The sequence below is a fragment of the Nannobrachium achirus genome (genome assembly GCF_963921795.1).
Source record: "Nannobrachium achirus genome assembly, chromosome: 8".
NCBI lineage: Eukaryota > Metazoa > Chordata > Actinopteri > Myctophiformes > Myctophidae > Nannobrachium > Nannobrachium achirus.
Genome location: NC_137817.1, coordinates 33,153,446 through 33,220,780, shown reverse-complemented (window position 1 = coordinate 33,220,780; position 67,335 = coordinate 33,153,446). Strand labels below are relative to the sequence as shown.

The following is a 67,335-nucleotide window of genomic DNA, read 5'->3' as shown; positions in this document are numbered from 1 at the left end:
TAGCCTGGAACCAGACCAATCCGCCTGGGCAAAAAAACTTGCCCTTGGCGAATATGGGTCTGGCCCCGCTCAATTGTGAATCCATTTCCTCTCCCAATCCCAGCATTGGTCTGGTCTAACCAATCGTGTCCAGAGCCATTTTTTTAACCCACCCCTTGGAGATGAAAATTCTGCTCGCGAATCGAGACTAATATCCGATACGCAGAGAGGAATTAGTCTGAGCAACGCCAGGCTAAGACGAGTGGGCCATGTGCATTTTCAGAGATTTTTTATTTTAATGATCATTCAATGAATTCTGGCTCAGGCTTGTATCAATGGAGCTAACATACCGGTATACTTTAAAGCTATACAATGTAACTTTTTTAATTAAACAAATCTTAAATTTGATCTAACTATTAAATCGCTAAAGTTTTAGAACGCCCATTCCGTTAATTTCAGCCTCTAAAGCCTTCTCTTTATATGTTTTCTATGAGATGTGAGTGAGGGGGGTTGAATTTCGCGGCAAAATTACGTAATCTGCATCCCTCCGTATACGTTATCTCCCGGATCATACACTACCGGCCAATCACAGCGAGGATCATACACTACCGGCCAATCACAGCGCGGATCATACACTACCGGCCAATCACAGCGCGTCTTGCCGTCTTCTCAGGAAGTAGCTTGCCTCAACAGCAGTGTTTACTCTGGTGTAGGAGTGCGAGGAGCTCATTCGGCTTGATTTTCTTGCAGGTGGGATTTATGGCTCTTTGAAGTGAGCCGAGCCGGATCTCTGCGATCCGTTCCTTTTCAAAGAGCCGTTCAAAATACTGTCTCATTTTAGTTACTTTTAGTTATTTTGTTACTTTCTAGATTTTGATTATAATTACAAATCACTTCAACCCTATATAGGCCTGCATTTTGTCACGTTGCGACACATTGTGAGCTTGTAGATCTGCTATTTTCAAATGATTTTTCCAAATGTTATTAATTGGAAAACCTGTGAAATGTGACGTTCTGCATATTGAGTACTTTCTATTCAATATGGGGCTAAATGTACTATAATCATATTTTTGTCTTAGGAATGCTACAAATAGTCTACAACACATTATTGAACTCAAGTCTCCATGGCACGAGTAAATCAATAGAAAAAAAGTCATTTTGGGGGGTGAACTACTGTGCATTTTGATACCAATACTTTAGTGCTTTTACTCAAGTACATTTTAATTACACTTCTACTTGTGTATTTTGTACATTGTAGTAAAGAATGTTTGTACTTTTTACATGTAGTATTTTGAACGGCTCTTTGAAAAGGAACGGATCGCAGAGATCCGGCTCGGCTCACTTCAAAGAGCCATAAATCCCACCTGCAAGAAACTCAAGCCGAATGAGCTCCTCGCTGTAGGAGTCGTAGCCTGGAACTCCCGAACGCCTGGTCGTAGAGGGCCCACAGGTTTAGAACTGTTTTGCTCATCTGCAGGGTGTCCCTGCATGCTGAACCCTAATTCACTGTGTTTGTTTTATTGAATTAATGTGAGAGTAAATGTGAGCAGCAGCTCTGCCAGCACACGGTACAGTAGATGTTTCTCTTGTGTGGTTGTGCTTGGCACAACTCCTCTTGCTCATCTCCTCCGCTCTCAGCAGCCTCAGCCATGCCCAGGGTATAAATAACCATGTGGATGGAGCAAATCTCAGCAAAGCCAGTGCTGTGGCACATCAGCACTTTAGAACGGTCCAGGGATTATTCAGTTCTCTTATCGTCCCCATCTCTCTGATGTTATGGCCAGCATAGTGCTACTGAGGGCAGTGCTTCTGCAAGTAAAGAGTTTGCTCATACTGTATGTTGGTGCACCACCATGACCGGCATTCACATGGAAATAGCATTCAATTTCACAAAATGCAAATAAAATGACGTTAGTGTGATAACATGCCCCAGTTAAAGAAAACACATTCTCATGTTAATTAACAGATGTGAAAAGTTCCGCTGTTATGCATGTTTTTAGTTTTACTTTAAAACTTGTATTTGTCAATTACCATATTTCAAGGAACAGCTGGTTATCCATACTTCAATGCCATTACCAGTAGGAAGGCTGAAAAACATATGTTGTGCAACTCTCCCAGGCTGCTGTTGTGTTCTAATCCACTTGTTAAATAAAGGTTTAAATAAATACATGAATATATTTGATAAATAATGGCAGAAAAGTGTGTATATATGTATACAGTGTGTATATACCGTATGTTGGAAATTATACAAGCACGCACGCACGCACGCACGCACGCACGCACACACACACACACACACACACACACACACACACACACACACACACACACACACACACACACATTACTACTATACTTATACTTGCCTTCAGTGTGCTTCTGTGACCCCCCACCACCTCTCCTTGAAGTTGTTTAAGGAGGAATAGCAGGCTTAAATGTTTACAGAATGCACCAGTGCCACTGTCCATGGCAACCATTTCAGAGGCAAGGTGCTGTGTGATTGTCAGCCACGGAACCAGCAATTGATCCTCTACCTCAGCAGGAAGGATGATTTTGTTGTTGTTGTTGTCACAGGCAGGGGCATCTGAGACTTTAGCTATTGAAAAATAGCAGATCTACAAGCTTACAGCGTGGCACCGAGTGCGCGCTGTGATCATGTGAGCTTGTAGATTTGCTATTTTTGAAGTTGTGAAAATGTGTGTAAATCTTTGAATATATGTATTTTTTAATAGAACATTTGTAACTAAAACTTTGCTTCTGGGGGGGGGGGTCCTTGGAACTAAATATTTTGAGATGGGGGTCTGTGGCCGAATACATATCATTTTGGGGGTCCTTCACATGAAAAAGTTTGAGCACCACTGTCAGAAACATAGGGTTTTGAGCACCACTGACAGAAACATAGGGTTTTCAAAAAACCTTAGAAGGATTTGAAATATATAAAGACATGCGCAAATGTTCAAGAGTGCCCCTGCTGTGAGCTTATCTGCTATTTTTCAATAGTTAAAGTACCCAGGGCCCAGAATTTGGTGCGACACCCCTGGTCACAGGTTCCAAAGGAATAGAACAGGTTGTAGCTAGCAGGCAGGCATGTATCTAAAAGGTTTGATCAGACGGTTTCTGAGAAACTAAAAACCACGAATATCTGTACAGTACACAAAGTATGAATGCAACGGTAAAACTTTGCACGCACACTCACAGTAGGTGAAGGAAGAACTGCAAACCCACAACGGCCTCATGGTGGCGCTATAACAGCCCACGCACATCTGTCTCTAATCTTTAACTGAGCCAACTCAGGGCAAGTTTACTAAGTATAGATAGTTTAAGTCGTTTGGAGCAGTGAGTCCTATTAATAACAGCTCCTGGGGAGCAGTTACTGTTGGGGTGTGTCTTGCCCAACACAGACTGGACGGAGCGGGGGGCCTCCCAGACGGCCTCTCTACCCATTGAGCTATGGCCTCCCCAAATGGCCATATTACTGTAATCGGTCTATTCTATCTTTAAAGTTGTACCCTATAAACCAGTAAGACGACTAAGGGCGAGGTCACGCAATATGGGCTTAATATTGATGGCATAAAAGGGATTATATTTTATGGGCATTCCCAGATATGGGCTTAATATTGATGGGCATTAAAGGGATTATATTAGTGTGGTTGCCCTAACAGGGCATCATCTGGGAATCAGATGTAGCGGTCAGCTCCATATATGGAGATCTAGGTGATGATCCAGTTGTCTCCATGTATGGATATCCAGGGTTTGAACTTTGATGAGGTGATGCCACAACAATGTGATGTCACATTGTCAACAAATTGGTCAGTAGCTATAGACATTGAGGCGTTACTCACTGACTCATGGACGTACGGAGATGTGGCAGTTTTCATATTTAACTGCGACCTACGGTCGAAATTAAACTAATTACAGTCCATACCCAATTAGAGTGAGTATTCTCTCAGTCCAGGTTTCATTTTAAGAACCAATTACATTTCATTGTCAGATGGCAAAGCATAATCTCTGGCAGAATAAAGAAAACTGCATTTGTAGGGAATATGCACTATATATTGGCAATCAGGAGACTTTATCAGGCTTTAAAGCTTTAATCACTAACTTTCATGTCCTCCCTGGGATTTGAAACCGTGTCCCCCACCAAATATGGTGATATCAATTTACTGTTGAACTATAATGGAGAGCACATTTATTTCCATTTGAAAAGAACAATACCTCATGTAATGCGTCTTGTCAACCAGTAGTGGTCTTATCCGACTACAGGATCTAAATCTCTCAATAGAAGCAATAACCACCGCAATTGTCTTACTTACTGTAGATTTTATGAACATAAAATACAGATTGATGTTTGGTAACTGTTTTATTCACACACAAAAAAATGTATGGATTGCAGCTTTAAAGTTGTACTATGTAACTTTTTTTATAAAACAAATCTTAAAATTCTCCTAACTATTAAATCACAAAAGTTTTAGAAGATCCGCGCCGTGAATTTCAGCCTGTAAAGCCTTCTCTGTATGTAAACTGAGATCCTTGCCGTGGACCGGATCTCGCGCGAAAATTGCGTCATCACACTACCGGCCAATCACAGCGAGGGTTATACAACTGCCGGCCAATCACAGCGCATCTTGAAGTGGGGTCGCTATGGCAGCCATATTTGTTGTCGCCCGTTTGTACCATCCCTTCTCTAGGTAATTTCGCCTACCAGGCAGGGTGAAGGAGTCCGTATCTCTGGAATTACTGAACGCACAGGAACAAGGGACCCCTTAAAAGATAGATCTCAGCGAGGTGGAGGCAGACGCGGGGGTCTGAAGGTACGAAAAACGTCCGAAAGACGCGGACGCGACCGCGGTTTGCTATAGGGCTAATGACCACTAGTTGGGCATCTTACACAGTATGGCTTTAAGAAAGGTCAGACCAGATAAGAACAAAGAAGCAACATATGTGAATAGGAACCTAGAAAACATAGTAACACCCCAATGAGTTTTAAAAGGTGTTTGCTAAAAGCTGGCAGAAATGTGTTTGTTGAGATCTGGGACATTCGTATTATTGAAATACATTTCATTAGCAGCTTCTTTTGTAGCTTTTGAGAATAAAGGTGAAACAGGGTGCACATGAGTTTTCTGTGCAGACAGCAGATAATTCATATTTATTATGTTTGATTTGATCTTTGTGGCTTGTTAACCAGATGATGATGGCAGAAAGAGACACACTGGAAGTGGGCCAGCACAGGGCACAAGGTTTTTATGACGCACGGTTTGTGCAATCGTGTATGAAGTAGTGCCTCGAGCCATTGGTTGTCACCTGGAAACTATGTCGATGTTATACTGTTTTCAAAATAATCCGGAACATTTCAAACCTATACAGTACCTAAATCAATGTGACGTACTCAGTACCCACATGCTGTCATTGTCTATTTAACAAACCTTCAGGAAAGATAGGCTTTCATGTCCAATTTTGCAGGTGATGGTGTTTTGTCATTATCTATTCCTGCCATAGTTTTTTATATGTATCCATTGTTAAGAAAATGTAACTCTTAGAAATAGATATGCACATGCTGGTTATGTGTTTTTTCTGGAATATAAAATATCTCTGATTAGTTTTGTTGCACAACCTAAGATTCAACATATTTGCTTTCATTCCTTCCCATAGAGTACCTTTGTTATTAACAAAGAAAATAGAACACTGATGATAAAAATAACTGATATACATATCCAGCTTAATGATCTAAAATGTGTACTGCATCTATCCAGAATATTATATATATGATTACTCATCTCTCTTGGCCTTTATAAAGAAACAATATGTTGTGGTCATCCTTTTTGAAAGCAATTACTAAATTGTGGCATTACTGCACTATTTAATTGAAAACGATCATATATCTGCAATGGTAAATACTGACCTCGTAATTCAGGATGTGTGGCTATTAAATGCCAAATACCTGCCTATCTATCGTATGACATACAAATGCCAACCAAAATGACAAGTCATGGAGATGAGGGATGTGATCTGCATGCAGAAGTTGCGGACGAATGAGCGCGAGATGAGCTGTGTGTATGCCCCGCCCCCAGGGGACCTGAGCCCATTTGGTAGAGGGAGGAAGAGCTCAGTATGCAGTGGGTCCAGTGTGGCTGGGTAAAGAGGGAAGCTGACACCCAGGGGCGTCACAAGGGGTAGGAAAGTGGGACTGAGTTACCAGGGCCCAAGGTGGAGAGGCCCTAGTAACTTTAGCTATTGAAAAATAGCAGATCTACAAGCTCGTTGAGCTTGTAGATCTGCTATTTTTGAAAAGTTGTGAAAATGTGCGCAAATCTTTGAATATATGTATTTTTTAAGCGAACATTTGTAACTCAAATTTTGCTTCCGGGGGGGTCCCTGGAACGAAATATTTTGAGATGGGGGTCCGTGGCCAAATTCATATTATTTTGGAGGTCCTTCACATGAAAAAGTTTGAGCATCACTGACTGTTTCTTACACATTTTCACAATTTTTCAAAAATAGCAGATCTCAAGCTCGCGCTGTGAGATTGTATATCTGCTATTTTTCAATAGTTAACATTCATGGGGGGGCCAAATCATCTTGGATCCCTAAACTACTGTATGTATTACTTATCGTGTTTGGGTCACCAACCCACAAATTCCACACTTTCATGCTTGTACTGTAGGTACTAGGGTCCCTTTGGTGCTTATGGGGCCCTAAGCCTTATAGCAAGAAATAATGGCACAGAGTCTATCTTGATTTAATTCCCTGTACTTTAAGTTTAAAATAGTGAACATTTAAATATTTACAGAGACACAATACAGTACAATGCTTCCCAAAACTATAATCTCCTACAACAGTGTTTCTCAACCCTTTTGGGCCAGTGCCCCCTATCTAATATCCAGGTAAGGGCTACTGCCTCTACACCCAATTAAAATGCAAGCTTTATTTTTTATTGTGTATTGTGTTGCTTATATATTTAGAAAACATAAAATTGATTTCCAAATATCCGATTGTACATTCAACTGGACTGGTCTGTATCATGGTCAGTATCATGGTCAGTATCATGTCAGTATCATGGTCAGTATCATGGTAACATGATAACATGTTACCATGACGACAGGATTGGCATTGCTTCCAACACCCCCTGAACCTTTCTATACACCGCCTGGGGGGCTGTACCACCCCTGCTGAGAAACACTATCCTACACTCCTCACTGGCCTCCACACCCATACTCAACCCTTCAATTCCCCTCTAGAATCAGAATAAGTAAGAATCAGAATCACTTTTATGGGGCGCTCGCTGGCCTAGCGGTCCAGGCGCATATCACATTGGCTCTAAGGCTCTAATAGGCTCTCAAGTTCCCGATGACTTTGCTGCGTGTCACTCCCCGTCTCTCTCCCTATTTCCTGTCAGTCTACTGTCCTATCAATAAAGGCATAAAAGCCCCAAAACAATAGCCTGGTTCCAGACCCTGAATTGCTAGCTACACCCGGCGATTCAGGGGTCTGGAATGCTCTCATTGAAGAGGTTTTCCTCGTTTGGAAATCCGTACAGCGAATTAGGCGTCGCTTCAACTCGATGACGTCGGGGCTTGTGAGCAGCGTGGGTGGGGTTTTCCCAGAACTCATGTGCGATTCCAAGTAATCCAGTGCCATCGCTGTAACGCACCGCACATTCCCAAACATAAACATTGCGTCGCCCGCCGCAGTAACATGCGATCATATTGATCTCGCTATGAAACATCAGTAGCAGAAATGTTTTGTTGTGTTTGATTACTAGTTCGTAGCACTCCTATTCTGCCTGTTTCTTTGGTTAGCAAGTAGCAAGCAACAGGCTAGCCAACACCAATAACAACTACGTCATCTGCTTTGCTACTGTTGTGATTGGTCAGGCGGTGAACCAATCGCAGAAGACTGCCTCTTTGGGAACGCCCATCCCAGAAACGGCTTTGGACGAAAGCACTTTCAGACTGAATAATGGAGTGAAACGAAATGTCAATTCCTGAAGGCTGAGTGTCAGGCTACCAAAACAAATCTTTAAAAAAGAATCAGTTTTATGTGTCACATCAAAGTTGTACAGGTGTAAAGCAGTTGGTGAAATGCTTTTTTTGTATACACTACCCGCCTGAGGGGCAGCCTAGGCCCACTAAACTCAACTAGTCAATTCTTTTTTTTGGCGCATCACACCAGTCATTCAGCACCAAGCGCTGAGCGTCACTTTGTAGCTTCGTCACTGGCTTTCATTGAAAATGTCTTATAGACGGAAGCTTTGTTGCCGCTAGTGTGAATACAGCATAACACTCTACACTGAGGCAGGTTTTTTCTCTTTCTTCAATGTAGTATGATACTTAGATCTGTCTGTTTGTGTGTTTCAGGTATATTTGGAGCTGTCTGGTGATATTGCACAACTATGTCCTCAAGCCACTGAGAATCTCCCAGTTTTTTTCTAGTTGCTTACTCTGTAGCATTCCAGCCCAACCAATTCTCCAATGGGTTCTCGCAGCCAGAACTTTTTCCACCATCACCACCACCATCACCACCGCAGCTCGGTAGTGCCCACGGCTGTGCCCAGGCTGCTGGCGGAGAGTGGCAGCCTGCTGGGGGGCATTGCACAAATCACCCCCAACCTCTTCTTGAGCAGAGGCAATGTAGCATCCAATCGCAGCCTGCTCCTGTCCAAGGGGATCACCTGTGTGGTGAACGCCACCATCGAGCTACCCAACTTCAACTGGCCCCACGTGGAGTATGTGAAGGTCCCTCTGGCAGACATGCCCCACTCTCCGCTCTCCTTGTATTTTGACAGCGTGGCTGATAAGATCCACAGCGTGGGCCGTAAGCGGGGGGCTGTGCTGGTGCATTGTGCAGCAGGGGTGAGCCGGTCAGCCTCCCTGTGTCTGGCCTATCTGATGAAGTACCACCGCGTGTCCCTGGCTGAAGCTCATGCCTGGATCAAAGCCCGACGCCCCGTCATCAGGCCTAACGGTGGTTTCTGGCGCCAGCTCATTGAGTATGAGAGAAAGCTGTTTGGCAGAAACTCTGTTAAGATGATTCAGACACCTTATGGGGTCATACCCGATGTCTATGAGAGAGACCGCAGGACCCTCGCTCCCTACTGGGGCCTGTGAGAAAGGCCCTGGGCCCTAGTCAACAGGGAGCAGGATGGAGGAGTAAAGTGAGCGGAGATGATGATCACCTCTGTTGCATTTAAATCCTTGTTTCCCTGGGCTGCAGGTTCATGCATGTACCCACGGCCAGAAAGGCTAAAGTGAGATGCGTGTGAGTGTCTGTGTATGTGAAGCTTACTTAATTAATCCTGGAGCATTTAGATGGCAGGAGCCTAAGCAATCAAGACACATTGGTTGTCTATGATGCCAACCCCTGCCAACCCGTTATCTCTGAGAGGGAGCAATGCCTTTCAAGAGGACCAAAGGAATGACAGGACCACAAGCGATGTCACATACCACTAGTACTCTAGTGGTATGTGGCAGCGACAGTGACAGCTGCTGTGCATGTCCTGGTTTGACTTTCCATTGGACTACAGATGATACAAGTACTCTGTGAGGGCGTGACTAAAGTCCTTTTCTTGACGTGATGTCATGTGATGGTATTGTGCCAGTTTTGCGGTTATCTTTGATGTGAAGAGCAGCAAGTAATGCTCTCAATTCATGGTAGCATTTAAGATACTTATAAGTGTACAGAAGAAAATATATAATAAAATATATATAACAAAAATGTATTACTGGACTGTGTGGATGGTAAAGAATAGTGGGTTATGGTGCACTTTAAAACATTTCAAGATTTAACTATATCCACCTTGTTTTACCATAAAGTGAAATGATGTAAGCTAAAGATGTGAAGAACGTATGAAACACAGAGACGACTGTGCAGTCATGTGAAGATACTGCACTGGATACTGAAATGGATTGTGATATGATGTTGCTGTTCAAGAAAATATGTCAACCTCCTGTCAACTATACCGGTGGTTCCCAAACAGTGGTTATGGGACCAATTTTTATGGGTCACGACTGGAGTAAAAATCCCATTATATTTCCCTACATTTTGAAAAAATATATATTTCAAAGGATTTTCCCTCCCCCCCAAAAATTCATTTTGTTTAGATTTTTTTTATATCATTTTTAAAACAAACAAACACATCTAAGAAATTCCATGAATAAAGAAATATATATAATTAAGAAGTTATGAAAATAGCTTGTAGATCTGCTATTTTTACTAGTTTGGGTCCCGGGCAAACGCCAAATTTCTTTTTAGGGACTCGAGTTAAAAGGTTTGGGAACCACTGAATTACCCTATGATACAGTAGATGCAGAAGAACTAACATGGTTTCTGTGTTTTTTTTTGTTTTTTTTTTCAATTAATGTGAGGTTCTAGAAAGAGCAGTACAGTGAGATACTACATAAACCCAATAACTGATGTGCTTCTATGGGTAAACCCTTCTCCAGTTGTGGTTTTGAAGAGTTATGCACTTGTTTAATAAATAGCTTTTTTGGGTGGTGGGAGGGGCTTGGCTGTAGCAGGGGAGGATCATGTCTTTGTTCTAGGCATACATGGTAAGCTTACATTTTATTTCATGCCCTTAGAAAAGTATAAATAATGTAAAAAATTAGATCCAGATGCCACTGTTTGTGTTCGAATTTGATTTAAAAAATAAAATATAATATCATTTTTTTAAGTCTTTGTAGTTTGTCTAATTTAAAACATGAATGTATCGCCATACAAGGTAACCAACCATTTTTTAACCCCACACAGTATATTGTGTATGTGTGTGTGTTTGTGTGTGTGTGTGTGTGTGTGTGGGGGGGGGGGGGGGCATCAATAATAATCTGGCTACATCACTTCTTACGAAACACCAACATTGTTCCAAACAAACATTTTGAAGATTTCTTCAGATGTCATATCATTCATTTTCATTTAGGGTGGCAACAGAGCAGCAGGGGTACAGCAGATGTTGATGAGTGCTATTTATCTTGTGCCCTTAAATCTGAGGGACCTTCTGAATGGTCTACTCTACACAGTAAATACCATTACTCACAGACACAGGCCTGGGTCTGATGACAGGCCAATGTCCCACACCCCTTCTACAGTCTATGGTCCCACAATAGGCCAAGCTTTACACCATTTTTCTCCAAATAAATGGATCTGATTTCCCTCTCCTTCCTCCTCCTCCTCCTCTCCCTCTGTTCCAGTGTGTGTTGATGTGAGTATTATGCACTTGATGTTGAGGACACAGCGGAAGTCTAAAAGTAAACATCCCTTAGTGGCCCCCACGATTTCATCATTTATCACTAAACCAGTGAGCAGAGCCCTTTACATCACATCTTCCACATCAGAGGCAGGCAGGGGCGTCACAAGGGGGGGGGGGGGGGAGTGGGACTGAGTTACTAGGGCCCTAGGTGGAGGGGCCTTAATTATTTAGCTATTGAAAAATAGCAGATATACAAGCTCACAGCGCGGCACCGAGTGCCGCGCTGCGAGCTTGTAGATCTGCTATTTTTGAAAAGTTGTGTAAATTTGTGCAAATCTTCGAATACCGGTATATGTATTTTTTTAAGCTCACATTTTGAACTCAAATGTTGCTTCGGGGGGGGGGGGGGGGGGGGGGGGGGTCCCTGGAACTAAATATTTTGAGATGGGGGTCCGTGGCCAAATACATATCATTTTGGGGGTCCTTCACATGAAAAGATTTGAGCACCACTGACATACTGTATAGAAATAAAAGAAAAATCACGATTTTTTAAAAATAGAAGATACCGTGAGCTTGTATATCTGCTATTTTTCAATAGTTAAAGCACATAATAATACTTAATAATCCGTTCCCAGTCTAAAAGGGTTAAAGCCCCTCCCCCTATGAAGAAGATGAAGGGCCCGCAGTGAATCGTTGCACCCAGGGCCCAGAATTTGGTGCGACACCCCTGCAGACCATGCAGAAGAAAGTGCTCTGATGAACTTGGAGGTATACATGTCATTAAGCAGCATCCTTTCAGCAGGATTGGCGCGTAACTGAAGATCTGGTGGGTATTTCAAAGTTTACTGTGTGATTCATTTTAAATACATTCAAAACAAGTGCTTTTGTTTCATTCTATAATGTCTTGTAAAACAGTGAAAAGACAGAACTCTCAAATAAGGACAGAACTATCTTTCTCTCCTGCGGTCAGATTAACAAATTGATGCTGGCACAAGAACAGGGTGAAGGTGAAGAACTTTGTATAGCCGAACATTGACAGCAAATGGAAATTTAGTAACCTTGGTAACAGCCACTGAGGGCAGTGCTGCGGTCAACTGATGACTATTGACACTGAAACAGCAGCCTCACACAATCAATAGGTGCACCAAGACACAAAGATAAAATGAAGAGCTAAGAAAGAGGAATATACTGTACAGTATATATATATATATATATATATATATATATATATATATATATATACACACACACACACACACACACACACACACACACACACACACAGTATGTATATAAGTGCTACAATACAGACGATAAACTTGCCTTTGGGCCAATACAAAACAGCTTGTCTCACACTAGTCAGGGGATATCTGATAAGCTCCTGGAATAAATTCCTTACCAAAAGATTTCTTCACCAATGTGTTTGTAAAGATGTCTAGTAACACATCTCACAAAGACTGAAATTCAGTTTCCCCAGGAGAATCCGTTACAGCTGATGAAAGTTGGGGTCCCATTAAATTAACTATACAAGACAAAACACACCAAAATAAATATGCTTTAAGTAGCATGTGAGGGGTCAAACTTTTCATGATTCTGAATCCATTGCAAGCATTTGTTTTGCACGAAAAACATTCCTTGGGGTAAAGGCGGCTCCCACAAAACTGTGAAAAGTGATGACTCATATGAGCATATTTATTTTGGTGTGTTTTATCCCATATAGTTAATTTAATGGGACCCCAACTTTCATCAGCTATCAAGGATTCTCCTAAGGAAACTGAATTTCAGTCTTTGTGAGATTTGTTACTAGACACCTTTACAAACACATTGGTGAAGAAATCTTTTGGTAAGGAATTGATTCCAGGATTTGACTATTTCTGAAGATATCCCCTGACTACACATCCCCTCAACTCATTCTATTTTCACAGTAAAAGATTGAGTCATTGGGGTTCGACCATGGGGGAATATGAGACCTAAGGCAATACCATTTATTTCAGCTGGGTGAAATGTGTCCATCTTCCTCAGTGAGCAGTTGAATGACTCTGATTGAACATTTTCTCTGGTGTAATGGTGCCCCATCTGTCCATGTCCAGGTGTCTGAACTGATTGATAGAATGGACACTGAAGCAGAATAGCTGTGTGATATTTGTCTTCCAGCCAGGAATGTCTAACCGGTCTCATCTGGTTGATTAATGTTCAAAGTGAGAAGTAGATGTTGTACAGTAGGCCCACGTCTTCTCAGAACTGTACAAGTCAAGTATATACTATATATTTCATTGCATCTTTGATATTCAGAAAATACTGTTAGAAGGCATTCATTCCTGTCCATAAGATCCCTGCTTCAAGAAACTGTGAGATATTAAAGCAGATTTAATGATCTACTGCAGGCAGGGGTTCTCAACCAGTGGTACGGGGACCACCAGTGGTCCTTGAGGGGGTTCAGGTGGTCCCCAACTAAATGATGGAGAGTTGGTAACCAAATGTACCCTTTCATAGACCTTCAACTCTCTCAAGAGTTACATTATTTTTAAACATTTGCATCAGTTAATTTACAAGAAGTCTACACTATTAGAGAATGTAGAAGAAATGTTATTTTGATCAACGTTTGCCTGTCATCTCTCCTATTCTAAGTTTTGGGTCTGAGAGGCTAAATGTCATCAAATGGTGGTCCGTGGCTCAAATGCAGAATAAATAACGGACCTTGATATGAAAAGGGTTGGGAACCACTGATCTAATGAGCCTGGTTATGTACATTATATGACTGCTATAAACACAGTATTCGGCCCAAAGGTAAGAGGGACAAAGTGTTCCAATCCATCCATGGTGTGATGACAGTGATACCTCAGGGCCTGGGGACTGAAGAGTGGTCAATACTGCACACTAGTACTTCAATCTGGCTTCTCTCACAGGATGATTATGAGTCACACAGCGTTGCATGCAGACAATAAGCATGAAGATGACAGGGAAGGGAGGATGAAGGGAAGAGACTGTGTGCCTGTCAAATTACACAGCCTTACTGAGTAATTGATTTCAGCGTTTGTAATTTTCTGTAATCCTGACACTCACGGTGAGCGAGGAGAGGAGGGTGTTCAATTGAATTAAGAGAAAGGTAACAGATAGAAATGGATGTCTGAGAAGAAACCACGAGCAAGAATAATCATCAGAGCGCTTCCGTGAATCCATGAAATGACTCATGGCCCAGCAGGCTTGTCAAAAGGAAAATGTATTCCATTTCATCACAAAATGGCAGCGAGGCCTCTCTGACCTGGGAGAAATCACTTGACAGACGGACAATGTGCAACAATAAACCTCCATTTAGAGTGAGTCCTGCATTAGGACATGCAACGGTCCAGTGTTTGTCTTGAGAACCACATATACCTGTAATTGTTTATGGCTCATGACCGAAATAAACTAAACTACACATTATGGCTGCTTATTTTTACAGTTCTATATTGATTCATGTACATGGAAATCCACAATAAATCATACTGAACACACTTGTCACCTTTATCTTATAACATAAACTACTGTGAATAATACAATACTCTATCACAGGGGTCTTCAACAGGGGGTCCTCAGAGTTATTACAGGGGGTCCTCCAAATCTTGTGATAGAAACTTTTCTGAACCCTAACATCTTTAGTCAAAAATAGCAGATCTACAGGCGTTGTGAGCTTGTAGATTGCCTATTTTCGGCAAAGAGGTTTGGTATAGAGGGGAAAAAGGAGAGACTAAGTACGGAGTGAAAGGTCAATAGTTGATGGTTCGAGTGGTTAAGAAAACACAAATTGACATGAATTCAAAATTCACTGATGATTGTGCTGTCAAACGATGACACTATGTTATCTACGACAAGGTTGTGGGGGTCCCTGCTTCATCTCTCTCAGCTAAGGGGTCCTTGGCCTGAAAACGTTGAAGACCCCTGCTCTATCATGAAATTAACATAGACAAATATTTTTTTACATAATTTATTTACATTTCACTTCACATTTCCTCTTCGCCTTTATAGTTAAATTATTACAGTTATTCACACAAAGTGCTGCTGCAACTGTGATTCAGAATTACAGGTGGAGACTTCATTCCAGATTTGGATATACAAAAACATCAGGATCAGTGCTAGTATACACATCAGCATAGCAAGAGAACAAACAAAACACACAACTGCAGTTTAATTATTCCCTTAAATTCCCAATATCACTTATTTTTCAAGGTTTCCCACCAAATAATTTACTTTAAATTCAGATTTTTGCATTTGTTTCAAAATATTCAAGAAACTCATCAAACAGTGCAAACAATCTTCAATAGAGGGTTCCACTTCATACATAAAATAGTAAATAAACACTATCTGCATCATCTCAGCACAGCAATAAGGGACTGAATATTTCAGTTTTTATAATGGTAACACTTACGGGCAATCTACAGTATTACCCAACCAGACCAACCATCGAAGGAAATCAGTTTTAGCATTAGGTATACAATTCATATAATTCAAACAGCTTTGTTTGAATAAAACTAGAAAGAGTTGAGAACATTTGAGAATAAAAACATCAAGTCTTAAATAGATAATAAAAAAAGAAATACAGCAACAGGTGACAATGGAAAGCTGAGGATGACTTTGCTTTTCATTCAACTCATGGTTCCTTCATCGGTCATTTGTTTACATACAGTAATATTGCACAGCTCAATTAGTTTGACTTGCTGTCCAACAAATCCACAAGACACAAGACCCATTTAATGGTAGTAATATCCAGAATGGCTCAATGGACAATTGCTTCTCTGAAAGAACAATTAGTTTAATTAATATTTCAACATTAAAAGTCTAACCAAACCAATGGGTTTTATGATTGGATATCGAAAAGGACGATGATTAAAGGGGGTACAAATGTCACCATGTACAGCAATATATTTACAGGGCAGGCTTGTGTAAATAGAATAAATGGATTTGAATGGATTTTGAACAAACTACCAGATCCGTTGAACGCAGCCTTGAATCCAACACTAGGATAAAGTTCAGAGAATAAAAAGACAAATAAATAAGGGGGGGGACCCTGTGACCTTTTAAGGACCTTCAGTGTGCTGCCGCTCAGTCCAAGGTGAGAGCCCATGCAGGGTGTGACGGGCCGGCGGGCGCTGGCGGCTCCGCCTCTCCAGTGTTGATGACCCTGTGTGCTTGTTGCCATGGCAGCAGCCGCAGCCAAAGCTCAGAGCAGGTCAGGCAGTATGAGGCCGGGGGGTTTGGGCTCCACGCAGTTAATCCAGAAATTGGCACAGCTCGCGTGGTACTGGTGGCCCCCGTATAGCAGCTTAAAGTTGTCCGTCTCCGAGTTGAAAGCCTGTCAGGATGGCCACAGAAGGGTCAAATATTAGGAGGACCCTTTTATTTGACACAATCCACAAATCCCTTTATGCACACAAAAAGGAACAGGTATGCACGGTATGCACAACAAATGGGAGCACGGTCTTATCCTTCAACTCACTCAGCAGGGTTCTGGTGGTACTGTAATGGCTTACCATTACAGTAGGGTTAGGGTTAGAGGTACAGTACAGAGGTACATTTCCTGCTTATTGCAGGGCAGTGAAAATCACTCATAATATAAACCTAGCCTGGTTCCAGCCCACTCACTGAGCGAGTCTGAAATCAGGCTACTATAAACCCTTTGTTGCTTTTCTTTACGCCAAGGATTTAGACCAATCTGGACCTTCAATTAATAAAGCAACAATTCTTAATACCGCTAACTTGGATGCGATAAAAAAAGAAAGCTCTGCTATTTATGTAATGTACAATTGACCCAAGATGTTAAGGCCCTCCATTGATTGATTGATTGAAGACTTTATTAGAAGTTTGCATAGGAAAAGGTACAGTTTCATGACGGTACAGTTCACTGGTACAAGGTCTACTAATGGGGTACTGGAAAGAAGAGGAAGTCCACACACTGTTCCAAAGCTCCAGCGACAAGTTTATTTGGTACTATCTGGAGCTTTGTGATAGTGTGCGGACTTCCTCTTCTTTCGTATTTTTGGTTCGGCACCTGTAAATTAATTGAGATGTGCGTGCTTCCCTCTTGGCTTTGACCTCCATGGCGTACTGACATGACATTTAATCATAATTAAGTTGGTCTGACCTAGTCTAGTCAGGATTGAGCTGTGTAAAATAGCATGACGGCTGCAATCTGTGAGCAAGAAGCAACCATTGACAGGCAAGCTCCAACTACTGTAACTGTCACTCATTTTATAACTATATTACTTTCCCAGCTCATGGAAAACACACACACACACACACACACACACACACACACACACACACACACACACACACACACACACACACACACACACACACACACACACACACACACACACACACACACACACACAATGTACGTGTGTGACACATATACCGTATGTGTGAGAATGACATGACTATGTTAAGCTGGAGTCTCTTTAGAAATGAGTTTGGGACTATGTGTGGCATAAATCAATACAACTGTACCAACACGTTTAGTGGAGTCCATTGTGACAACGTGATTGGCTCTCTCCCACAGACCATGTGAATATGCATAAATGACTGCTGCTGCAAAAAAAGAACTTGGGTGATCTGATCCTAGGAGTGTAGCGAGTCTGCATTTGCAATGGCCAAAGCTGTAGCCCTGCATTCGAGATAAGGAGATGCTAATGTGTGTATTATGCAGGTTTGTAAGAGTTTGCATCCCTGGTGAAATACTGGAGATGAAGCTATGAGGGGGAAATGAGTCATGAGTGGTGAATCACAGCCTCCCACCCACACCGAAGGGAGAGGGACGCACATGAGTGAAGCACAACTGCAAACATAAAGCCAGAACAAACCATTATAGGGCTGAATATAATCACTGTCGGGTGGAAAGCCTTTTTGTCCAAAACGGATATTTTTCAAGAAATGGAAAAAAGAACCCGAGTTCTGATGGATCCACTGTAAACATTTAGTCAGTAGTGAGCTTGTAGATCTTTGCTACTCTTGTGCAATACTGTCATGCAAGTGATGGGACTATGTATAAAACACAAAGAGGACATATGGAGATACAAGGTTTCTGCCCGACAGCAACGATATACATCTCCAGCTGTCCAAGATGCAATGTGCAGCACCACAGGTACTAAACGGTTGAGAGCTTTCAGTCCTCTTCTCACTCATATGAAAGGTGGATTTTCTCACACACTCAGATTTCACGGGAAGAATGATTTTCTTTCTTAACTCTTTTGTGTTTCATCCCCCTCCTTTCTTTAAACCTGCGCTTACAACTGCCAAGTTCAGCGATGTATGACAGGGAGAATACGGAATGAAAGGGTAGTACACAAAGACACACAGTGATTCTTCCCCCTCGTCTCTCTTAGCTCTATTGTCTATTCGCTCCTTCATTTTCTTTCAGTCCCGCATTACAGTGTAGGACAATTTAGCTTTACCTTTTATGATAGTACAGCTGTGGTCTCCTTTACTGTGCTAATTTAATACACATAATAATAATAATAAACAAAGGTTTAAGCTAACATTATAGTAATATAAGTACTACAGTACTTATATTATATTTTAATTGTTGATAAGTCATGGTACAGTGTAAGCTGTAGCCCCCCCTCACACCCCAAAAAGAATTATGTATTATTTTTCTATAACTGCACAGATTGTTGATTGTCCCTTACTTATCTACAGTTAAAGTGTGCACGTTACAAATCTGTTAGACAGGTTGCTATAACAGGTTTTAGACAGGTTGCTACATTTGGAATATGTATCCTGCCCAGATGGAACAAAGGCTTTGCATCCGTCTACTCTAAACTAAAGGTTGGGTTACAAAATGAAAATACACAATATTTCTACCGGGACACTAGAAGACTGAAGAAGATTAATGGAACAACTATAGTCTAATTTTAAACTGCTTGGATGGCGTTAAAAATAAATAATGTATAATTACCCGTACCCTCCTGTCATTGTCTTTAGCCAGTGCCTGTAAGTAGCACAAGAGGTATCAGCATATTATGCATATTCCTGCACAAAGCCAACTGAATAGAATCAGCTCAGTTGGCTTTATTCAATAGAGGATGAGGAGCAAGCTAAGAAACAGATTGATAGTTTAGAAAGTACATCCTTTTTCCAGTCCATGGGCAAGAGTGTGAAGGTTCCTTTAAATGTGAGCATGCTGGTTATAGAGATGGGCAACTTTACAGCAGATCTTCACAATAAAATAGGAGGTGTGTTAATGATCTAACACGTTTGTCTGTCAAAGTTAAGTATTACTGTTAACACTGCCAGGATAGTAGAAAAGTAATTTAAAACAGAAACCCAGAATTTGTAATTAGTATCTATAAATAGCTACAATTGTAAAATGATTCTGTTGAAAACACTTTCGGGTGCTTCTTTCTGTAATAACTCACATTATCATTTATCATTTAGTACAGACTCTCATTAGACTAAAATTAGCTCTGAATTCAAATAGGTTTATATCTTCAAGTAACAAATTGTGAGAAGATCTGCATGCTGCCTGTTGCCCATCCCTGTATCAAGATGTAAGAGCAGAACCCCAGCCAGTCAGAATGGTATGTATGCCACCCACAACCACACCCACACAACAGACTATGCGCTTACTGTACATTGCAACCTTGTACTGTGCAACATGGTGCAATTCCAATTCTGTCAGGACACAAGTGTCAAACGCACAGTAAAAATGACTGCGTGCGCTGCATAAATACTTCCTATATCCTCCAACGCAATTATAAGGATCCTTGAAAAAAGAAAAACACCCCCATGTCACGCCCCATTGATGAAATAATTTTGTTCAAATGTAGCCCAGAAGTATTGAGCGCATAAATTTTACTTTTCAGATGATCCACAATTTTCTTTTTTTCTGGTCTCTCATGTAATATTCTAATTTGAGATATGGATTTTAGATTTTCATGAGTTGTATGACATAATCATCAAGTTCAAAACAATTTTAATATTTCACTTTATGGGTAATAAATGTAGAATAGTTTAACATTTTGAATTATATTACGGAGGAAAATTAACTTGAGCGTCTTTTGTACTTGAGAATACTCAAGTAAAATACAAGTATTTTGATTATTTCACATCACCACTGACACCTTTGGAAGGCAGGCACACAAACCACCATTGACCTTCTGTGCTGTATGGTTGGCTGCAAAACAAGATGCCACCATATTTCCTGAATGACAACAGCATTATGAGTGCCGTCTGTGGGGACTAAAGGCTGCCTTTTATTTCATTATTCTCAAAAGGGAGGCGGGGGGGGGTATGCCATTCTCCAAGGTATTTATGCCTTCCAGAGGCCTATGCCTCTGCCAATTTTGTAATTAAAAGGGGGCTTATTATGATGCCACAGGCACATAGTATGGAATGATGAGAGAAAATAAATGGACAGAGAGAGAGGAATTGAGAGAAGCAGAGCGAGAGACATCTATTATCACCTGTTCTCCCAGCCTCTGACTAATGTGTAAGGTACATCTGCTGCAAGGCTCGTCTCGTCTGCCTCTCATTCATCACTCATCCATCCGTCTCCGGCTTCAACGGCAGAGTGAGTGTTAAGACGCAATCAAAGCAACGGTCTTGGCCTTTAAACCACAGGGCCCAGGAACATGGTTTATTGTCCGCTCCAGTAACACCAAGCTGCTATTAGCAGGTGGGGGTGGCATTGACACATAGCAATGATAGCAATTCTCCCGATATTATGCCCCAGCCACGGTTAATGATGAGGTGGAGGGTGAAGAGAACAGAAACAGAAGTGAAATGTGAAGACGGGGATTGCTGTTAGCAAGATGGGGTGAGGTGAGCGGTTCCCAACAGATGGAGGCAACGGAAAGAGAGAAGATGCTTTTTAACGACGGAAGACGTGGCCCTCTCTGACCCTGAAGTGCCCTTCCCTCAATTCAACAGCCCAATGTGAGGGGCCAAAATGACAGCTCCTCTCATCCTGCTCCTGTCTGACAGAGTTAGATTTTTTGGTCTCCCACTTTTCTTTTGCTGTAATCTATCAAGAGCCACAGGAACTGTACCATTATGCATTAGGATATGTCACATCACAGGAGCCGTACCGTTAAACGGTAGCAACTGTACCGTTACAGATACAGCACCATTATACAGTAGAAACTGTATTGTCACTAATGTAACTAAAATCATTTGGTGGACTGGATATGAGATCGGTTCATGTTTGCCATCTCCCTCTCTGTCAAGGCACGGTATTGTTCTAATTCTTCTTCTGAGTGGTGGAAGAGGAGCACTTGAATCCTGTCACTTTGGCCCCCTGCCATGACCATCTATAAATGGTGAAATCCACCCCGCCCTCCCTCTACCTCTCCCAAGGCCCCCAGTGGGAAAGAGTAAAATGAGGTTCAGTTGACAGGTCTCCTACTCGTTTAAACAGACGTCCAATAGCGTGTTCTCCTTTTTTCTGCAAAACGTTTCAAAGCCAGAGAAAGGGTTACTTCTTATGCACTGTAGCTGAAAAAGAAAAACAGCCCACAATGGGCTATTTTGTGTGTGTGTGTGTGTGTGTGTGTGTGTGTGTGTGTGTGTGTGTGTGTGTGTGTGTGTGTGTGTGTGTGTGTGTGGTAGTGCACATGCACAAGCACGTGTTTACAAACCTTGCTGCGAGAGTCGACATTGAGCAGGCACACCCCGCAAGCCAATTCCTTGGCATTCTTGATGCCAGGCCTCAGGATACAAGACGAGAAGTCTAGAGAGCTGTCGTCAGGCTACACACACACACACACAAAGACACACAAATGTGTCACTTTTTGCTGTAGGCAAATTGTATTCATTACTATTCGTACAGTAGGAGAGAAACATGATGTTTCTTAAAATAAACCTCTCTGAATATGTTCACCATTTCCAAGCAATACTGCTTTAACGTCAAGATACTTATGTATATATATATTCGGAATTGGCATTTCGGAAGCAATATTCTTCTCTACTCTCAGTTTGTGTTTGCACTGGGTGAAAGATATACAAATCTACACAGCAGCTGGTGTCTCTGCTTTTGCAAACGCTGTCATACGGAAAGGCTGAAAGCTATTTAACGTACGTTAACATTTTACAGTGTAATGTGCAACTTACTGATTGCGTACTTAAAGGAGCTATAGTCAACTTTTTCATTGTAGGTGTACATCCTAGTCTACAGACTAGAATGTAAACAAAGTACGGGCCCTGTAAATGTAAACAAAGGGCCAAAATGATTATTTTATCATTATTTTACGCTTTTTGTGGTCATTTTTTAATTGAAACACATATATGAAGCTTATTTTTTTATAAAATATTTTCGAAACATTATTTTTATTTTAGCATCCGTTTTTCAAGAAAAAGTTGACTATAGCTCCTTTAATTAGGAGCCCACATTGTCATGTATTCTGCATACCGTGTATTTGTATTTAACATTTCACTATTAGTACATTGGGGATATAACCACATTTCGTTGAGGACTGAAAGAACAGCTGCATGTGTTACATTCTGCATGGCCGTGTGGGCACGTGGCTGCGTTATAACGGGAGATGTTTACAACTCTGTGGATAGGCCTGTCTACGTGTGAGAGCAATGTCATTTTTACCGCCAGGTTGGACAGGGACATGAAGCCCATGAGGTTGTTCCACACGCGACTGATGTCTTTCAACAGCTGCTGGAGTTTTTCAGAGCATACCGCCGTAGCTTTGATGCCCAGCTCTACCCGCCTGGTTACACGATACACTTCCACCACACCTGCCCGGGGGGGGGGGGGGGGGGGGGGGGGGGAAGAAAGAAAAAAAGAATAGAAAGCTTGCACCAAAATTCATCCGTAAACAATTTGGTCACTTTTTAGAGAGGGCACAAAGGACAAAGGAAATACATGATTTAATTCTACAGAAACATCCTAGCTTGAGCTTGAATTTGTTTACCAGGTTTTCAATATGACATTCAAAAGTGATTCCACAACATTGAACGTACTGTGGTGGTTCGTTCGGACACCGCCCGCCAGGTAGGCCCTGCATGTCAGAGAAGCGCACCCTGGATGGGAGAGCGAGCCCTAGCAGACCAACACACTGTGTGGGCCAAGTGATTGACGGGCGTTACCTGCCGGCCCACACGCTTCATCAGGCACAAGCGTATGCACCTGTGGGCCCCACCCAACACAGGGGTGCATAAGTACTGAGCTCGCTCTCCCCTTCAGTCTGTGCTGGGAGTCTCTGACAAGCTGATCATGGGCAGACAGGCGGTAAGAGCCACCATATTTCCCTCTCCACCGCATGTTACTGTGTAAAGTGCATTATAGTAATGTTCCTTCTACTCATTACTTCTAGGCATGGACTGGGAGCGGACTGACACTGAGGAGTGTGTACCTGGATCAATGAGGAGCGCAAACCTGACTCACTGGGGAGTGTGTACCTATCACTGGAGAGTGTGTACTCGGCGAGCTGAGGAGAAGGACCTGGAAAAGGAGACCACAGCCTTACCTTCCGGACCCCCAGCGAGCCACCCCTATTCCTATTTTGTTGAGTATATCTCACTTCCCTTAAAACCTTACTAGTATCCGGAAATTCTCTGGCCCAGGCCCATTATACCCCGTGTTCATTTTATTTAGAAGATAGAGAATTAGACGGATTTGTGTAAGAGCGGGCACCTACTCACCTATTACCTGTCACCTGTGGAAAAGAACTATACTCACCTATTACCTGTCACCTGTGGAAAAGAACTATACTCACCTATTACCTATGGGAAAGAAACGCTTTACCTGTCACCTGTAGAGAGGAACTATACTCACCTAGCGCCGGTGGGGAAGAGAGACTATACAATGGAATTATACTCGCCTGTTTCCTGTGGAGGGAAACCCCTTTAAAGTAACTCTTACCTACCCCCCTGGCCGCCCCACGAAGAGGAGAAACGACAGCCCCGTCCCGGGAAAACCTTGTGTTGATTTATTAAAAGACAATTTCAGTTATTCACATTTATGTTGTTCATTCATGCTACGTTGCATTACAATGCTGTTGTAAAATAAGAACTGTTCAATAAATGCCCGAGTTGGCAACACGGTCTTTGCTCTCTTGTGCCTTGGTTTGGGTTCAGTCGCCACACATGGTGTGCAGAATACGGGTACTGAACCTCACCTAGACGCAATATGACAACCACACCGGCCCTAGACGCTCTGTTACAGAGCCAGGCCGATTTACAGCAAGCGGTGACTAAATTAATAGAGAAAATCCAAATTGACCAAAACGTTAATCCCACACGTTCGCCTGGAGAAGTGTTAACGAAACTGTCCCCCGATGATGATATTGAAGCCTTCCTGGAGGTGTTCGAGCGCACCGCTGCCCGGGAACGATGGCCCGTCCCCGACTGGGGCAGCATCATCGCTCCTTTCCTCTCAGGAGAAGCCCAACGTGTGTGCCGTGACCTACCCCTGGCAGAGGCCCGTGAATATAGGCGCCTGAAAGCAGCTATCTTGGCTAGTCAAGGTTATAGTATGCCGGCCCGAGCCCAGCGCTTCCATGGGTGGAACATGCAAGCGGCGCTGCCGCCTCGGCCCCAAATAGCCGCTCTCCTCCGCCTAACTCATGGGTGGCTGACTACGGCCGGTGACCCGCCACTGATTGAGAGAATTGTCATAGACAAATGTATACGTTCCCTGCCGCCTGATGCCCGCCGCTATGCCTCACAGGTGAGCCCAAATTCCGTGGAGGCCCTGGTTGCGCTCCTGGAAAATCACCAAGTGAGTACAGAGATGATGAGAAGCACAAAGTCAGAGATTCCCAGAGGGACGGGGGAGGCACGTTACAACCGGGACCGCTCGCGGCCTCCGGCTACTCCCCTGTCGCCTACTACTACGAGACGAGCCGCCACAGAGCGGACTGCCCGAAGCCAACCGCAGACATCACGCCGGTGCTACGTCTGCGGGAAAGCGGATCATATCGCATGGTCCTGCCCGGACCGAGACCGGGACGTATCCATGCCATCCGCCACCGCCGCCTCCGACGGCCGACGCCCCTGCCTTCACTCCGGGAGCCAGCGGCGGCGCCACTCCAACCTGCCGGTGAGAATTGACGGAGTGGACACCCAGGCTCTTCTCGACTCGGGGAGCGTCGTCACGCTGGTACACGCTGAGCATGCCGGGCGTCCCACCTCCAGCCGTATGCCGGTCAGCTGTGTGCATGGGGATGTGCGCTCCTACCCAACGACGCTGATACGCGTCCAATCCACCAAAGGAGATGTCGAAGTGGAAGCTGGAATTGTACCTAACCTACCGGTCCCACTGCTCATCGGCACGGACTGTGTGCTGTTTGAGAGACATTGGAACCCGGGGGGCAGAGGACCGCCGCGGCCGCGGCGAAGAAGAAAGATCCGGCCGGGCCCCCGTTGGAGGAACTCATTGCCCGCGTGCCCGGTCTTCCGCGCCGACTCAGAGGGACCAGAGAGCGAACCCTCTCCAGACGAGGAGCTGCAGGGAGATGCACCCGAGGCGGAGGAAGCGCCGCGGGGCACCTCGTCAGAAGAGCCAGAGCCGGTGGCGTGGCCTGACTTCCCCGAAGAGGAGGATGAGAGCTCTCCGCTCAGAGGGGACTTCGCCACACAACAGTGGAACGATCCGAACCTGGAAAATGCTCGGAGGAACGTCAGCGCGATTGATGGGAAACTATGTGAAGGGGTGAGTGAATTAATTTCCCCCTATTTCTTTGTGCGGAGGGATTTACTGTATAGAGGGTGGCGGAACAACACTGGGGACGTGATAGAACAGCTGCTCGTGCCAAAAGACTATGTCACCAGAGTATTGTATTTGGCCCACACGCACCAGCTGGGGGCGCACCTGGGCGTGAAGAAAACCACCGATCGCATCAATGCACGGTTTTATTGGCCAGGCATAAAACGAGCAGTAGAGGACTTCTGCAAAGGCTGCGGTGTATGCCAGCTCACCGCACCCCGTCCTTTCCAACGTAACCCTCTCATACCTATGCCTATCATTTCCACCCCATTCAGCCGCATTGGTATGGATATAGTCGGCCCCCTCCCCAAATCGGCTCGGGGACACAAATATATATTGGTAATACTAGACTATGCAACTCGGTACCCCGAGGCAATACCCCTGAGAGCCGCTACAGCCAGAGCAGTGGCGCACGAGCTCTTCATGCTATTCAGCCGGGTCGGAATAGCCGATGCCATTTTATCGGATCAAGGCACATGTTTCATGTCTCGCGTCATCACCGAACTCTATAAATGGCTTAAAATAGATAAAATAAAGACCTCTATCTTTCACCCGCAATCGGACGGATTAGTGGAACGCTTTAATAAAAGTTTAAAGCAGATGTTAAAAAAGTTGATAGATATAGATGGCAAAGATTGGGATCGCTTGATTCCGCTGGTGTTGTTCGCCATACGGGAGGTGCCTCAAGCGTCTACGGGGTACTCCCCGTTTGAATTGCTATATGGACGGCAGCCACGGGGGCTGTTGGATATAGCAAAGGAAACATGGGAAAGCCAACCTTCCCCACATCGTTCTGTTATTGACCATGTTGAACAATTACAGGAGAGAGCCAAGAAGATCTGGCCGCTCGTTCGTGAACACATGGAACAAGCGCAGCGCGCCCAGTGCAGGGTGTACAACCGAGGCGCCACGCTGCGGAGCTTTGAGGTGGGCGAAAAAGTGCTGGTGCTCATTCCCACGAGCGAATGTAAATTTCTCGCAAAATGGCAAGGGCCATACGAAATTATGGAGAAACTGGGCCCGGTCAACTACCGCGTGCGCCAAATAGGGCGGCGGAAAACTATGCAAATTTACCATATTAATCTGCTGAAAAAGTGGCACGTTGTGCCTCCTGTCGCTCTCCCGGCCCTACTAACCACTCTCTCCTCTCAGAACCCGCCTCCAGTCCCTATTGGAGAGGAACTGTCCCCAGCTCAGGCGCAAGATATACGTGAGCTTCTGAGCAGGAATGCGGACCGGTTCTCAGAACTGCCGGGCCGTACCCACGCTATTGCGCACGACATCCAAACAACCCCGGGGAAAATAGTGAGACAACGTCCGTACCGTATCCCAGAGGCCCGGCGAGGAGCGGTAAAAGAGGAGGTAACAAATATGCTACAACTGGGAATTATAGAGGAGTCACACAGTGCCTGGTCGAGTCCCATTGTGCTGGTCCCCAAGCCGGACGGCACAATCCGGTTCTGCAATGATTTCCGTAAATTAAATGAGATTTCAAATTTTGATGCTTACCCCATGCCCCGGGTAGATGAATTAATCGAGCGGCTGGGCCCCGCTCGATTTGTAAGCACCCTCGATTTGACAAAAGGCTATTGGCAAGTGGCCCTTACAAAAGAAACCAAAGAGAAAACAGCCTTCTCTACCCCTGAAGGGCTGTTCCAATATACTGTCTTACCGTTCGGGGTACACGGTGCCCCCGCAACATTTCAGAGACTCATGGACCGAGTATTAAGGCCCCATCATCTCTATGCCGCCGCATATTTAGATGACATTGTGATCCACAGCAGCACCTGGGAGAATCACCTCCATCACATCGAAGCAGTCCTGGGAGCTCTCCGACGAGCGGGTCTGACCGCCAACGCCAAGAAGTGCCGAATAGGTCTGTATGAGGCCGAATATTTGGGTTTCACTATTGGGCGCGGGTGCGTAAAACCCCAATTACGCAAAGTGGAGCGTATACGCGAATGGCCCAAACCCGTCAGCAAGAAGCAGTTAAAGTCATTCTTGGGAATCATGTCCTACTATAACAAGTTCATAAATAACTATGCTACCCTTGCAGCTCCCTTGTACGAGATGACCCGACAAAGTCGGCCCAATATGCTGCGCTGGACAGAGGAGACCGAGGCCGTGTTCCGAGGCCTCAAACTGAAGCTCTGCGATGAGCCGGTCCTAAAAACCCCGGACTTCGGTAAGAATTTTCTACTCCACACCGACGCCTCGAACACAGGCCTCGGGGCCGTGCTATCGCAAGTCATTGATGACGAAGAGCACCCAATAGTCTTCATTAGCAGAAAGCTCTTAAAGCATGAACTTAATTATGCAACGATAGAGAAAGAGGCTCTTGCTATTAAGTGGGCCATACACCACCTACGCTATTATTTGTGGGGAAGGCGTTTCACTCTCATAACGGACCACGCACCATTGAAATGGATGGCTAAAAGTAAGGACACTAATAAGAGAATAACACGTTGGTTTCTGGAGTTGCAGGATTACAACTTTGAGGTGGAGCATAAACCAGGGAAGGATATTCCCCATGCCGATGCCCTGTCCAGGCTCTATGAGGAAGAGCGGCAAGTTTGCGAACCAGTAGCAAACTTAAGGGGGGGGATGTGTGGTGGTTCGTTCGGACACCGCCCGCCAGGTAGGCCCTGCATGTCAGAGAAGCGCACCCTGGATGGGAGAGCGAGCCCTAGCAGACCAACACACTGTGTGGGCCAAGTGATTGACGGGCGTTACCTGCCGGCCCACACGCTTCATCAGGCACAAGCGTATGCACCTGTGGGCCCCACCCAACACAGGGGTGCATAAGTACTGAGCTCGCTCTCCCCTTCAGTCTGTGCTGGGAGTCTCTGACAAGCTGATCATGGGCAGACAGGCGGTAAGAGCCACCATATTTCCCTCTCCACCGCATGTTACTGTGTAAAGTGCATTATAGTAATGTTCCTTCTACTCATTACTTCTAGGCATGGACTGGGAGCGGACTGACACTGAGGAGTGTGTACCTGGATCAATGAGGAGCGCAAACCTGACTCACTGGGGAGTGTGTACCTATCACTGGAGAGTGTGTACTCGGCGAGCTGAGGAGAAGGACCTGGAAAAGGAGACCACAGCCTTACCTTCCGGACCCCCAGCGAGCCACCCCTATTCCTATTTTGTTGAGTATATCTCACTTCCCTTAAAACCTTACTAGTATCCGGAAATTCTCTGGCCCAGGCCCATTATACCCCGTGTTCATTTTATTTAGAAGATAGAGAATTAGACGGATTTGTGTAAGAGCGGGCACCTACTCACCTATTACCTGTCACCTGTGGAAAAGAACTATACTCACCTATTACCTGTCACCTGTGGAAAAGAACTATACTCACCTATTACCTATGGGAAAGAAATGCTTTACCTGTCACCTGTAGAGAGGAACTATACTCACCTAGCGCCGGTGGGGAAGAGAGACTATACAATGGAATTATACTCGCCTGTTTCCTGTGGAGGGAAACCCCTTTAAAGTAACTCTTACCTACCCCCCTGGCCGCCCCACGAAGAGGAGAAACGACAGCCCCGTCCCGGGAAAACCTTGTGTTGATTTATTAAAAGACAATTTCAGTTATTCACATTTATGTTGTTCATTCATGCTACGTTGCATTACAATGCTGTTGTAAAATAAGAACTGTTCAATAAATGCCCGAGTTGGCAACACGGTCTTTGCTCTCTTGTGCCTTGGTTTGGGTTCAGTCGCCACAGTACTCTGCAGATACTTTAAGGATTGAGCAAGAGTGGCACCACAGGACTAAATAACGGTATTGTCAGCATAGAAATGTAAATGTGCATTTGGAACCAAGATTGTTTACATAGCTAGATGGTGTACGGAACCCTGGGGTACCCCAGCCATAATATCCAACATGCTGGACCTGATGTCATCAAACAGTAAGGGCACAAAATAAAGGGGTGCAGAGCATGTACGGTATATACACAAAGCTGCACAGTATGTCCACATGCGAGCATACAGTATGCGCGATGGCGAGTGCACGTTTTCTCTTGTACCTAGGCATCCTACAGACGTTGTGTTGTCTGTGGAGCTGTGCGTGTGGAGTGTGTGTCTCTCACCTAGCAGGTACTCCATGCCCTGAGCAGATTGGATGACCTCTGTGCAAACAGAGGAGCTGCTGATACCATTCAGGGTGTTGTTGGCTTTGTTGATGACCTTAATATCAATAGACAGATGGACACAGACACTATCATGAGTAACGGATGATGATAATAATAATGATGGTACTACTACTAACAACAACAATCAACAAACAATGAGGACTGTTTTTTAAATTCTGAACCCACCCTTTACCACACAATATCTTTACCACTACCACTCACGACACTTGTATGAAGACCTGCACCTGAACGGAACCCTCAACTCAACACGGATAGAAAAAGAAACACTGATAGCAAACAGATACACACCTCCAGAGCGCTCTCCAAACACCTCTGCCACTCGTATGCATAGCGTTCACTCTCCTGAAACAACAGCAGGTCAAACGAGTCATGCAAGTGAACACACAGACAAAATCTGAAGTCAACTCACTCAACGCGTGAGTGGGATTATGAATCTTATTAGTGTACACCGACATCGTCGTCACTGATGCCCATCTGGTGGCTAATGGCAGTGCTAACAGGTGATGCCGTAAAGCAAGGCTATGATGGAGCCCTCCTCACCTCCGGTGTTGATTTCGTCAACTAAAACAATGACGAAGAATGTTCGTCGACTACCTTTTTTCACTGGCGAAAACTAAATAAAAACTAAGCTACGATGACTAAAACTAAGACTAAATATATTGAAAATGTTGTCAACATATAAAAACTAGACTAAAATGTTAGAAAGGGACTAGTGGAGAAGAGGTCCAGTGGAACTAAAAGACCAGTCATTTAATGTTTGCTCTGAAAATCGTCCATTTTCAGCACGCAACCAAGTGTAAAATCAGCCATTGCGACGCCATCAAGGCCTGCCAAAATACATATTTGTTGTCTAAATAAACTGTAGATTTAGTCAACTTAAATCATATGGTCTTAACTTTTTCTCTGCCATTTTAAACATAGCTGTAGTAAGCAGCTGCCAAATTGTCCTTACCTTTTAACGTGGGCACGCGCACGCATCGTGCACAATCTGTGCGCGACTCATCTAGTAGACGTGTAGACTCGGTGACAAGCTTTCGAATACAAAAAACCCCATTGAAAAAGACATATCCGTTGCCACGCTGTATCTCTGCTTATCAGCCAGTGTTTACATGAAAAAGCATTGAAAAAAGCCAACTGTGCGCTATGGTAACACGTGGACACGTTCGCGCACAAAACGCACGATATGTGCGGGGATCATAATCCAGGCGTGTAGAGACTGGATCAAAGTTTCCAAACGCAAAAATCAGATTGAAAAACGAGCATTCCATCGCCCAGTAGCTTCCACTTCTGTTACACAGTAAACCAATGGAGGCGGGACTATGGCCCAGGCTCAGACTGGATACGGAAAGCTGGATCCGGTCCAGACCGGAAATGACCGGATACAGTTAGGGGGGCGGGCCTAAAGAGCCAGAATCAGCGAAAATCTGCGCTAATACTTTTAATCCTTTCATAATGATTAAAGCTAATTAAACTTTGCGGGCTCTACGGGCATGGCAGCGCGGTACAGCGGGAAATCTACGGGCTCTACGGGGATCGCGAGGTATGAGTTAATAGTAAACTGGACTAAAACTAAAACATTTCAGATGACTCAAATATAACTAAAACTAAACAGAATTCTATTATAAAACCAAATCAAAAGTTGCTGTCAAATTCAACCCGCTCACCTCCACCTCTCCGGTCAGGTCCTTGTACTTGTCTCTGATGACGGGCAAGGCGGGCTTCTCGCTCAGGGTGTTGGAGCGGTCCCTGAAGTGCTGCTCTGGGGCTGGGGATGGGGGCGAGCGCCCAATCTCCTTCTCCCCCAGACTGTGACTGCGCTTGTGGGAGCCTGAGAGCAGGACAATGAGGTTAGCGGGGTGACAAGAATGTCTGCAAGACACACACGCACACCCACACCCACACCCACACACACACACACACACACACACATAGACTTGGAAAGCATCCGTGTTTCTTCAGGTTTTAAACACTTTAACCATTATTTTATACTTTAGCTATTCAAAAATAGCAGACATACAAGCTCACCGAGTGCCACGCTATGAGCTTGTAGATCTGCTATAAAATAAAATAAAAATCATGAACATTTGTGCAAATCTTTGAAGCATTTTTCCAAATATCTGCTTCTGGGAGGTCCCTGGAACAAAATATTTGGGGATTGGGGGGGGGGGGGGGGGGGGGAGGGGGGTCCACAGCCAAATACAATCATTTTAAAAAGTTTGAGAACATCAGTTTTTCGGAAAACATTTATAGAATCGGGTCCTGAGGTCTAGGTGGGTTAATGACCATTTCCAGGAGCCCGTAACGGCAACTCATTTCAGACATGCACCTGTTGGCTTCCCATCACGTAGCTGCTGCCCTGCCCCCAACCGCACCGTTCTGTGGTGACTAATTCCTCACAGACAAGGACAGTGGAGTGCTTCATTTACAAACAAACAACACTTATGTACTAAAGAGTGGCACAGCATCGCTGGTATGAATAATTCATAAGAGGAATTGTACACACAGGTAAACAGCGGTTGTCGCTGCATAGTAACGCATGCACGCATGTGACGCACGCACACAAAAAAAAAACAAGATTATTCTAGTGGGGCTAGCATTGTGTGTGTGTGTGTGTGTGTGTGTGTGTGTGTGTGTGTGTGTGTGCTGGACAGAGTCAGGTAATCTTCCCCATATGAGACATGCATCCCCACACAGCATGACAGACCTAATTGGTTGTGTGTGTGTGTGTGTGTGTGTGTGTGTGTGTGTGTGTGTGTGTATGTGTGTGTGTGTGTGTGTGTGTGTGTGTGTGTGTGTGTGTGTGTCTGTCTGTCTGTCTCTTGGGGGGCACAACACCAGTCTGATCAGATTACAAACCCAATGGGAAGAGAGGGAACATAGAACAGCACGAGCACGCTCATGTTCACAAATTATACCCAGAGCAAAATGTGCTTTTATCACATTGGAGGAAATGCTGATGAATTATATGTGAACCATAACGCCAGCGAATGAACATCCTTTAAGTGGATGCAGTTCATTTGGGCACATGTACTGGTCACCGGCCTGTGCTAATCCATCTCAGCAGTCTGCCCTGTGGAGCGTGACTGTAACCACAACACTGCCATCTACTGTCAGACAGTCTAACAGCAAATGTCACAAACTCAAGAGGATGAGACATATTAGCAGGGGTGTCGCACCAAATTCTGGGCCCTGGGTACAAGGATTCACTGCGTTATGTTGTGCTTTAACTATTTATAATATAAGATATACAAGCGGCACCGCGCTGCGAGCTTGTAGATCTGCTATTTTTTGAATCATGAACATTTTGTGCAAGTCTTTGAATGTTTCTATGTCAGTGGTGCTCGAACCTTTTCATGTGAAGGACCCCCAAAATGATATGTATTTGGCCACGGACCCCCATCTCAAAATATTTAGTTCCAGGGACGCCCCAGAAGCAAAATTTGAGTTACAAATGTTTGCTTAAAAAATACATATATTCAAAGATTTGCACACATTTTCATACTTTTCAAAAGTAGCAGATCTACAAGCTCGCAGCGCGGCACTCGGTGCTGCACTGTGAGCTTGTATATCAAAGTATAAAATACTTTTGGGCCCTAGTAACTCAGTGCCACTTTCCCCCCCTTGTGACGCCTCTGACTGTCAGACAGTCTAACAGCAAATCTCAGAGGCAGTCTCAGGATGACATATATTAGGGCCAAGGACTCGGACTAGGTTAAACAACAAACACAGTGAGAGAATAGAAGGCTGAATGCCGCATGACTGCTGTAATTGAAGAAAAGAAAAGGCAAGTTAGCTGACATTTTGACTGTGACTCACCTTGAACAGACAAGTCAAACGTTGCCAGTTCATTCTTGATCATTTCCTCGCTGGACTTGACCTTGGTCTGACAGCTGGCCTTGAGGAAGTCGGATTTGCCAAACTTTGCCTTATCACCATGGAAGGCCCCGAACTCGTCCGAGGGGTCGCCCTGATTGCCCTCGGAGCCGGCATCCAAGGTAGCAGCTGGCGAGTCCGACTTCTCAGAGACCGTGCTCGCAAAGTCTCCGAAGTCGTCATCGTTGTTGTCATCGGCCATGCCTGGCTCCCCGGAGCCAAAGTCAGCGAAGGCTTCAAACTTGTCATCTGCCGATGAGCCGTCCTCTGTGGGGAAGGCCGCAGTTTGGGTGCTGGTGATATTCTCTGTGCTGCCGAAAGACGGCTCCTTCCCGTGACCGGGGACTAAAGACGAGAGACTGGCCCCTTCTAGGCCCTGTGGCTTCCTGGCTTCATAAGGCAGACACTCCTCTCTGTCTCGCCAGTCATAGCTGGCCAGGTTGCTGATGGCTGATGTTCCAAAGGGGTCAAATTTCATGTCGTCTCCTTCTGCAATGACAACAAAACATAGCAGTGGCTCCCAGGTATAGCAGAGGTTCTGAAATGATGGGTGCTGTAAATGGTATGTATGTTTTACTGAAAATGTCTACAGTGCAAGATCAGGCCTGTATGTCAAAGGAGGATATTGGCTAAAATAGGAGTTCACGTTAGGGCTGGCTGATATGTCAATTATCAATATCACTATTATATCAAACTTTTGCCTCTCTTACAAATTAAAGGGGAAGACCACCCATTTTCAATATTGAACTGAGGAGTTGTGTGGAAATAGAAAAAAGTTTCCCCCCTTCTGTGTTGCCTAGAACTGGAAGATCGATTTGGGGGTTTGTATTGTAAAGTACAACGGTGTGATGTCATCAATTTGTACTTTACAATAGAAACCCCAAAATCAATCCTCCAGTTCTAGGCAACACAGAAGGGGGGGGAACTTTTTTTTTCTATTTCCACACAACTCCTCTAAGGTATATTAATGACATAGTTCAATATTGAAAATGGCTGGTCTTCCCCTTTAATGAACGATATGTTGTTTTTTTATTGAAAATTGCACATCCTCAATCTCTTATATGTTGTTTGTCTTAAGTTGATATATAAGAAATCAAAACAAAATTCTAAAAGAAAAAACCCTGCTTCTCAATTAACTGAATAAACTACATGAGCATGATTAAGCCGGTTAATTGCCCAGCCCTAGTTCACGGCCAAACAGCTGAATGTACTGTGTTCTATGCCTCCAAGTCTCAAAACAGTCAGGTCAGGTATACTGCACTTAACCTAATTTAAACATTGTACGACCGTGTTGTTTAAAGAAGTGTCACAGCCAATTAACAGAACAACTCCCACACACACAAACACACCACACACTTTGAGCTACAAGGCCTGACTGGTGGTCACAACAAATCCCCCACAAACTGCCGATAACACTGGCTATCTCCATTCTGAAAGCCTTTAGCCATTTTGTAACTGGGAACTGGGTTAGATACTCTAAAGCCCCTATCATAGTAGGCACCGCGGTGATAAGCTATCCACCGCGGTGTAGTCCTTTTAAGTCATAAAACTACAACATTACGTCATTACTCGCGGTGAAGAGCTATCCACCGCGAACCCCGACATCTCTCTGTTTTTACTTTCAGACAGATCGGCCCATCACCCCGTTCACTGATTGGTCGATCTAGACCAGTCAGTCACAGTGATAGGACTTCACCGTGACTGACTATGATGGCCTCCACTTGTTTTCTCACTTTAGGTGGATAGCTTTACACCTAAAATCTGCGGTGATAGGCTCTTCACCGCAGACTCTGATAAGGGTTTAACAGGGACAAAAACGAATTCCTGACTCTTTTCGGTTTGTTATCCAATGACGGAGAAAAGCCCTGCTCTCTCTGTGGGGTGTGATGAAGGATGTTCCTGCCAGGTGTGCCACTGAGTTGCATCAGACACCGGCACTAACACTGGAGCACGTCTTTCCACTAATGTGGAAAGACAGCTTTGCTCACACAGATGAGAGCAGAATCAAATAGAATGCAACTTAAGGGGGTTTAATGACTTGTTGCCATGGCAACGACAGTAAAAAGGAGTAGTTTCGCTGCCAGCTGTGTGTTTCCTGAACTGTGCCATGCACAAACAACACAGTCTGGGATGGATTTATGGCATTATTTTAAAACTAACCGTAACTCACAAACGTGCAAATCTGGTAAGGGTTTTGTCAGTGTTCACACTCAAATCTCCTCAACTCTTTGCTTTTTGATGCACACGCACACGCGCACACACGCACACGCACACACACACACACACACACACACGCGCGCGCTTGTTGAACCCTACTTAGATTGACTTGACTTGCTTGGAAACAAAAAGCAATTTGTGAAATTGACAAGGATCCTGTGCTATGAGCCGTGTGTACAGTAACTACAATTATTATTTAACCCCTCAAGAGTTAGGAAAGGAAAAATAAGACGGTACGCATTTCAGCAATACCAATAGCAATATTTATTACGACAACAGGAGTAAAGAGAGAAAGAGAGATAGATCACAAAATACTGTGAAAGAGGTCTATCATTACAAGAGGTTTGTCAAACTAACACTTGTAAAATTAGATTTCAATCATTTGGAGTACAAGGGCATGCAGTCAGAAAAAAAAGGAAGAAAAACAAACAGCAAGAAGGTAAAAGAAAGATAATCCCAGAATATAGAAGCAGAAACCAATTTGAGAAGGCACATTCACAGACTAGAATCAGTTACTTCTGGGGAGATGACACACCGTTTTACTACTAAAGCAACAGGTTATTGGGAAGAGAAACCGAGTACAGAACACTTGAAATGCAATGCAGGAAAGGAGAATTTAATAACCCATTTAGGCCTAGAATTATTGAATGCTTTAACCAGTGAAAAATAGCAGATATACAAGCTCACAGCGTGCTGCGAGCTTGTAGATCTGCTATTTTTGAAAAAGTCGTGAAAATGTGTGCAAATCTTTGAATATATGCATTTTCCAAAGCAAACGTTTGTAACTCAAATTTTGCTTCTGGGTGGTCCCCGGAACTAAATATTTTGAGATGGGGGTCCGTGGCCAAATACATATCATTTTGGGGGTCCTTCACATGAAAAGGTTTGAGAACCATTGACATAGTAGTCTCTCAAGAACAGACTAACTCAGCTCCAGTTAAGTGAAAAGGACCTTTACTTTGACGATGGCTAGCCAGATTGCTGACATAGAAACATAGGTTTTTCCAAAAAATCTTAGAAGGATTCAAAAGACACTTATAGAATCGGGTCAAAATTCTAATTTTCACGATTTTTCAAAAATAGCAGATCTACAAGCTCGCAGCACGGCTGTGAGCTTGTATATTTTTCAATAGTTAAAGCATAAAATAATGATACACAATAATGTGTACCCGTTCTAAATGGGTGTTAAAGATTTCAAGACAGAATGCATTAACCCTTTGAGGACCCGAAAGCTTTCTTTCAGATTTTCTGACTTGCTAGACCAGGAGAATAAAGATGGCCCAGTGCAGTCAGTGTGTTAACACTTAATAATACTATATGATATGACTACAGCATGGATAGGACCTCTTTGTTGGACCCACGGTCCATTAGTGTACATTCTGTTGACAATTTTTGTTTTCTAGAAGAGATCACAGAAGCCAGAAATATGTTAACACGTTGAATAAAGTGATCTTGCTCAAGCACTCAAAGGGTTTACACAGGAAACAAAAAAAGAACTTTCCTTACACCTGACAACTTGAAGAGGGCTTTGAATGTATCCAATCACAGACGCTAGAATACCTTTAAAGAGACAGTATCTCTCACTACAGTGATTGTTTGTCATAGCAGGCTAATGTGCAAACTCATATGAACCCCCAAAGAAAAGCACATTAGTATTACTCAAGACATGTTGTAATCCTAAATCTTAACCTAAAATACTTTATTGAATATCTTAATAAATAGGCTACATTTAATTTACACAGCTGACACATCAAAACAAGATATGGGAATATCTATCTAGTTTCAAAATAAGACTCCATATTCCTGTAATAAAAATACACTATTAAATCTGTATGTATACATTTTTTTTCTTTCTTAGATAAAAACAACTTGCAAGACTGTTATGCATAAAATGTCATCCTATAATATGTTCTTGTCAATTTCACAAATTGAAAAGGCAGGCACACTGCAGCAAAACGCAAGGCAGGAAGGGCGATAGTAGATTCATTGTGTTCTCAGAGAGCCCGGTCATGGACCCACACACATGATTAACTCATGCTGGGACACCACAGATAAACAAGACGTTCTTCCTTTTGTGCTCCCGGGCCCAAAAGGGAATCTCTGAAATGAGATACTGTCTCTTTAAGATTAGCCTACAATACCTGGAACGGTGAGGTCCTGTCCCAGACTAGTCCTGGAGCTCTCCGAGACCAACAATACTGGATGGGTTCCTTAGAGCACTGGTTCCCAAACAGTGGGTCGGGACCCATTTGTGGGTCGCAGACACATTTTTCCCCTAATTTGTTTCCTACATGAATTTAATTATTATTAAAACAAATTTAATTATTAAATTAAAGGACAATCTCTAAGGAATTCCATAAATTAGAAAACAAATGTGTGAGAATATGCGAGTGAAAATAGGCAATTTTACAAGCTCACAACACGGCGCAAAGGGACGCATTGTGAGATTGTAGATCTGCTGTTTTCACTAGTTTGGGTCCCGGGCTAAAAGGTTTGGGAACCACTGCATTAGAGGACAATGAAGGAGCAGTGTTTAACTGGAGCCAAGAGGCTTCCTCAGTCGGAATGTCCTGGTGCTAAAAGCCTGATTCATACTTCATCACATGACGCCCAGAGGAACATTTACAGGTTTCCAACAAAATATTTTTTAAAGAAAAATAATCTTTTTAGTGAGCTACACAGTCGTGGGATGAAGTATAAATTAGCTTGGCTCTGTCTTTTTTGCTGCAGCTTCAAGGGGCTGTTCAAACTCACCAGACTCACTACAGAGAAGCCTGTTTCAGTTTAAACAAAACACATTTTCCATTGGACAGAAACGGAATGAAACAGGGTATTGGGGGTGTTTACATATAACATTTCTTTGATAGAAGAAAATCAATGATTAATGCCTAGATGTGACATGAGTTAATCAATGACGCATTCTTAGAAATGACATGAGATTTTGGTTCGACGTGAACATCTGATATGTTGAAAATGCTTTAGAGATAACTGCTCCGACAGACAATCAAGTGCAAAAGTCTCGACAGAAAAAGAACATGTGCTCTCACATTTAACCACTTTCCACCTAGCGTTCCTATATTGGGCATGTAATTATAGGAGACATTTTCAAAAATTTTCAAAGATTTACAATCTACAAGCTCACTCTCTGGGCGGCTATGAACTTTTAGATCAGGTTTTTTTTTTTACATTTTTGAAAAGGGCTGAAGTGGTTAAGGAGTAAGGAATGGCCATGGACATTAAGGACTATGGAACATGAGAAATTATATAGGGTATAGGGTAAAATATTTGGTGAATAAATTATGAAGATTGAGTGGAGATGAAGGAGTGACGATAATGGAAAATGCCTAGATATATGAAGGCATATTCTTTTTGTAGTTTCCATTTCAATGACTGATGCAGCCTTGTCCACATGTTGTGGATGTTGAGTTTGGGTAAAAGGAAAAATAAGCTATTAACCAAAAGTCAATAAATCAATAATACTGTGTAGTTAGTTACTACTAACTACTAAAATGCAGAAGGGAAATTAAACGTGTAATAAGTGATTTTCAGTTGTAAAAATAAGTGTTCAATAGCTCTATATTCTGATAGTAATCATTGCAAAAGAGTTTGTTCAGTAACAGGGCTCTTCCTCAACCTGCAGCTCTTTAGTAAATACAACTTTAATGTAAACTACAACAGTATGAAATTGTCGCTGATAAATTTGTTCTGTATTTTCTGTTTACTAAAAAGATGGAGACCGGGAGACCCCTGTTCCTGAACCAACACTCTGTAACTTACTGTACTCAACGCGTGTAAGTTATAGAGTATACTTAACAGAATATTGAGCAAAAAATATCACTTACTCTACCTTTAAGCTGGTGACAGGCTACCACGCCTGCCAGCTGACAGAGAGACAAACAGAGAAACATGCCCACATGCGCAGACATTCGCAGCCCATCATATAATACTGTCTAGCATCGTTTTATCTTGCAAAAACCTATACTATACTGGTCCATTTTAAAGAGCTTGTTTTCTGTCTGCCACTAAAAACATGCCGTTTTCACTGGTCATCTTGTCTGAAATGTTATTTGGTGTGCATTAAAGGAGAATTTCGGACTATCTGTTTTCTTACCTCAATCTGATGTTTATATTAGCCCAGAATGAGTGGTACAGGGTTGTTTTTTTCCATTCCAAGTCCACGGCAGCTCTGACTGTGAGTGGTGGGGTTTAACGGTAAATCGCATATTTTTATCGCTCTTAATGATATTTTGTAGATGTGTTGTTCATAATGACTAAATAGTCTAGTGTTTGTGTCCCAAATGAATTGGACTTCATCTTGTTTTGCAGACTTCAGTACAAACACTGTGGACAGTATTTATAGAGGGTATGCGCATGTATAAAGTGAATGGCAAATCGAGTGGCAAATCAAGAAGCAAAGTGAGTGGCAAAGTGAGTTTAACGTTGTTTAATGCAATCAGATAGGACTTTTCTGTTTGGATGTATGGGCTGTCAAGGCCCAGGCAACGCCTGACGCCTACTGAGTCAGTAGGCGTTCCCGCATAACTTCCGGGTATGATGATGATGTCACTCGCATACCCTCTATTCATTATGAACAAGAGTAACTACAAAAACAAATTGAGCCATAAAAATATGTGATTTACCGTTCAACCCCACCACTCACGGTCGGAGTGGGATATTATAACATCTGAGATGTCTACCCGTAAGTCTACCCGTAAGAAAACGGGTAGTCTGTATTTCTCCTTCAAGGGGAAAGCCAACCGTTAAAAATGTCAGAACAGCCGTCTTTAGTTGAAACATTTTGTCACCTGCAGAACACTAGCCGTGTTTCCAAAAACTTTTGCCAAATAAGTACTGATGTCGTGGACATTTAACTCACAAGACTGTTTTTGTACTAAGAATAGGACGGTTTAGCAGAAGCCATGCCCACGTAATAACTTACACTGGCATACCCATATTTCCCAATACTTTATTGAATAATTTCAAAGAAGAATGGTGATGGAATACATAATGAATGTCACCAAGTGTGTTGAAACATTCTGAAGTAGCCAACATTTTAAGATGTTATACAATACTATAATTTTATAAATGAATGAGGTTGAATGTGTGGGCATGTTGCATGTAGCTCCATGAATAACTCCTAACATTTGCATAATAGTAGTGGATGATTCTTATAAAGCTATCTACATATATTTGCTATTATTTTTGTGACATTTCAAAAGTTCACATGAAATTTGGATGGCAATTTATGGAAACACGGCTACTGTTATTGTGACTCCAGACTAGAGATCCCCACCACAAGAAAACTACTCGGACGTTCCGTATCACACAACAGAACACACGTTGACACCACAAGGCAGCACAATCAGAGCAGAAGATTCACAGTAAAATCCTCAGTGTTAATTTAGCCATTTAAATGAACACTGAGGACTGTACCGTGCACAACGAGGGGAGGAGCCATACCTGCTAGCGCAGCACAGACAAGACGACAACGGGGGTCTCGCTGAGCCAACCACACAGCATGCAGGACCACGCATAATGAGCTACAGTATGACCACCCTGATGAATAAAGTGTTATCTGGTCTAACTACAGTATTCTAACCTCTTCACATGATCACATCCACACCATCCACTCATCAACTTTGAATACACTGTGGTAGGGGCCAGAACCTGTCCTTTCTGTGTGAGATGAAATCCTTAGTGCTAATTTAACTCAAATGGATAAATTCACACAGAGGATTTGACTGTGCACAAGCTGGTACTCCACTTTCTCACATTAACTTGGAGGATGGAGGAGAAGGGAAGTTAAGGAGAAGAAGAAAGTGGGAGGGGAAGCTGGAAGAAAGGAAGGAGGGAACATGGAGAAGGGTGGTAAACAGCCAGATAAACAAATGTTTCGAGATGAATGTTGATGAAATGTAAAATGAGAGATATGAAGGTTCTAATGAAATGTGCTATTTAGTGTTATGGTGTTTTGGGTGTTTGAGCAGGACTCAGTTGTGATCTGGACCTCACTACTTGCCCTTTGACCCCTGGATTAGAGGGCACAACAGGGCTGGGGGTACTGTAGTAGAGCACTGAGGGCCCTGGGACTGGTGGGGTGTGTGACTGCGTGGGGGGGCCTCACCAGAGCAAACGCACTAGTTCCTCACCTGCGGCAGGGGGCTGGTGGGCCGAGAGGCCCGGCAGGTCCAGAGAGCTGTCTGACATCACATGCTTCAGGTCTCCGCCCATGTCCGACAGCTTCATGTCCAGCTGCACTGACAGAGCGTCCTCAGAGTCCTCTTTCCCTACGCTGCTGCCCCCGATGGATGGGAGGTCTAAGGACTTGACGGAGGCACAGTCCTCCTTGGCCTGTTTGAACGCAGCCACCTTGTCCACTAGGCTCTTTTCCGAGGCTCCGAGCGCTGTGCAAAACCTCGAGGACTGAAAGTCGGCAAAGTCATCTGTGTCACTCTTGAGGGAGGAGAAGGAGCCACCGCCGCTCTCCTTGGTGTCGTCGTAGGCCAAGCCGCCTTCCATGGACAGCTGTTTAAACACATCATACTTGTCCGCACCCTGCGGTGGACGCGGCAGAGAGGGGGGCTCCCCTCGGCCCCCCACACTCCCCTCGCCTTTAGGTTCTCCTCCAGAGCTGCCAAACGCCATGAAGTCTGCAAAGTCGTCCTGAGGCGCCGCTTCAACCCCTCCCACCGAGGAACCTGCCGCCACAGCCTCGGAGGAGGAGCCGAACAGAGCAAAGTCACCGAAATCATCTGCCCCTCCCCCACGGGGCTTGGCTCCCCCTGGCAGGAGCACTAAGGAGGGAGGCACAGATACAGATGGAAGGGTGCTGGGTTTGGCCTCATTGGGGGCAGGGGTGGAGGGAGCCAGAGAGGAAAAAAGATCCAGGTCGGCCATGTTAAGAGGGTTTTTAGGCTGAGATAGAGAGACTGCTGGCTGTTGCTCTGGTAGTTGCTGTAGAGACTGAGAACTAGGAAAAGCAGAAGGGAAGGCAGGCTGGAAGATCTTGGTCTGGTCTGGATGGTCTAGTGGAGAGATGCTGTCGGCCGTTTTAAAGTCTGTGAAGCCATCATCAACACTGACAGACTTGAAATCGGCGAAGCCTTCCCCTGCAAGTGAAATAGAACAATTAAAGAGTGTTGGAGGGAAGAAAAAAAAAGGAAACTACATAGCAATTAGATACAAAGGACCTCGACACGAAATAGCTTCTGCCATATCCCCATCTCACAGTCCTACATTAATGGAGAGGGAGTTGAATTAGCCGTGCCTCTGTCACAATGAGAATGCACATGTTGAATGTCTCATCATCGGGTGAACAGTGCTGATGCTGGGGGCCAGAGAGTCCAGCGAATAGCACACATCACTGCACAAACTGAGACAAGCACACATCCTCAACACCATGCATTGAGCTGTCAGTTCCAAACTGACACAGGAAATGATTAAGCCATACTACTGAGAGCACCATACTTTCTAGTTTCTACACAGACTTCCAGCAAAAAGCAGTGCAATATTTGTTATTAACAGATTCTTTTCCCCTTTATTTTCTTTTATATCAAAAAGAAGCACAACAGAGACATAAAATCAAACAGAGGGAAATGTTATATTTTTCTTGCAGTACAGCGACTATTAAGTGGCTGATGTAGAATATAGATGCAAGCTAAAGTAGGGAATCTGTTCACACTGCTCCTGTCGGGGTAGGAAAAGAGGAGACTAATGGGCCCATTATGGAGATGGAGCCTGACAGCATTAAGGAAAGGTCACTGCAAGCAGGACTTACTGGTGTCGTCAGAGCTGTCCCCATCGGAAACTGTTCTAGTGAAACAGTGCAGGAAACATAGCTACATAAATATTGTGTGCATGGAAACCAAAGAACACCTTTTCCACATAAATACTGCAAAAATGATGATAATTGCAGTGTGTTGTATTTACCTTCACTCAACAGTCACACCCTATAATAACTGCCTGATTCTGAGCTTCCAAGCTGTGGCATACGGGTTTTAATTCAGGCAACATTACATTAATTTCATTCCCCTCTCTGTCCTTTACCTCAACGGTTTATCTCTAAGGCAGCTGTGACTTTGTTTTTGAAGGTCTTTTCCCTCCTCTAGCCATCTGTTGCTTACTGGGACCCTTTCAGAGCCCACCACAGACTCTCTGTAATTTGGCCAAGAGGCTGAGGGGATTTGGCAAAGGAACAGATATGTAGTAAAGTGTGTGTGTGTGTGTGTGTGTGTGTGCGTGCGTGCGTGCGTGCGTGCGTGCGTGTGTGCGTGCGCAGGCGTGCGTGCGTGCGCAGGCGTGCGTGCGTGCGTCTGTCTGTCTGTCTGTCAGTGTGACAGAGACAGATCTTATTCAGCACCAGGAAGGAACAAGGAGTATTTCTTACCAACTGGTTTCCTGTCAGCAGGTTGCTCAAGCTGTCTGAAGACACTATACTTGTCTCCCGTACCTACAACAAAACAAGGAAACCTAATGGGTTAGGATTGAGCAACACAAAACAATCTACATGCTGTTGTATGACAGACAAGAAAACATTTACCCAATTTATTAACTGACTAAGCTGGAGAGGTGAATATTTCTGGAATCGTAATAGAGGAGGCACACTCATTTGCTCACCCTACAGTATGTCCCACTTGTCTCCAGACTTCAAAAACATTAGCACTACTAGTAGTAATAGCAGCAGTAGTAGTACCTGAGGCGGTGGGCACTGGCTCTGCCGGTTGCTCTACAGACAGCTGCTTGAAGACGGCATACTTATCAGAGGACGAAGTGGACCCAGTCCCAGATACAGGCGTCAGCATGGCAGGAGCACTGCACACACATAATGTCAATGGTCAGATAGTCAGCAACAGGGGAGGACAGGGGAGGTCAATACTTTCTCTCTGTTTAATCCATTATAAGCTCCCTGAGCAGACACAATGAGCTACAAAAGTGTTTCGGTAGCGACAGCTTTTTGTTAAGGCCATTGTTCTCCATGCTTTACTGTACCTCCCTTTCTATCTGGTCCAACCAGTACAATGTCGATAAAGCCTAAGCCCTGAAATGTGTTTGTTGCCTAAAAATATGCTATGTGTTTGTTGCACAGTTAGGCTGTTGCCTGTTACCTAGTTCAAATGAAGGTATAGGGTTTGTACCATCATACGTCTATTACTCTGTATCTGTATTTTGATAGCTGTAGTGTGTAGCTTCTGGTCGGACAGTTCTCGAGATACACAAAGGACAGATATGCCCACACAAACCTCAGTACTTTTCCAGTGTCAACTGTAAAAACTACGTATGCTTTGAAGATCCAATGTGAAACTAATGGAGAAAGAAACCTATCAGATGATTGTTAAGGATCTATTCTACACTACATTAAGTATGATAACAAAGTCAAAATCAAAAGCCAAGAGGGAGTCAGAGAGTTCAACTTCTAACAGACATCTTCAACGCCTTTTCTTTGCCAGACAAGTCTATTGCTGCCAATTGTGTCCAAAAGAAAGAGAGAGAAAAAAAGCAGCATTTTTAATTAGATTACTTAGATAGACTTTGAGGGAACCGTTGGATCTATAAAACACCATACCACTCAATGTTATAGTATACCGTAGCAGCCATATTCTCTGTCGTCCCAAAAGATAATTGCCTTCACACACCATCTCACTGAGAAATGACAGGCTCTCCACATTAGCATGGAATGGAATATAAAGAAATGAGCTCATCCACTGTCCACTGAAATTAATGCATTACGAGAGGACTCTGTCATTGTTATGCAGAGGACACCATTACAAAAGCTATTAAGAGACCAAGTGTGATTCTTACGCCTGATTTAATCTTGGTACACTGTGTCACACACTGAAAATAACCGATCCACAGGCTCACCAGGTGTCGCGATGCTACTAGTAGTGAGATTGTAGATCTGCTATTTTGACACCAAGTGCAGCGAAGGCTTTACGACAACGAGGGAAATGCCTGCTGTCAAACACTGTGATAAACACAGAGTTAGTCTACACAGCAACTATAAATAACAATCAAAAAGTGCATAATAATCCTTTTAATACTGCAGCACTGTAAATTGATGCAGTTCATTCCACAATCCATCTATTCAGCTTCAACCGCTTATCTGGAGCCGGGTCACGGGGGCAAAAGTTTCAGCAGAGAACTCAAACAACTTAGCCACTTACTCCTTAAAACTAAACATTGCCTTTAAAAGTCAGTCCGTGTCATCATCACCATACCTGTTCTGCTGCTGAGGTGCTGTGGCGGCAGGGAAACTACCCGCCGATTCTCCCTGGAAGTCGGCGAAAGCTTGGTCTCCCGCCCCTGCCTTGGGTGCCTCCTGAAAATCCTGGAAGTCATCGTCGTCTCCTTTGTTTCCCTAAAATACCACAATGCATTAGTGACCAGGAGAATTAACCCATTAATACTTGAGGCTGATTCTACAAATGTCCTCTAAGTCTTTTTAAGAATATCTTTATTCATGTCAGACAAAGTTAAAATGTTACACATTAAATCAGAGTAGTAAAATTAAGACATTTCTTGTTCCTCCCTTTCCCAACCCTCCCCCCATTGTCATCGTTGTCCTATCAGTCAAATGTCCTCTAAATCCTAACAGTTTTCTGAAACTCTTATGTTGCTATAATATCAGTGGCTTTTAAACTTTTTCATGTCAAGGACCCGCAAAATTATATTTGGCCACGGACCCCGGATCTCTAAATATTTTGTTCCAGGGACCCCGAGAAAGAAAGATTTGAGTTAAGTGTTTGCTTTCAAAAATATATATATATATATTTAAAGATTTGTACACATTTTCATAATTTTTCTGAAATAGCAGATCTACAAGCTCATAGTGCTATGAAGTTGTATATCTGCTATTTTTGAATATCCAAAGTATAAAATAGTAGTTGGTTAAAGTAAGTGATTAAAATCTAAAATGAGTAAAAAAAAAAGGCACAATCAATGGCATAGCTCTATTACCTGCACAGGAGGGAAATTGGTGATGAAACCGGTGTTGGGGAGCTGCTGGGGGTGCTGGGGGGGAGGGGCAGGCATCATGCCCATGCCTGGTGGGGGTGCTGACGTAGGCATGGCCATTGAAACCGGAGGCTGGGTCATCATGGCCTGCTGGTGCTGGGGCATGACTGGAGCCATGGATATGGTGAGGGTGGGCAGGTTGGGCACGGGCGGAGATGGGAACTGACTCAGGATTTCCACATTCATTGCCGGGAGTCCACTCTGAAATGGAGGGAATAGTTTTTAAAGATAAACCTTCAATATGTCATCACTGAACACAACATGATAGATGCTGATGTATATGTTTTATGATTGGTGGAATAATAAAGTGGCAAGTGCTGATTCAAACTTGACACATGGAATTCAGCATTCATTTTGGCATTACTTCCATCATAATTCATCACTATCTAGTCTGCATTTCAGACCCATCTATTTTTCACATAACGAAAAAGCCTGACATACAGTATTTGCCTAAAATATTCAGTGAAGTCAAGTTCCAATCTAACAGAAGTCTCTGGCAGCTTCAGAATTTTCTATTTACACTACAAAAAGGAAACAGCTTGTGCTGGTCTCCTGTGACTCTCCCAATATTCCAGTAGCTTATTATTCTCAGCATGGAAGCTTTGCCATCATTTTTTCATGAGCAGCCCCTTGATTTGCATTCTCTTAGGGGGTGCTGGTGACAGGCCCATCCTGACGGAGATAAGAGTTGTGCCGTCAAACAGGGCTGAGGGCGACTTGTATTCATATTCATGCGGGCTTGCGCCAACCCATAAGCCCTAGGCCGCGGCTCAGCGCTGTCGCTTTCTCCCACTCTCCAACCATCTGAGCTCATTTAATTTTCATGTGGAGCTGATGGCAAGTTTTCCTGAAAAACACAGGGTGCGATAAGAAGAATGAGAGTTCTTCTCGATAAAATTGATTGCTTTGACACCATTGTCTACCTGTGCCACACCAATGAGAGCAAGTACAGTGTACAGCTCCTCCTTTGTCAGCATTCCGGGCGTGGTGCGGTTGGCTGTGGCCCAGATCTGGCCCAACGCCTCCCTGGGAAGGCCTGAGGACATGAGGATGGGATAGAGCTTGGCTGTGTCGATCCCCGCTGGCGTCATGGTGAACTCCAGGATTTTTTTGAACATCTCTGTGGATGCAGAAAAGTAAACATTGAAGGACCCCCTGTAGTAAGTCTGAGGACCCCCTAGGGGTCCCGGACCCCCTGTTGAAGACCCCTGGTGTAAGGGGAAATTATATTTCTACGCTTTAATATTCATTGACATGGTAACTACTGTACATCACCTCGCGAAGAGGTTTTTTCTCTATGAACAGTCATTTTCTCAATGAACACAGATGTTCCCCAGTGCAGGTGTTTACCTGGAATGAGGCTGTCATTGTAAAGCCAGCCAGGCAGCATGGGCTGGATGTGCTCTTGCTGTGGGTAACCACCAATACCTGCTGTCAAACACAGTGACAAACATGGAGTTAGTCGACACAGCCCACGCTTTTGTCCAAGCATACTATTTGCCAAGGCTTGTGACTAAATAATAACTACATTGGATCCATTGGAACATTTCCTGAAAAGTAACGGTTTTGGGACATACAAGGTTTCCACCAGAACGTGACGATATAAGCTGTATATACTGTAGAACATGTTACAATTTGACATATAGAAAAATCCACTTTGCACACAGTTGTCCAATCATGCAAGCGCCAATTCATGGAAAGCTTAAAGGACTCTATTGCAACTTAGTGGTTTCAGAGATAAACCGCCAAATGTCCCCAGATGACCCATAGAATACAGACGAAGAAAACAAATGAGAGCATTGAGAAGTAGCACAATGGCATGCAGAATCAGACATGGAACATTTGGGGCCCCAGGGGAACGGTCCAATCCGTGCCCATACTTGTTAAACCCAAGCAGTCGGCATGCGCCAGAGGTCAATTTCTGAAAGAGTATTACACAGCCAGGGAACAGACGGCAGCTTATTGAGTCAGCAGGTATTACCCCAGGATCTCCAGGGGCACAGTCAATTTCCACAATGTGTTGGACACGGCCGACACGAGAAAGCAGTCTAATGAGATTTGGCCCGAGGTGACAGAGTTATAAAGCTGGCACAGGCGACAGACAAAGCTTTGGAAAAGATGTGAAGAGACCAGGCAGTCAGAGCACCTCGCAATTACCGCCAATCCGTTCAAATCTGTGTAGTGAAGAAAAACGTCATCCAGATTTGTTGCAACATCACAGTGCCTAAAAGAAGTTTGATGCACAAGTAGCAAATCAAATCCAGGTCTTAATGGCAGGACTCCCCCCGCTACAACAAAGAAATCAGTGAGTTACATTAAGTGGTGTGAAGGACGGTCATCGTTATTTGATCAGGTTGACAGAGTAGTGAAACAAATTTCCCAAGAATTAGAAGGAAACTGCAGCTACATGCCCTACCTTGGAGGTTTATTAATTTAAGGCGGCAAAGCAAAAGATGCTGAGGCTAGTAAAGACTGGTACAACAGGCTTTTCTCTCACCACTTTCACTACAGGCTTGAGGAACTGCATCGCCAGCTGATGAGGGGGCAGCGGGCACCAGCACTGGGGCCTCAGGTGGCGCTGCGATGGTGAAGGCAGAACTCAAGTCCTCAGGAGCCTCTGCCCAGTTCCGTGATTTGGCGCTGGACTGGAACTGGGCTGAAACTTTAGCTCTAAAGCCCATTTCTGCCGAAGGCTGCTGGGACCTAAAGTTAACCTGGGCCTTCTTATCAGTCGTAAAATCACATGAGGAGAATAGTTTCTCTTCCAGGGACGGTCCTAGAGGGTTGGATGAGTGATATGATCACTAGTTTTGTCTTTCCTCTTTTGAACGTGAACAGAAAATTGCTCTTGGTGCTGCATTTAACTGTACAAACTAAAACATATGATAACAGTCTAAACACATTTTTTGATTACGGTAGTTAGAACGCCGCCAAAGGAACCCTCTTGCGGCCAGCTAATAGATTTACTCCAGATGGTAAACAAACGGATCATAAACATCCTTAAAGAATTGGGAATGACAACCAAAGTTTGACAGATGGCGCTAAAACTGTCATGAATGTGAATAGTCTAAGCTGCATTTGCAGGAGATGACTACTATTGGTGCAATTAAAAACCTTCTGCCCTAAAAAAAAAAGGAACCAGCTATCCAGAACCAACATACTGTAGGTCTCAACTCCTGCAGTTTTAAGGTTCTGTACTACACATTTTACCATCCTCTATTTCTAATGAAACACCTTCCATTCTTCCTGGATCATGCGCTTTTGTTGCTTAAATGGATCGTAGTGTGAGTTAGCTTAGAAGGCTTAGTTGAAGGGTGCATCTGCTGTGCTGCCAGCATTCTTTTGCCCGCAAATAATATGGTCGAGTTTTCAATGCTAAAGGAAACTGTAGAAATACTGTACTCTGCATCCACAGCAGATGCAGCACAAACAGACAAGACCTCCAAAACCCACTGAGGAATGTTAATGATTTCACTACCAGTTAGTGGGGAAACCAGTTGCGCAAAAGAATTGTTACCTTGGATTGCAGGTTGGGAGCTGGAGTTGGCAGCAGAGTGCTCGATGGCAGTGGGAACGGACACAGAGGTAGGCATGGTCTGAGAGGACAGACCTGCCCTGAGGGAAGGGGATGAAGGCTGGCTGTGGGCCTGAGAGGAAAGGTGGAGGGTGGAAGAGGAAGAGGCGGAGCAGGACGCGGGGAAAGACACAGCAGCATCTACAGGCCCCTGAATAAAGTCACTAAATTCATCGTCATCCTCTGAGAAAGCGGGGGGGAGGGAGTGAGGAGGGACAGAGCAGTGTGATGGTGATGAGTCTGCAAAAATGGAGAGATAATGGCAGTGACACAAAACATAAAACAGGCCACAATGGACGATGAATTGAGATCTCAATATTTCGACAGTGAAATGTTAAGATTATTTCTGTGCAGGCCAGAAAATGGGCTGCTGTAAAGGTTTACTGGGTTCATTTTTGCATTTATCTGAAAGCTAGAAAAATTACACTAACTAACCAATATTACATAGACAATTTTCTGTCATGCACAGCGAGGGGGTTATGGTCTCACAAACAGATGATAATGTAAAAAATAGACACGGCAAAATAGTGAGCACATTAGAAATTAGGCAGATGTTTAGGCAGATCTTACAGATGAGGTGAAAAACTGAAAAACAGGGTGGCAAAAAGTGGTGAAGTACGAAATTAGGAATCTGTGCGTTACACTATGGCCAGAGGTAGTGTTGTCCCTGTCTGGCTGCCGGCCAACCTGCCTCCAGTTGGGTAAGGGTTACTATTCTCAGCGGGATGCCCTTCAGTCAGCCTAGGGGGAACAGAGCTGGATATGGGCCGCTGACGGACAGGCAATTATAGCCTAGGGGGCAACCACTGAAAGGTTTAGGTTGGTATACCTGTTTTTTTGGCCTGTGAGGATGGAGTGGGGTGCATCTTGGCATCTCTGCTGAAACCGTCCAGGTTGCCTTTGATGGCCTCCAGGGCGTCGTCGCGGCTCTTCTCCCCCAACTGTGGGTTGATTGATTTATTTATTTGATAGGTTATAAATACACAGCCATACATCACGGCACTGGTAGTACACGCATAAAAGACAAGGACGTATTTCCATTGTGGTTGTACAATACAGATGTTATACAGACACTCACACAGTAAGATAGTTTCTTTGGCATGTGGTGGCGTGACAACCACACAAACATGCATTTTGTTCACTTTTGCTCTTGTGTATTTTTCTGTGTTTTTTTTCTCATTTAAATTTAAATATATTATATTTTATTATTTTGTGCATCAGCTAAGACTACTTTTTCTAAGTTTGGAAATGGCTGTAATGTAAACAAAAACGTATATATCATATTGGTTATTTATTCATGCAACTAATAATAAGAGCAACTGACACTAGAGTAGTGCTAATGTATATATTACATCCTACATACTGTACATTCAACATTACATGACAGAACATGCATTCAGACGGTAAACTACCGCAGGTTATTTAGACAACGGTAGGTGAAGCTCTCTAAAAACAGCAGCGTAGGAGAAATGGAGAGCACCCGGGTGCAAGCCTTGTGTGCCATGCCAAGCTCACCTTGGGTTTGACGCTGCTGAGCAGCCTCAGCTTCTGTTTCTGCTCCTCAAACTGCCTCCTCTTTCTGTCCTCCTCCAGCAGCTTCTGTTGATGCTCCAGTCGTTTCCTACAGGGCAGGGCCATAGAGCATACAGACCACCATGAGTGAGCCAGAGAGTGACATACATCAATGGTTTTCAAACCGTTTGTCTCAAGGCAAACCTGTGTTCATGTGCAAAAGCAGCTCACAAAAAATAGGGACAGCAGGTTGAAGGTGAAAGATCCACAAACTTTTAAAGCATTTCGATCAACAACTCTGTATTGGGAAATGTGTGCACTCAAAGTACTGATATAGTAAGTTAGTAAAATTGTATTCATAACCTTTTGTACAGTTGTATATTGCAACTAGAAAGATGTGGTGTGGTTGCCTTGAGGCGAGTCACATTTGCAAATGTCTCTGTTTCCGTCACTCCTTGTCCCTATTCGAGCAGTGCTAACCAATCATAACTTCCACAATAATTGTTTATTTGGAAAAAGAGTCTGTTTCATGTAAAAAATGTATTTGTTTTTCTTCAAGCTTCAAACTATGCATTCAAACAAACATATGACAGTACATGAGCAGAAGGCCAAAAAAACTGATATTAATGAAGTGTGGCTTACTGGTGTTCCTCTGCCATCTGTTTCTGAATGTCCACAGTATACTGTGGCCCAGGATTCCTCATGCCCATGAATGAAGGCTGGCCCATGAACTGCATCCCCGGGGTCTGCATCCCAATAGCTATGCCTCCCTGGTTAGCCAAACAATTACAAGCAGAAGCTCAAAAACACATTAGTATTCTGACTTTGGCATTCATTTCCTGCATTGATTTAAGTTCATATTGAGGCAGCAGGAAAGCTACACATTTCAAAACATTATTAAAGGACAATTAACGGTCCACAGGAAACAAAGGAGTGCTGGGTAAGAACTGTCTTTTTAAGCTTCTTTTGCATTCATTTATGAAAATGAAAAAAAAACAAATAATAATAATAATAATAATAATTAAAAACATTAAAAAGATGAAAAATGGAGAGCCAAGGTTACTGCCGGACAGCAAAGATATTATTAAGCTGAACTCACACTACAGGATTTCTTTAAAATTTTAATTATTTGGAAATCTGTTAACAGCATCACATCACACACACTACAGGACAATCTTATAAGATTGTTTTAAACATGCGCGCGTAACATTATATATTAATTTATTTATGTTTATTTCACCTTTGATAACAAAGTTTAGGAGAGGGTTTATTTTATGGGGGAAAAGTCGATGACTTTGACTATTCATATAAATAATCAAAAACATACTGAATAAATATATTTACAAAACAAAACAAATGGATTACAACGCAGAATGTCACGTCGTCTCATCAGCTGCTCACTCCACTGCTGTCTATCTATATGCATGGTATTAGATTAAACTTTAGAAACATATGATGTACATTTCACACCAATGACAAATGCCCTCACCTGCATTGGCATGGCAGCAGGGGGCATCTGTCCCCCAAAGTTCATTCCCATCATCCCTTGCATGTTGGGCTGCATAACCTGGACCATAGGAAATCCCTGTTGCTGCTGCTGTTGTTGCTGCTGCTGCTGCTGCTGCTGTTGCTGCTGCTGCATGGACATCATGCCTGAGGGGAGAAATAAACTATCGTACACATCTGCACAGAAATTCGGACTGACATTTGCTGATATTGAATGCCACAGAAGATATAATTGGGAAGGGTTAAGGCGCTAGTTCCCAAACAGTGGGACAGGATACGTTTGTTGGTCGCAGACACATTTTTATGGGTCCCTTTAATTTTTGTTTTCTACATTTTGTTATTAATTACTATTAACATTAATTATTTTATTTCTTTTCAAAACATTTTCCAAAAACATTCCCAAAAAAGCTTATATTTTCATGAATTAAAAAACAAATTCAATGATTTTTCTAAGTAATGTCATGAATAAATAAAATAATTATTCCATAAGTTAGAGAACAAATGTTTAAGAAGTAGTGAAAATAACCGACCTACAAGCTAACAGCGCGGCACGAAGCGACGCATTATGAGCTTGTAGATCTGCTATTTTCACAAGTTTGGGTCCCGGGCCGGCCAAACGTAAAATTTCTCTTTTGGGTTGAGCTAAAAGGTTTGGGAACCACTACGTTACGGTAAGCTGTCCAATGCAAACACAACACAGTCACTTGGACTTGGGATGGAATCGCTCGGTTTCGGGAGGCTGCGGTGAAATGTTATGCATGGCGGTTTCCTGGACAGCTGGGAGTTGACAGGGGCTCAGCGACACGGTTATCTATTTTTACCGCGACTAGTATCGTCACAGCTCTGAGCAAAAGAAGAGGAGTGAAGGGGAAAGTTTATTTATTTCACAGATGCTCTAGCTGACAATCAGAGCTGAGCAGCTCTCTCCTATGGGAGCCTCTGGATGATTCACCAGATTAGGTCTCAACCAGGCTGAATAAATGGCTTGTCTAGGAGGCTGCACACATTCTAAATAATTTGTCTCACTGAAATGACATTGCCAAACGAGCACGTAATGACCCCTGAAAGACACTTGTCACAATAGTCGTTTTTATTATTTTTGTCTGTGAGGGGTGTTATTATAAACCGAACAAGCAGTCCAGATATGACAAGTATTGATGATTAGAGCCTCACAACAAAGCAATGCACAAATCTGGGCAGAGGTTCAAATGAGTTGCATTTATTGTTAATGAGTACTTATGCCTAATGACATAATCTATAACCAAGGCAAGGGAATGTTTTGTGTATTATATTCCATACACAAAGGCAATTCAAAGTGCTTTACAAGGCATATAAAAACACATTCCAAAACATAAAAGTAATGAAATAGAGATAAAAAGCACACCCAGTGTGAAGTGATCGTGCCGTTTCATTTCAAAATGCCAAGCAAAACTTGGCCAATGCCAAGCTTTGCGGGACATACGGACAGACATACACACAATGCATACATAAAAAGACAGAAATAGTGGTTAGCAAGAGAATAAAAGATGGCAGTGTAATCACAGTGTAATTATGCTTATTCCTCAGGGTTATTGTATTGGGTTAGCCTGGGTGCCAGCCTGTTCACTAATTTCCCAGATCACAGTCTAGAAAGCCTCCTATCTCCGAGGAGAGGTGAGACATAGCAGCGGGATTCACACATCCGTGGCTTCCGATTGGTCTTGTGATGTCTGTCAAACACACCAGTGTGCTGAGTGTGTTTATGATGACATGACATTGCTACGATAATCATACTCTGATTCGTTGGAAGAACAGCCAATTAGCAACGACGACGCCTACGCCACAACTTGCTTCCTGAAATACGAGTCAACTGAATCATTTCCAGACTGTGATGCGGAGAGACAAAACAAATCGCGGAACGGAGTGAACAGGCTGGCACCCAGGCTAGTATTGGGTACTCTAAGAGCATTTTATACTCAAACACGCAGGATTTTAACCCAGACAAAATAAATGCCCTAGTACCCCTAACACCCTGGTTAAGCAATAATCAATTGTTCAAAACATAACTACATTATATCTGCTCATTCAGTGGGATATTCACTCTAGATGCCATTTTACATTTACTAAAGTGTAGTTCTTCCCATCAGATAGAAGACCTTATGAGGAAAATGGACTATATTTGTAAAAGGAGGGCTAAAAGCCTTGGGGAGTTTATATAAGTCATGCTGACAGCCGAATGACTCACCTTGTGGCGGTCCCATGCCCCCTCCAACAGGAAACATAAAACTAAAAGGAGAGAAAGACAAATACGGGTTATTACTGTATGACCTAGTCCTAGTACCTTCAAAACCAAGTCTCCAGTATATGACCTACAAGCTACGCCTACAGTCAGATGAAGGCTTCGCTGTAGCTTCAGCATGCAGCCAGGATTCAGAGAAAACAACATGTCCCTCCCAAACACTGAAGTTCTGAGCTTTCAGAAATTTATATTTTTTTCGAAAATAGCCGTGCTACAAGCTAACAAGCGTTACGGGTAGATCTGCTATTTTCCGTGAGCTGCCCCGTACGACCGTCAGTCTGACAAGCTTCTGACCATGCTTCTGACAAGCTGACGTCATTGCATTCTCCCGTACTGGTCCTTCGTTTATTTACCAAGCTGCTAATTCAATACGGAAACGAAAAGATCCACTTGCAGAGTAGTTTTCAAAAAAGTGTCGGACTGGGTCATAAATACGCGCCTCTGTGTGTCAATATGGCCGTATCAGCAGTTTAGTTTAGCGGACTCAGATTAATTCGTCCTTGTGTAAAAATAGCTTAAGAGGCATATTTGTCTTTATATCACTCACACAAGAGACTTAATTAGCAGTAAATCAACATTTTCTTGACTGAATTAGATCGGCACTTTGTCATAATATGTGACTCAAAAACATTGGTGTTAGCCTCCCTTGGTGGGGTGCAGATTTGTTTTAATAGCAGAAATAGCTGGTATATAATCTCACAAGTTAACAAATAGCGAACTTGCGATGCAACGCATTGAGTTTGTTGTACAAGATTACGGTTAGGGCCTGGGCCTGGGGTCTCTCAGCCTTTATCTGATGCTCAAGGAAAACACACAAACACACACACACAATTCCACATTCCAGTCTGTGAGCAAAACAATGTCACACACAATTCCACATTCCAGTCTGTAACAATGTGGAGCAAATTTGAAGAGTCAGTTAAACCTGTAAATCCTAATCACTGTTGTGCTGTTCTATTAAAGTGACAAGAATAATAACAAGCACACAGTTTTAGGTGTGACTTTAACTGTTCACTTTCTTTTCAGTCATCTATCCTACTTCTGTTGTGCCAGACTTCTCCGGAATGCAAGGCCGATCTTATCTTCCTAGCTTGCTGCTTTCCAGGGACAGCATCAATGAATACTGCTTTGACCACAACTCCACAAGGGGTAAATCTGACAGGTAAAAGATAAATTGATCCAATATAACTTTGCTGTAGGTCAGGACAGCCTTTATTGATCAGCATACAAGCGCCTTAAAAGAAAAACCAATAAAGCATGCATCTCTCTAGTGTAACCTTCCTCTGTGAGAGAGGAAAGCAGGGTAAAAGCTGAGACTTTGGCTCTGTAACTCAGACATGTCTGTCTCTGTCTCTGTCCTCACCAGAGTTTAGGCTGCATTTAGCTCAAGGCTTATCATAACACATAATAGTTTAGTTCCACAGTGGTAGTAGCTAGACTTAAAAATTACACTGCAGAGCAAAAAATGTACTAATAAAGTTGTTTTTTATTTTGTTTCCGTTTTGTAAAGCGACTTTGAGTAGTTGGAAAAGCACTATATAAATTGTATGTTGTATTATTATTATTATTATTATATTTTGTACTATTGTCTCTACAGCCATGAAGAAGGATTCTGCAGTTCAGAAAATAAATTGATCCAGTTGAATTTAAGTGTTTAAGTTCCAATAGCAGCAATAACAGAAGGATGGCTTTGATGCAAGAGACTCTGAATCACCAGAAAACTGACTGTTTTATGTGTTCAACTTAGGGATGGGACGATACTAATATTATCGTTTATCGTGATAAAAAACACTTGCAATAATCGTCTCATCCCTAGTTCAACTGCGAAAAGTGTGCCCATCATGTTCTCTTTGTTCTCCCCTGTAATGACAGGGGGGAATTAATAATTTTCTTTACAATCTTCAGGAAAGATATCTCAGCAAAAAGCACAAGTTTTTCAAGTAATAATCCTTTCGATATCCTATTCCTTTTCGAATAATCCTTTCGATGTGAAGCTCAACACACAGCAGCACAGCTATTACAGCATTTGAGAGAAGAGTAAACTCTAACACATCAATCTAGGCCAATGGCTTTATCTTCAGTGACGGGGCTCTACTTGATTCTGCCTCACATCTGCTCACGCTAAGATTTGCAGCTTAAAATGCTTTTCATAGGACAACCATGCCAACCTTTCTGCATTGAATAACAGGCCAAGGATTAGCAGGCATACACGGAAAGTGATCAGCAGCGATAACAGGCAGCTGTGGTCTGGAAAGTGGAGACTAGGCAGGCCATTGCCTTATAAAGGTTCCATAATCCATGCTCATCATATGGACTAATAAACAACACTGTCAGGGCAGGAGCAGCAGATCATTAATATGACAAGAGCTAAAATAACAAGCGGCCAGCCCTGTACGACTGGCATAGCCACCTGGGTACCTAGGCTGGTAATCCAAGCGTGTTGCGGGTTCGAGTCCCGATCCCGAAGACCTTTGCTGCGTGTCACCCCCTCTCCCTATTTCCTGTCAGACTACTGTATACCTAGCCTGGGCTGGCTTCCAATTTCGGGCTTTTGATCCGGTCGGGAGCGGAAGGGCTCCTACGTTTTTCTGTAGTCCAAAACGGACTACACTTTGGCCGGAAACAACGACCGGAAACAGTTTTAACCCGTACTTGCGCATGCGCAAACTACTTGCGCATGCGCTAACTGGGTTGAAACTGTTTCCGGTCGTTGTTTCCGGCCAAAGTGTAGTCCGTTTTGGACTACAGAAAAACGTAGGAGCTCTTCCGCTCCCGACCGGATCAAACGGCCCGTTTAGTAAACGAAGACCAGGCTTTCCCCCAGCGGAAAGCCTGGTGATGCGAGGTTACTGTATACCTATGAATAAAAGGCATTAAAAAGCCCCCAAAAATATCTTTAAAAGAATAAGATTTTTCCACCCAATAAGATAACGAAGGGACCTTTGCTGTGTGAATTTTGCAAGTTCATTTTTCTAATACACAGCTTGTGATAGGGTGCAGGAATAAAATGTACTTGACTGAGCAGAACAAAACAACAATCTAGTCAACCCATATTTTATGTGCAAATAATTTCACAGAATAAAAGCACTCAGGAAATGGATGATAGTTAAACAAACTAACAAAGCACCAATTATGCCACATCGGTGAGCCTAAATTATAAGGAAATGAGGCAGAAGTAATCTGTCGTTTACAATGACAGAATCTACTAGCACAGTGTCAGTGATCAGTTGGTGAGTTAAAAAAGAACTTATCTGAAAACAGAAGTGTCTAATCTATTCTCTTCCTGTTTAGATGAGTTCAGACACTGAAGCAACAAGGCCTGGAGTGGCCTGCAACTGACAGTTTGGACTGGAGCCCTCAGTTCATCTTCAAGAGACGGACATTTATTTTCCTCAGCCATACACACAGTAAAAACACACCATGACTTTAATATGTTACTCAGGTATAGACTGGGGCAGTTAGAACCTAAGCGGCGTCCATATGAAAACGATTCCGCACTATTTGTCGTTTAGACCTTTCTGCCACACGGAGCCGGCGTCTTGGGTGCCCAAAGACGCACGTCTTTGAAACCGGCTCCCAGAGTGAATCAATCTGAAGACAGCGCCGTCACGTCTCAGTATGTACAGCCGAATATGCATAATTCCTGTAAACTATGACGTTGCAGCACAACCTTTCCCTAACCTGCATGCGCAGAGCCCCCCTCCCCTCCCAAACAACATCAAACATGTTGTGTTTGTGCTACTGAGTGCGATAGGGCTTTTACAGCTAACTGTACTCCTCCCTCCCACACTACCTCCCTCAGCAACAAGTGGACATGATAAAAAGAAAGGCAAAAAAATAACATTCTTCTCTCTTTTTGGTGCTTTGTGGCAGCTTTACAGTGCCACTCAGAGGCCTGGCATATATACTACAGTGGTTTTGGTTGTTCTGGAGACCGTCTTGCGAGTCTCAGTGGTTTCATGATGTACTAGACACTTGCATTTCTTGAGACGATTCCGTCTGTACAGCAAACATTTTGGAAAAGACTCAAATGTATCGTCTTCATGTATATGGGACCCTAGTGTCCAGGTCTTCAAAGTTACAACAAGATGATCCCTATTTTGAGGGGAACATTTAACTCTTTTCCCGCCAGTAAGTTGGTGTAATCGTGGGAGAAGGGAGCAAACCAAGCACTGAGCCAAAGGTCAAGTTTACTAAGTATTGGGGGTTTAAGTGGTTATTCTGGTTAAATGTCTGAAATAAACACAAAACATTAATTTGACTGATCTATGAAATCTATGAAAAAGTGTAATCTGAACACAATTTTATACAATATGTAGTGGGGAGTCCCGTTTCATCTCTCTCTCAGCCGAGGGGTCCTTGCCCTGATCTAGGGCAGGGGTCTAGAGTGGTAGTTTTGGGCGAGCATCGATCTCCCCATGTGTTTCGCGTGCGCGATCCGTGCGCATAATAATCCATGCATATAATCCAAGAATGACTGAACAGTCGATGTGACCATTTTGGCTAGTTTAGCCCTTAGCATAATACAGTATCTGGCCTATACTCCTGTTCGCAATTTGGTGTGAGGGGAGTTTCTCACCTGAACTGAGTCAGTGGGTCCCTAGACATGAAAAATCACAGAGGTGCTCGTCCGCCATAGTGGCACGAATGGCGCAATGGCCAAATCAAATATGGCCGCCATCGGCTATAATGAAAATCCAACTTTTGTGTATATGCACAAGCAATACCTTCATTCTGACTAATTTGGGTGCGGGGAATTAATTTCTGATATTGTTTTGACCATTTTGGGTGATTTGGACCTTGAAAGGTCATGGTCAAGGTCATTTTGTAATTCCGAAGACCATGGCCACAACTTGGCCATTGTTAGGAGTAAAAACAGGTGCTGTAGGTCTAAATCAACTAATTCTGACACGTATAATTCATTTCTGGTATTGTTTTGACCATTAAGGATCATCTTGTCTTTGAAATATCAATATCAATGCCATTTTTCTAAAAACGATTTTGTCTTTACTAGCACTTTTATTTTATTTTTTTCATAATAATAATTTTGTTTATAACAAAAGACATACTAGTATAAATAGAAGTACACGCCCCCATTTAACTTTAAAGGGGGACTTAAAATGGGTGTTTAAATGAGCAAGGCTATTTATGAATAAAAGTGACAAATAAGATCACATAACAAAATCACACACAAAATTAAATAATAATTTCCCTCAAAGTGCACCATATTGTGATTGTGTATTATGATGCAAGTTAGTATGATGTGTTTTTACAGGATGGATTTGCTATTGTTCCATGGCAAAATATGATGCACAGAATTCCACCAGCCCAGCAACCATATCGACGAGTGTCACGCTTCAGACATGGGAGTGTATTAAAGTCAAAGTGTTCCTTCCATCCATCGATGTTCCATTGGTTCTAGTCTTTCCTCGGATTCCTTGGCTGTTGCATGCAGGTGGCAAGAAATGCACTAGGAAGGTGCCCTGTTGGTCTCAGCAGTTGTACTGTACTTCTCTGCTACCATGTTCTGTCAAGGTCTTTGCTTCTCCAAAGTTTTTTAAGATATTGTACTGTACTCGGTCAGAAGCCATAGCTGCATACTTAGTCCCCACCTGGCTCATGCAGTCATCTACAGTCTCCAAGGCATATGTGCCTTGATCACTGTCTTGGCTAGTGGTGCTCCAAGATGAGAGACTGATTGATGCAGTGGAAGCATGTGCCATAGTGCACCCCTAGTGCCATTCTGCAGCCAGATCTCATTCATCCCCAGTGCTTGAATGTTTAGGGTGTAGTATAGCATTAATGCGAAGGAGACTACGACAACTCTATGGGGTCCGCTCATAATCCTGACGTTAGGGTTATGGATAGGTTTAGTTATAATGGGTTCAATTGACTCCACATGTAACACCAGCCTCCTCAATCTAGATCGAGGTCTGGGATCTCTTCACCACCAGCCCCTTTTGCAGGGAGCCCCTCATCATCAGAGACAACAGAGTTGACAGACACACCCAGAACGCTCTGATGAAGGCTCATAGCCGAAACGCTTAAGCGTTCTTGTTGGTTTGTGCCAATAAAAAAATGGAAACGTGAGTACTTTATTCTCCACTGATTTAAAGTTTTGGATGTGCTACCTTTTTGATGCCCTGTTAGGGTATCCCCTCATGCTCATATATGGGGATCCCCAGACATCAAACCCAGGCCCTAACTCGCCAAGGCCCTGCTTGACTTTTAACATATGTTTTATGCCCATATATGGAGATCCCTGTCCCAATGTCATCAATATTAAGGACATATCTGGCATGTTTTGACATAACATTGTTGACCCCTGATCATGCAGGGGTCTCCATTATGTGTAACTGGTCCGATACACATCACTGGCCAGATGGCCAAGAATTGGCACGCATGTCGCCCTGAGGCGTCTTACTAGTAGACACATCCATCCCTCAGCAACTTTCCAAATTCTGGGTGTCTGAGGAGAACAAACAGTTCTCCAGCTGTGTGTTCGGAATATGGTGTCCAATCAATGTTACCATCATTGTCGGACGACAGTGGCTCAGTATAGAGCGCCTGCCTTGAAATCTGAAGGTTCCAGGTTCGATTCCCAGCTGTTCCTGGTTATGTGACAAAGTGTCCTTGAGCAAGACACTGAATCCCTTACTGCTCCCGATGAGCAGGTTGGAACCTTGCATGGTTTCATGGTGTGTTAATGGGTGAATTGTAAAGTGCTTTGAAGAAAAGCACTATATACTGTAAATGCAGTCCATTTACCATTGTCTCTGATGAAGATGACAAAGGTGGAGTAGAGATCCCAGACATCTTGAATAGGATTGAGGAGGCTGACACATGTACTGACTCCATTATAACCAACCCTAACCTTCACTAACCTAATTGGTCGAATAATGGGATGTCGGAATTATGGCGGACCCCAGAGAGTTGTCGTCTCCTTCGCGTAACTGCTATACTACACCCCATATTTACAAGCACTGGCTGCAGAATGGCACTGGTGAAAATTGGAAATGCTTCCACAGCATTGATCTTGGAGCACCACTAGCTAAACAGTGATCAAGGCACATATGCCTTGGAGACTGGAGATGACTGCATTCTGACCAAGTACAATATATCTAACAAACTTTGGAGACTGAGAGGCAAAGACTTTGACAGAACAAGACACCGCATTGGTAGCAGAGAAGTACCACAGCTGAGACCAACAAGGCACCTTTCTAGTGCATTTCTTGCCACCTGCTTGCAACAGCCAAGGAACCTGAGGAAAGACTAGAACCAATAGAACATGGATCAGGTCATGACATTAGGCTTGTCCTTTGTGCTGTATGCAGACTATGAACTGCCCATATACTATACTATGGAGTGGAGGGAGCAAGGAGGGTCATTAGCAGTCTCCCGATTAGGGAGTCTTACTGGTTATTCATTCTATTTCAATGTCTGACTCAGTTTATCCGGACAAGTGACTTTTGTGCCCGGACAAGTGAATGAGAAATGTACTTGTCCAAAGGACAAGTGCCTCAAAAAGTCAATGTCAAGCCCTGATGGATGGAAGGAACACTTTGGCTTTAGTACACTCCTGCCATGTCTGAAGCGTGACACTCAACGTTATTGCTGCCTTGCTGATGGAGTTCTGTGCATCATATTTTGTGATGGAACAATGGCAAATCCATCCTGTAAAAGCACATCACACTAACTTGCATACACAGAATCACAATATGGTGCACTTTGAGGGAAATTGTTATTTAATTTTGTGTGTGATTTTGTTATGTGATCTTATTTGTCACTTTTATTCGTAAATAGTCTTATTTGCTCATTTAAACACCCATTTAAAGTCCCCCTTTCAAGTTAAATGGGGGTGTTTACTTATATGTATCACTAGTATGTCTTTTGTTATAAACAAAACAAACTATTATGAAAAAATAAAATAAAAGTGCTAGTAAAGACAAAATCGTTTTTGAAAAATGGCATTGATATTGATATTTCAAAGACAAGATGATCCTTAATGGTCAAAACAATACCAGAAATGAATTATACATGTCAGAATTAGTTGATTTAGACCTACAGCACCTGTTTTTACTCCTAACAATGGCCAAGTTGTGGCCATGGTCTTCGGAATTACAAAATAACCTTGAACATGACCTTTCAAGGTCCAAATCACCCAAAATGGTCAAAACAATATCAGAAATGAATTCCCCGCACCCAAATTAGTCAGAATGGCGGTATTGCTTGTGCATATACACAAAAGTTGGATTTTCATTATAGCCGATGGCGGCCATATTTGATTTGGCCATTGTGCCATTCGTGCCACTATGGCGGACGAGCACCTCTGTGATTTTTCATGTCTAGGGACCCACTGACTCAGTTCAGGTGAGAAACTCCCCTCACACCAAATTGCGAACAGGAGTATAGGCCAGATACTGGAGTACACTCCAGCTATGCTAATGTTATCCTCCAGACAGTAAACAGACGGTGTCAAGGAAGCATGAAGAAGGAAAGGCAATGACGTCACCTCTGCTTCATGTCAGAGCAGCCATGAGCTATCGATGGACGAACGGTGACTAGGGAAGGTTAGACGATCGCCGATTTTCGGATAAAAATAATTTATTTCATTTTTAATGACCTAAGTCCGGAAAAAGACGGCGCGGCTGAGACTCCTTGCTCAGATGTCCGGTATATTCCGGTTTTAATATTAAGGGGCTATAACCATGGCGACTATATGTCCCATGGGCTGAATTCCGAATCTACAGTGTTGACATAAAAACACTAATAAACAGCTTGATTGAGGGAGAAATTAAAAATATTGCTCGTCAGTGTCTGCACAACATGCCTGTGTGTATGTTCAGATAAATTGCTGAACGCACTGAGGAGAAAACCCAGTCAGTCAGAAGCAGGAGGACGGACAGAGTTTAGAGATGTATAGTAAGGAAGTGAGGATAGGATAGGAAATTGAATAATGGAAAATAATAATAATAATCATCAACAGATTCAACTATAATAACTACTGCAGCCATAATTCAGACAGCAAGGTTCCACATTATTAAATGTGTTTATCATGAACAGTTCAACAGATGTATTGTATGCCTAGCCTAGCCTAGCTTAGAGGTTGTTGTTTTGATGAGGGGAGAGGAAAGATGATGTAGCCTACAAAGCTTGGCAATAGCTAAATATCTATTACAGAACACAAATACATTTGACAATAATTACATTTTCCAAGACAATTTCAGCATATTAGACAGACAATGAACCTGACTGGAATTAGACAAGCCATTATTTACAACCAGACAACAACAGGAGGACTAGCACAAGGTTCACAAGTTAAGTGCATAATAAGAAAATGGTTTACCTCCACTGCCAGTCTCTCGACCCGTATCTACACTACAGTCATTGGGTTCTTTAGTTTCAACTAACTGTGGTATCAATGTCACCACCTGGTTGCTGCAGAGACTCACATATTCATTATTCAACCTACTTAGTCTATGTTAAAGCTCAGCTTATTAATGAATCATGAAGCTTCTCTGTACACCAGGCTGCATTCACAACAGGATAATATCAGAGACAAAGCCTCCAAAAGCATTCTGCTGTGCTCTCTGCAGACAGGCTTGATGGCTAGCGGGTTAAACTGACCATGGTGAGTAATGTCGTGTCAACCACCACAACCAGTTCCCTAAAGAATCAATAATTGCAAAACTGGTCAGACTGAGACCAGAGCAGAGCAGGCCTAAGAATTCTTCATGCTTTATGGCAGGGTTAGTGGAAGCTGGAAGGTTAGCCTTGGATCAAGACTATCATAGTTGTATTTTACTTTGTTATCCATCTATGTCATGAATATGCAGAAATCAAAATCGATCAAATACATCTAAGTATGATAACTACCTCCACTGAATGTAGAGGACTGGAATATTTTAAACTATTTACACTATTTATTTAATGCAATGATATATCACATAAGCATATGCACATAAAAACGATATTCACAGACTGACATGACATCACCTGGGGTCCAGGCCTGTATTATTGTTTGCTGTTATGGCTGCACACACACTATCTGCTCTGCTCTGCACATTCCAGTAAGCAGCGTAAGCAGCAAACATATGGACAGTCAGTGTATAATAATCGGATTTATAAAGCACCACGTTAGTTGTGCCGTGGATACGATACAGTGTGAGTACAGTATGACTGGCCTTTCTGTTCCCACTGTTAATAACTAGTTGAATCAGCTAGCTAGCTGTAGCTATAGCTACCCAACTAGCATTGACACCTGACATCCAGAAGATTCAGCCATCTCATCACTCTGTCTCCACAACAAGCAGCCCTTATTAATGTATCTATAGTTTGTTCTGGCCACACACCGCGTACGTGTTGGTCACAGAAACCTATTTCGTGAACACGACATTTTGTCTCGGGCACATTTCATTATAGAAAGGGGTTAAAATACCTGCTGCCTCCTCCAGATCCTGGCCGTAGCGCCATCTTGATAACATTAGTCACTGGTGCGAGAGAGATGTCGTCAGCAGTGACGACCAACGGACGGAGTCTTCCGGATGGCTGCAGTGTGCTGTCTCTGCCGCTAGATGGTAGTGTTGTTGAGTCCAAGGAGCCAAGGCATGCATAGCAAAGCAGTTACAACTGGGTTCGTTTTATTTATGTATTATGTAGTTTGTTTGCTTGTTTGTTACATATTAATTAATTCATTAATTCATTCGTTCATTTAGACTATGTTTTATTCATTTCATTTCATTTAATCCATTCATTCATTCATTCATTCGTTCGTTCGTTCGTTCGTTCGTTCGTTCGTTCATTCATTCATTCATTCATTCATTCATTCATTGAATCAATTATTTGTTAATTGATGTATATTTATTTGGCGACTTCTTACGAATGAGAGAACAGACAGAGAACATTGTCAGCAGTACAAATGAACTAACAAAAAGTTGTGATGTTGATTAATATAGCCTACAGTGGTTCTCAACCTGTGGGTCGGGACCCAAATTATTTTGGGGGGTCCTCAGATGATTAACTTTATGCAACATTGTTTTCTCTCTCAACAGTAAACAAACCAACAAAGTTTAAGTGTATAGAGGTTATCTGCACATTTCTAAAGTGACAAATTAAGGACTTTGTAATGCCTTTATAATGACAAATTAAACATTGGCCAAACTGTCAGTTAGCGGCATTAGTATATAGGCTGGCTATGCCAGGCTAGCTGTGGACAGCAACTACAATGGCAATGGATACATGTTTGTAGTGATTATACTTACTTAGTGAAAAGGCGATATATTTACATTAAAGCTACACCACACCACATCACTTTTATATAGTAGTTTGTATAATAAGATGTTATTTTCACCAAT

General features: G+C 43.2%; 2 protein-coding genes across 7 annotated transcripts; one reads left to right on the top strand and one right to left on the bottom strand.

The window, feature by feature from the left end:
- Window positions 1-8,447: 8,447 nt before the first annotated feature.
- dusp14 (dual specificity phosphatase 14) lies at window positions 8,448-9,083 on the top strand (the record flags this gene model as incomplete). Its single annotated transcript, XM_080731492.1, has 1 exon — window positions 8,448-9,083. The coding sequence occupies one exon, from the start codon at window positions 8,448-8,450 to the stop codon at window positions 9,081-9,083; it is 636 nt and encodes a 211-aa protein (XP_080587618.1).
- Window positions 9,084-15,111: 6,028 nt separating this feature from the next.
- synrg (synergin, gamma) lies at window positions 15,112-66,455 on the bottom strand. Of its 6 annotated transcripts, none has more exons than XM_080732242.1 (24): window positions 66,420-66,455; window positions 55,928-55,968; window positions 53,687-53,850; window positions 52,840-52,967; window positions 52,201-52,306; window positions 51,515-51,626; window positions 50,629-50,925; window positions 49,609-49,887; window positions 48,462-48,542; window positions 48,035-48,231; window positions 47,055-47,312; window positions 46,316-46,455; window positions 44,794-44,912; window positions 44,488-44,550; window positions 43,879-43,908; window positions 42,251-43,210; window positions 33,828-34,373; window positions 31,676-31,839; window positions 30,300-30,353; window positions 29,949-30,045; window positions 22,734-22,882; window positions 21,775-21,885; window positions 19,095-19,127; window positions 15,112-16,490 (listed from the first exon to the last, which is right to left on the bottom strand). In XM_080732242.1, the coding sequence occupies exons 1-24, from the start codon at window positions 66,452-66,454 to the stop codon at window positions 16,359-16,361; spliced, it is 4,296 nt and encodes a 1,431-aa protein (XP_080588368.1). In that variant the 5' UTR covers window position 66,455; the 3' UTR covers window positions 15,112-16,358. The 6 variants fall into 6 exon arrangements, with proteins under 6 accessions (XP_080588368.1, XP_080588369.1, XP_080588372.1 ...); XM_080732243.1 differs by having other exon boundaries at window positions 48,462-48,539; XM_080732246.1 differs by having other exon boundaries at window positions 50,629-50,868.
- Window positions 66,456-67,335: the final 880 nt, after the last annotated feature.

Coding starts and splice junctions, on each gene's coding strand:
- synrg (XM_080732242.1), bottom strand. CDS start 66,454: ATGGCGCTACGGCCAGGATCTGGAGGAGGCAGCAG. Junction 52,307..52,839: donor CAGATGGCAGAGGAACACCA/GTAAGCCACACT, acceptor CCTGCCCTGTAG/GAAACGACTGGAGCATCAAC. Junction 30,046..30,299: donor GTTTGGAGAGCGCTCTGGAG/GTGTGTATCTGT, acceptor ATTGATATTAAG/GTCATCAACAAAGCCAACAA.